This window comes from Lepus europaeus, chromosome 14, assembly GCF_033115175.1.
Source record: "Lepus europaeus isolate LE1 chromosome 14, mLepTim1.pri, whole genome shotgun sequence".
In the NCBI taxonomy this organism is placed as follows: domain Eukaryota; kingdom Metazoa; phylum Chordata; class Mammalia; order Lagomorpha; family Leporidae; genus Lepus; species Lepus europaeus.
This window is the reverse complement of record NC_084840.1, coordinates 16,979,680-17,048,696: the sequence shown is the minus strand read 5'-3', so window position 1 is coordinate 17,048,696 and position 69,017 is coordinate 16,979,680. Positions and strand designations below refer to the sequence as shown.

The 69,017-nt window shown below is 60.2% G+C and overlaps 1 protein-coding gene across 1 annotated transcript; it reads right to left on the bottom strand.

Annotated features, from left to right (window-relative positions):
• Nucleotides 1-18,608: 18,608 nt before the first annotated feature.
• On the bottom strand, nt 18,609-50,682 carry IGFN1 (immunoglobulin like and fibronectin type III domain containing 1). The gene is made up of 24 exons (XM_062210742.1): nt 50,676-50,682; nt 50,071-50,190; nt 48,318-48,454; nt 47,226-47,325; nt 45,921-45,965; nt 45,663-45,705; nt 45,235-45,412; nt 44,040-44,153; nt 42,235-42,403; nt 40,605-40,877; nt 39,009-39,467; nt 33,652-35,064; nt 33,096-33,220; nt 32,395-32,536; nt 31,736-32,035; nt 30,986-31,285; nt 30,563-30,736; nt 29,676-29,804; nt 27,656-27,958; nt 26,903-26,991; nt 24,903-25,098; nt 24,083-24,379; nt 23,513-23,839; nt 18,609-18,820 (listed from the first exon to the last, which is right to left on the bottom strand). Exons 1-24 carry the CDS (start codon nt 50,680-50,682, stop codon nt 18,609-18,611), a joined length of 5,652 nt encoding a protein of 1,883 aa, XP_062066726.1.
• Nucleotides 50,683-69,017: the final 18,335 nt, after the last annotated feature.

Sequence of the window (69,017 nt, the reverse complement as noted above, 5' to 3'; positions counted from 1 at the left end):
TTCAGGGTAGAACCGAACTCCGATGGCCGCTGTCCCTTCCGAGAGACGAGCAGGGGGAGATCTGAGATACAGAGAAGGCCACGGTGAGACAGAGGCAGAAGCTGGCACGATGCTGCCACCCGCCAAGGAACATCGGAGCTGCCAGAGTTGGAGGAGGCAAGGTAGGGAGCTGACCCAGCCGGCACCTCCACCTCGGGCTGCCGACGTGCAGAGCGGGGAGAGAATACAGTTCTGTCGTTGTAAGACGCCGAGTTTATGGCCTTTTTTTTTTTTTTGCAGTGGCCCTAAGAAGCCAGCAGAGACATCAGCTCCGAAACTCAGCCTGTCTTAGCTCCCACACTCGGCATGTGGCTCCCGGGGGTGTGAGACCTGTGACCGGCCAGGGAGGGGGCGGCGGCCCGGGGGTGACACCCCTGCCCTGCGCTCTGCCGCCCACCTCTCTGCTTGGTTTCACTCCACGCTGAGAAGACAGTGGCTCGGGGAAGGGGGAAGCAGCCAGGGGGGACGTCACTCTGTGCCAGGAGGAATTTATGAAGCCAGTTACGCCTCTGCCAGGAAGTCGGAGGGGCCCGGGTGCCCCTCATTTTCATACTTCCCCGCTTAATGGGATGTCTGCAGGCGGTCAGAGGCGGCACAGTCACAATTAAACACCACAGGGAAGCATAATAGGACTGTGTCTTATCCCGGGGCCGCTCCTGCCAAGAGCTTGGGCAGTTTCATGAGCCTTGGAGGCCCCGGCTACTCCCTTAGAAATGGGTAAACTGAGATACTACAGTACAGGAAGACGGCCGGGACAGGGCTCCGGGAAGCGGGGCTTTCAGGGTTTGCTGTGTCTTCTCAGGGACCGGCAGCTCCCAGTTTGCTGGGGAGCCCTGCACTGGCCTGGCGAGGCTGCCAGCCGCCGTGCGACTCTGACAGCTCTCCGGCTGTCGTCTCCCTTGCCTGTGCAGCGAGGGGTTGGAGTAGATGCTCCAAGTCAGGCTGGCTCAAGTCTTACTGTGCAGATTCTCATTCTGCAGGCTGGGGTGGGTCCCAGGCTCTGCACCTCTGCCACACAGGCAGCCCTCGGGGCTGCTACCCATGGGGGTGTGCAGAATGCTGTCACCTTGATCTCCCCTGGAGCTGCTGACAGATCAAACGGGCTCCCGTGGAGGAGCACGCTGTAGATGTGAGGGGCCCTACAAACACCTGTGTTCTTAAAAACACCCCCAGTAATATGATACGGTAGTAGATACGGTAGTTGGAGCCAGTGGACTTCATTCAAGACCAAGTGTTAGGGGCCGGTGCTGTGGCACAGGGTGTTAAGGCTGCTGCCTGCAGTGCTGGCATCCCATACGGGCATCAGTTCTAGTCCCGGCTGCTCCACTTCCCATCCAGCTCTCTGCTATGGCCTGGGAAAGCAATCAAAGATGGCTCAAGTGCTTGGGCCACTGCACCCACCTGGGAGACCTGGAAGAAGCTCCTGGCTCCTGGCTTCGGATGGAAGCCCTCTCTTCCAATCTGAAGATTGGATTGAAGATTGGATGGAAGACCTCTCTCTCTGTCTCTACCTCTCTGTAACTCTTTCAAATAAATAAAATTTAAAAAAAAAAAGACCAAATGTTAGCACTGCTCAGCAGCTGGGTACCCACTGAGCACAGCACTTCGTCTCCCAGAGCCCGAGAAAGGGGACAGGGAAACCAGCTCCCGGGCTTGTTAGGGGCATCAAGTAAGACCACTGGGAGTGGTCATTGCTTTCCTCCCTAAGCCATGTCCGGTTTGCAGGGTGGGACCTGGCCAGCTTCTGCCTAGCTTGTTTGCTAGGCCGTGGGGTATGGCAGCACCTGCTCTCCTCCCACTGTCCTTGAGGGGGACCTCCAGCCCCCCGCCCAGGTCCCCTGATGGCGCTTGTGCCTCTGCTTGGAGCAGCTGGGGAATCTGGATGCTGGGCCCCAGGTGCCGGCTGGAGGCGGCTGCATGGCTCAGCTCCCGGGAGCTGCATCTGGGTCCCCTGGGAAGGGCCTGGCACCCATGGGTGCTCGGGCTTTGGCACAGTGGCGGTCAGTCTCTGCGGGAGCAGGAAGAGCTTCCATCCCCAGGCTGGGCCCAGCAGGGGGCTTCCTCTGAGCCCTGGCTGTTCCTCCCCCCTTTCCTACCTATCCCCCCACCTCCTACCCTAGCAGGAGCCTCAGAGGTGTGTCTGTAGGGGGTGGGTGGGAGTGGGGGGACAGCAGAGAAGGCTCCAGGTTCAGTCTCCCAGCCCATGGCGGTGAAGCCCGGTTATGTCCAAACAGAACAATTACCCTAATTGCTGTTTGTGTGAATTATCCTGTCATCGCAGATCCGACAATGGGACAAGCGTTGCTCATCCCGCCCGGCAGCCGCAGAAGAGCAAGTGACCTGCTGCAGGCAGAGCCCGAGCCACGGGGCAGGGAGGGCCGGCGCCCGGCCAAGTCCGTCCAGAGCCCGGATCTACAGCGGCTCAGTCTCCAGGCCTTGGGGGGTCTCCGACCACGAGGAGGAGGCCTGTTAGGTGGTCTGTATGACGGTGGAGGTGAGCAGAGGTGCCAAGTTGACATCATACCTGGCAGAAGACATCCCCAATTTGCCCGTGGGGGTCATGGATCACTGGGGAGCTTATTTAGAAGGTCTCCGGGCTCCGTTCATCCCACGGAGCGATCGAGCCAAAGCTGCAGTTTCGTATTGTGTCCATGGGAATGGGGCTCTGGCCTGTGGGTGCGTCGGGTCTACCTGCTGGCTTCTGCTCTCTGGCCAGGACAGAGGCGAGGCTCTGGGTGGCTCCCAGAGACTGTGGCCACCTCCCCTGCCTGACTGGACCCATCCCCAACTCACGCCTGCTGGCCCTGAGGATGTCCTGAATCCTGGCTGTGACAGAACTCCACCCCATTCTGGGTGTGCCATGCTGCAGGCTGCTGACGGCTTTGCTGGCCCCAATCTTGACTCCCTGGTGAATCTGCCAGTCAGCACTCTCGGGCTCTTTGGCAGAACTTTCTAGACGCCCTGCATGTCTTGCGAAGGTCTCAGGATCCTGCCGGGGGCAAGAGCTCAGGACCTTCCCTCTAGATCCTTTTGTCAGCCATTTAAAATGTTTAATTAATTTATTTTAAAGGGAGAGAGAGAGAGAGAGAGAGGTCTTCCATCCCCTGCTTCACTCCCCAAACTCATGGTTCATGCCCACAACAGCAGGGGATGGGGGCCAGGCCAAAACCAGGAGCCAGGAACTCCATCTGAGTCTCCCATGTGGATGACAGAGACCTTACTGCTTGAGCATCACCCGCTGCCTCCCAGGTGTGTCAGCAGGAAGTTGGGATCAGAGCTGCAGGGCTGGTGCTGTGGCCCAGTGGGTTAAGCCACAGCCTGCAGCACTGGCATCCCAGATGAGCACAGTTAGAGTTCTGCCTGCCCCATTTCTGATCCAGCACCCTGATAAAACAGCAGAAGATGACCCAAGTGCCTGGGCCCCTGCCACCCAGGTGGGAAAACCAGGATGGAGTTCCAGGCTTCTGGCTTTGGCCTGGCCCAGCCCCGGCCACTATGGCCATTTGGAGAGTGGATTGGCAGGTGGAAGATGGCGTGCTCTCTGTCTCTCTCTCTCTGTGACTCTGATTTTTCAAATAAACAGAGAAATCTTAAACAAACGACAAAAACAAAGAACTGGAAGCAGAGCTGGGACTGGAACCCAGGCACTCCAACATGAGATGCGAGAATGCACGCAGAGTCTCCCTGCTGGGCCAGCACTCATCCCTCTTACTGATAACCTCATGCCCTGGTTCCTTTTGCCTCCAGGCCCGTGGGGACCACTAGACTCTCCCGAGAGGCTTCGTTTTCCTGGCCTAGCTCCTGACAAGCCAGGGGCAATACTCTTGTGCAGGGCTCTCCCCCAACCCCAGCCCCTGCGAGTGTCCCCACCCCTAGATGGTACTTTCTCCTCCCCTTGCCTTGAACGTAGCAGCGGGAGAGGAGTGCAGAGTACCCACCGTCTGACCCCTTGGTCCTTCTCCTCTGGCTGGTCCTGTCCCCTCTGTCCCTCTTTCTGACTTCACCCCCCTTCTACATCCTCCTCAGGGCTCTAAGCCTCCTGGCTTCGCCTGATCCCACCAGAGCTGCAGGGAAAGGGAGCAAACGCTGAACCACACGCAGGAGAGCTGAGAATCCCAACCACAGCAGACAGCTCATCACCACCCGGGGTAGAGGGACAAGAGGGACCCGGAGCCAGGAGGACTGGTTTATGTCCCAACGCCGCTGTAGGCAGCAGGAGCGTGTGCAAAGGGGACACATGGGATGTCTGGGGACACTTGGGCGCCAGGAGGGCCTGGCAGAGCTTGGAGAGCTCTCATGAGCCGGGCAAAGCAATGTGTGATCGGGAACCCAGGAGCCACCCCAGAGTCTCGGGGCCTTGGCGCTCCTGCCCACCTGGCTGTGTTTTGAGAGTGCCTCCCCCCTGCCCCTGAGCTCAGTGGTTCCAGCCGCAGTGGGGCCTCTGGGAGCCTTGCTCGTGGAGTGTGCCTCTGCTCCCGTCTCACCTCCACATGTAACCCTGGTTACGGACTTGGGGGTGCCCGAGAACAAGCGGTGGGAGACCATCTGCCCGCCATGTGACCAAGCACTCAGAGAACTGGGCATACTGGCCGGCGCCGCGGCTCAGTAGGCTAATGCTCCGCCTTGCGGTGCCGGCACACCGGGTTCTAGTCCCGGTCGGGGCACCGATCCTGTCCCGGTTGCCCCTCTTCCAGGCCAGCTCTCTGCGTGGCCAGGGAGTGCAGTGGAGGATGGCCCAAGTGCTTGGGCCCTGCACCCCATGGGAGACCAGGAGAAGCACCTGGCTCCTGCCTTTGGATCAGCGCGGTGCGCCAGCCGCAGCAGCCATTGAAGGGTGAATCAACGGTAAAGGAAGACGAGCCCCCTGCTCTGTCCCAACAGGTGGCCTCTCAGCCTTCCGATGCTTGGGTCCCGACTGCCAATGAACATTGTTTCAAGGGGGCATTTGCCTGTGGGGAATAAAACAGTGATATCGGCGCCCCCAGGGGACTGCACCCTCCTGGCCACTGGCCAGCTGCCTCCCTTCCTGTGCTCCCCGTGGATGAGACTGCTATGAAGGAGGAGCCGTGCCAGGGCCCGGACGTGGGAGAGCCAGGGCACGGGGGAGTCTGACAGCGAGGGGAGGAGGAGCCAGACGGCAGACGCTGGGGGAGCGGCTCCATGTGGTGCTGACTTGGGTCAAGGCAGAGCCGGTCCTCTCCCAGCGTCTCCGGTTCCCAGGGCAGGCAGGCTGCCCAGGGGAGGGTCCAGGGCCAGCAGACAGGGGTGGGGCAGGGACCCCAATGGCTGCTGGGCCCAGTCCTTAGCCCGTGGGGGGACTCTGGACTTTTCCAAGTACTCCTCCATTCCGGCGTGGTTCTCGCCCCAGTGAGCATAAGGCCATCTGGCAGGCTTTTCTTAATTTATTTATTTTTATTTTGACTTATTTGAAAGGCAGAGAGACAAGCCGGAGAGATGACAGAAGGATCTTCTATCCTCTGGTTCACTCCGCAGATGCCTGCAACAACCGGGGCCAGGCCAGGCCAAAGCCGGGAGCCAGGAGCTCCATCCGGGTCTCCCACAAGGGTGCCAGGGGCCCAAGCACTTGGGCCGTCCTCTGCTGCTTTCTCAGGGCACTAGCAGGGAGCTGGATCAGAAGTGGAGCAGCCGGGACTCAAACCAACCCCCAGGATGAGATGCCGGCATCGCAGGCCACAGCTCTCCGTGCTGTGCCACAATACTAGCCCCAGGAATATGAATGTTTAAGGAGCACTTGAGCACAGCTAATTTTTTGGTACATTTGAAAGAACCGTCATAAAGTATTTGTAACAAGAAATTCACCGTTCTAACCATTTTTAACGTTGAGCAAGTTGCATTCCTGCCGTCCAGGTCCAGACTCCGTCATCCCCCCAAACAGAAACTCTGTAGCTACAAGAAAACGACCTCGGTCTCCCCTCCCCCAGGCTCCACCGCCCCCCCCCCCCCCGTGACCTTGACCCCTGGGAGCATGACATTAGTGGAACCACACAGCCTTTGTCCTGTTGCGTCTGGCTTATTTTACTCAGCACATCACCAGGGTTCATGCATCTTGGAGCGTGGGTCAGAATCTCCCTCCTTTTGAAGGTTTGGTGACACAGGTACGCCACTGTCTGGATAGACCGAGGTTTGTTCACCCATTCGATCATCAGTGGGCATTTGGGTTACTTCCGTCTTTGGGTTATTGTGAATAAGGCGCTATGAACACGGGTCCTACTTTTACTGCTTTGAGGTAAACACCCCAGACCCTTATTTATTTATTTATTTATTTTTGACAGGCAGAGTGGACAATGAGAGAGAGAGAGAGACAGAGAGAAATGTCTCCCTTTACCGTTGGTTTACCCTCCAATGGCTGCTGCAGCCGGCACACCGCACTGATCCAAAGGCAGGAGCCAGGTGCTTCTCCTGGTCTCCCATGCGGGTGCAGGGCCCAAGCACTTGGGCCATCCTCCACTGCACTCCTGGGCCACAGCAGAGAGCTGGCCTGGAAGAGAAGCAACTGGGACAGAATCCAGCACCCCGACTGGGACTAGAACCCGGGGTGCCAGCGCCGCAGGCGGAGGATTAGCCTAGTGAGCCGCGGCGCCGGCTCCTTCTCTCACTTCTGCCTCTGTCATTTCATCCTTTGGACTCACATGACCTAAACCCCGCTTGATTGCTATATTCCAAGTCCCATCCTATTGCCTACTGCCCCCGACGCTTCCTAAACTGCCCACACATCCTCATCGCCAGCCTGGGAGGCAACATGGGCCAAGGACACTGGTTTGGGGCTGCCCCGGGTGGGCTCATTGGGTTCCTGCCTCAGAGTTCCGCGGCCTGTGTTCTGGGACATCACCACCTGCTCTGAACTCAGTTTCCTGTCTGTAACAGGAGCTTAACGATAATTGGACAGGAGTAGTGGGCGCTAAGCTCAGAGGAGCTGGCTCAGGGCAGGTATGCAACAGTGCTGCTGGTGGTTGGAATCACTCGAGAAAGCTTGTCCTGACAGGGCAGAGGTGAGCTGCAGCACTCTGCCAGTGAACTTGGGTGAGCAAAATCCCCTCTCCTCGTGGAACTCACCCCGGGCTTTGCTACTGCAAGGGCCGTGTCAGCGCCAGCAGGCAAACCCTCAGAACCAAGCACGTTTTCTGAGTGATGGCAATTTCTCCTGCAGTCCATCCAACACATGTCACCTTTTGTATTCCTAGGAAGCTCCTGGGGCTACTGCCCAGAATCCTCAGTTACCAGAAAAAACCACATCTTTCAGAACCTGGAGCTTAAGATAGCCCCAACTTCCACCCACGACAGCAAAAATGCAGACACCCCGGGGACAGCATTGGGCTGGGGTGGGATGAAGCCCAGCCCTGTGTCTGGGGAGGCGCAGGCTTTACATGCATGAGGCAATCCAGGGAACAATACAAGACAGAAGTGAGTCATCCGCTTTATATCAAAGCAAACGGAGGGTGTGGACAGAGCTGCTCATGTTAGCATAAGCAATATGAAAAGAAATAGCACAGCGACTATGAAAATAGACCAAGGGGGCAGAGGGCAGGCAGGAAGGGATCCAGCACAAAAGTGAGGGGGGAAGAACCCGGTCTGTGCTGAAAACAGAAGCCCCCACCCCTCCCCGCACCCCTGCGCCTCTCACTTTGCAGCAACACAGTCTTGCCACACAAATACAAAGAGCAGATCATTAGACAACTGGGCATGATGAGAAAAAGATTGCAGGGTTAGGAGAACACATGGAGGGCTGAATCCAGGTGCACGTCTGGTGAGCCAGCAGCACCCAAGGCCAGAAATAGAATGGCACCGAGGAAAGACTTGAGACCGTCACCACCCACGGGGGAAGAGACGTGTACGCTCAAATGGAGGGAGAAAAGGTGGCCGACGTGGAGGACCGAAGAAGCAAAGCCCAGCCAACGTGAGAGCCATGGACGTCCCCCACGTAGAGGACCACACGGAAGACAAGCCGAGACACGGCGCCGACAAAGTGTTTCTTCCGTCAAGGACTGAATTTGCAGATAAGAAAGGCACCTGGCACGCCAGGGGCGAAAAAATACCCAACAGCAGAAATAGAGAAAGAGCCGCAGCGGGACGCGTCCTGGGGAAGCTACTGAACCTCAAGGGTTGAAGCTTTGTCAAGCGCCCAGGCAGAGAAAAACAAGTCAATGCAAGAGGAAGAGTCAGGTCTACCGCAGGCCTTTCCACAGTCAGTGCCAGCAGCCAACAGAGCCACGTCCACAAAACGCAGAGGGGGAGAGAGCGAGACCCACACGGGCTGTGTCGAGGCTGGAAAACACTCGCTGGGAACCGTGGCTGACTCCGGCCAACGTGCGGGAGCAGAGGGCCAGGGAAGACGGCGGGGGGTGCCCGCTGGGTCCACTTCAGGACAGAATGGCCCAGCAGAATAGAAACACTGAAACTCCCCCAAAACAAAGACGATGGAAGTAACCGAACAACCCAGGGCGGGCTGGTCAGGCAGCCACACCTGAGCTCCGGAATCCACAACACGTAACAGCAGCTGCTCTCATGCCTACAGGCATCTTATGGGCACAGAAATCTCGCAAGGCTAACACTTAACTGCCTCAGCTTTGTTCTACTGTTTTATGTATGTACAAATGAACTTCATAATGTCCTATTTAAAAAATTATGTAAATGTGATCCCATTCTTTTTAAAAAGATTTATTTATGTCTTTGAGAGGCAGAGTGACATCATTGGGCTGTCCGCTGATTGACTCTCCAAATGGCCTCAACTGGCTGGACCAGCCAGAAGCCAGGAGCCAGAAACTCCATCCGGGTCTCCCACACAGGTGCAGGGGCCCAAGCCCTTGGGCCATCCTCCTCAGCTTTCCCAGGTGCATTAGCAGGGGCTTGGATTGGACGTGGAGTAGCTGGACTCAAACCAGCACCCAGGTACTGGATGCCGGTGTCGTAAGTGGTGGCTTAACCCGCTGTGCCACAGCACCTGCCCCAATCCCATTCTTACCAAATCAGTTGTCAGGGCTGATATCCAGCAAGTATTTCTGTTGGTTTTTGCTGGGTGGTAGGGTTTGGAGTGATTTTCTGCTTTCTCCTTTGCAGATTTCCGTGTTGCTTGGATTTTGATTAATACCCACGTAGCATTTTGACAACAATCATCCAGTGATGGTTCAGGGACATTATACGAAAAGTTTGCATCCAGGTACGGTGAAACACACATCTGACCTCCTTCTGGGGTCTACAGAGATGGTGGAGATCCTGGAGCAGATCTGGGGTGCGAGCTGGGCCTTGGAGAACACACAGGGCTCACGGAGCATTTGCTTTGCCAGGCGTTTCAGGGGCGACCGAAGTTAACCTTCCGTGGAGTAGTGAGTGGGGGTACCCACTCCATCTGATGGATGAGGAAACCAAACCTGCTGGACAGAAGCACGAGGCACGGGGAGGCAAAGTGGCAGAGCCCAGCTGGGGCCCTCGGGGAAGGGGTTGTGCAGAACTCTGGGTGGGGAGTATGGCAGCCAGAGCTGGGAGGGCCCCCCACAGAGGCTGTGTGATAAAACCTTGAACTGTGGGTGTGTGTGGAAGCAACGTGGAGCCCCATCCCCGTGACGAGCCCACACAGGGGCCGGGGTCGTGCCTGGCGCTGAGCCGGCAGAAGTGGTGCTACTGCCCCAGGCCACCGCGCCCTGGGCACTGGGGCAGCTCCCCCCTCCTCCCCTGCCAGCCTAAGGCTGCAGCTCCTGCAGCAAGATCGTCCCAGAGAGGAAGGGGCAGGCAAAGGTCAGGGTGGTGGCCACACCCACGGGAGCTGCAGGGCACGGGGCCTCAGCTCTCCACAGGGGTCAGGCTGCTCACTCTGCCTCCTGGAAGATCATTAAGTCGCTAATTACACAGCAGGTGGCAATAAAATGGCCTGGGTCTTCCTCACCTTCCCCCTGCCCCCGGGGCTGCTGCTTCTGCCCCCGCTGCCTTGCTGACCCCTGGGACCCTGGCCCACCGGACACCACTGTCTGGGCAGCAGCACTGTTGGGGGATCTCGGCCTGGCCTGGGTCCTTCTGGGGTCCTGGGTAGGATTCCAAACCCACTCGCCCTTCCTGGCCCAAAACCAGCTTGTGGTCAGGCCTGGCCTTGAGGTCCAATGACTTTGCTTGGACCTGGGGCTCTGACACGAGTTGTGTGACCCGGGCCGAGGTTGTTAACATTCCAGGGCCTCAGTTTCCCTTCCCACTCCTGCTCAGCTCCACACAGACCCGCTTCCCTCGGGGCTCTGTGTCTGGTACAGCGTTCCGGGCTCTGGCCACCACAGGCCTGGGGCTTTGGCGCCACAGCTCTGCTGGCCAGCTGGGTGGGGCTGAGCTGTGTACTGGACAGAGCGGAAGAGATGGGTGCAGACCACCGTGGTCCAGCAGAAGCAGAGTGCAGGGCACGTGCACGGTTTTACATTTTCTAGGAGCTGCATTTTAAGTATGAAAAAGAAACAGGGGCTGGCGCCGTGGTGCAGTAGGTTAATCCCCTGTCTACAGTGCCGGCATCCCATATGGGTGCCAGTTTGAGTCCCTGCTGCTCCTCTTCCAATCCAGCTCTCTGCTGTGGCCTGGGAAAGCAGTAGAAGATGGCCCAAGCCTTTGGGTCCCTGCACCCATGTGGGAGACCCAGAAGAAGCTCCTGGCTCCTGGCTTCAGATTGGCCCAGCTCCAGCCGTTGCAGCTATTTGGGGAGTGAACCAGTGGATGGAAGATCTTTCTCTTTGCCTCTCCCTCTCACTGTCTGTAACTCTACCTCTCAAATAAATAAATCTTTAAAAACAAAAAAAGATACAAGAGAAATTCCCTTCAGTAGTGCATTTTATTTGACTAGATAGATGCCAAGTGTTACCATGTCAGCATTTGATTGACAGACACATTAGTGAGGTATTTTATGTTCTTTTCTCCCAATAAATTGTTGGAAACCATGCAGCATTGGGCGGCCCAGATGTTCAAGACAGCAAATCCGAGACTGGGGTGGACTTACGAAGCCGTGTGTTCATTCACTTGGCCATTCATTCATTCACCAGACGTGAGCTCCTTCCTGCTGCCCCCAGGTTCTCCTGCGGAGGCCTCTGCCCTATGTGAACCCCCCGGGAACCCCATGGGCCTCTGCCCCACATTCCTCCTCCCACTCCCAGCGCCTTAACAGGTGCATTGCCCAGGGGAAGGGAAGGGAAGGAGAGACAGGCAGAAGGAAGGCCTTGGGGGTTTAGGGACTGGGCTCCCGCACCCCCCTCCCCGCAGCAGCCCTGGGGGGAGCAGCACGCAGGCCCTCACAGCCTCCACCGAGGAGTCCACAGGAGTTCTTGCTGCTCCCGGGGCTTCCGGGGAGTCTGAGAGCAGCTGGGACTTGGAGAGCCCCCGGGGACCTGAAGAGCCCCCTCACTTCCCCCGACATTCTTGCCTAACAGCAAACAGGCTCAGGAACCCAGCCATGGTGAGCCCAGTCCACCTGGTCCCAGGATGGCGCTGCTGTCCCGGTGATGGGCAGACACAGCGGCTGGGGAGCCGACCACGCCTTCCAGTGTGACACGCGCCCTGCTTCATGCCTGGCATGCTTGTCCAGTGACTGTCGGTGACAGAAGTCTCGCCACGCAGCAGGGACGCCCACCAGGCCCGGGATGCTCCCTGCCGTGGGACTCCGGGCTGCGACCTGGGGGAGCGGGGTTTCGACACAGCCAGTTCCGTCATCCTGCACAGCTTCCTGTCTGTGCTCTGAGCACACTCTCTGGGCCGTAAAACGGGGATAGTAACACCAGTCGTGGGATGGCTGTGAGAATCCAGTGAGCTCATGAATCTCAAGACAGCGTGCTACAGCCTGGTCAGCAGCTGCCACTGCCCCAGTGCCCCTACAGAAACTGCCCTGAAGGAGACCCCGCTCACTCTCACATCCCGCAGCCGGGGGTGCCAGCGGAGCCTGGACCCATGCACCCCTCTCTGGGGTGAGGTTCCCCGCCAGGAGCCGTGTCACAGGGCCCGGAGTCTCACCCGGAGCTACGGGGCACACGGGAGACAGCTACCCCTCTGGGTGAGATTCGGGGCTCTTTGTGCCCAATTCTGTCTCAGTGGCTCCGCTGTTCCCTGCTTTATGGATCAGGGTTCCAAAAATCATCGTTCGGAAAGAAATGCTGGATCCTCATGTATAGACTGGGGAGCAAATGGAGGGAACGGGAGTGGAAACCGACAAGGGGGCCATGGCTCCCATGGCTACAGATGGGCGGATTCCAGCCCAGGAGCCATGCGGATGGACCCTCGGGGGTCAGTCCTGCCGCTTCCCCGGGTGGTGTGCAAACTCGGGCCTCCGCTTACCATTCCCTGGGCACAGGGTGGGCACCACAGCCAGGCTGAGGGAACTCAGAGGCAGGGACGTAGGCATCACCCAGCGTCAGTCCAGCCCGGAACCTGTGAGCTCAGTGGGGTTCTTCGAAGCCCACAGAAGGCTCTGGACACAAACGTGGGCACCAGGAGACCCCTCCTCTAAGGAGGAAGGGTGAGGCGTGTTTGTGCACCAGGAAAGCCAATTAATCAACAAAGGACCTTCCCTGCACAAACTGGCCCCTGGCCCCGTGTGTTGGAAGGGGGTGGGAGGGCGACCATGGCCCAGGGAGGGGCTTCTGGGGGTGATGGGGTGTGCTGGGTCTTAGCCTTCATACATTTAGCAAAACGCATCAGAACGTACATGTGTGGTCTGTGTTTTACCAAACAAAACAAACAAACCTGAGCGGCCGAAGGCGATCTGAGAGAGACAGACTCTGAAGAAGGGAAGTGACACATGGGGCCATCAGACAGGTGCCGCCTCCCCCACAGAGGTCTGGGAAGGGAGGTGGGTGTGGCCCCTTGTCCCAGCTGTCCAGAAGCAAGGCCGGCCACACCCACCTCTGTGTGCACGTTTGTATGCGCCTCTTGCCTCTGCCCAGACCTCGCTCCTGCGTGGAGGCTGCACCAGGCTGGCACCCGCCGCATCCCGGCTCCTCCTGGTCCCTGTCCAGCATCGGCCCTGCCCTTGGGGCTCGTGGGGGGGCGGGGGGAGCATCGGCCCCAGAGTCTGCCTACAGTCCACCACTGGGGCCCCTCCCCCAGAGGCAGTGGGATGTTGGAGGGGGGGGAGAGTGAGGGCCACTCGAAAGGAAGGCTCAGGACCACCCTGGCCGCCGCTGCCCCAGATGACAGGGCGTGAGCCACCAGCGGCTTGGGGAGCAGGCTGGGAGCCGTGTCTCATCGCTTGGGAAGCTGGGGGCAAGCGTGGACAGCTCCCCTGACGCAGGCGGGGGGCGGGCAGGTGCCGCTGCCAGAGGACAGCCCCTCCTGCCTGGCAGCCACGCCAGCCCCCGCCCACCGAGGCCCAGGGGTGGGGAAGTCCCGCTGTGAGCCATCCACGGACGGACCCAGTGCACTTTCTCGGGGCGGGGAGAAGGGGGGTCCGGGCCCTGCGGGACCCTTGTGGGCCTGGCCTCCTAGTGGGGAGGCGGTTCTGGGGTAGGAGGGCTCCCTGGTGACAGCTCCCTCGGGTGGGGTGGGTGTACCGTCTGCCACCCCAGGAAACAAGCAAGCTGCACTTCTGTCTCCTGGAACCGGTGAGCACTCCCCCCCTGTCCTCCCTCCTGGGCCAGACCAGGACAGAGCCGCGCTGGCCGCAGGAACCTGCTGACCTCCATGGGGAAGCCCATAGAGAGGGGACAGAGTGGCCCCGGGGCGTCCCCGGCTCCAGGGCTGCTCCAGGACCTGGCAGGGCCTGACGTGGTACCAGGAGGAGCCCACGGCGAGCAGCTGCCTGGTGATGGGAAACCAGAATACAGGGCTCTCGGGAGCTAGCTGAGCATGGCTGCTCAGCGGAACCACGCCCTCCTCTCCCAGCGCCAGGGAGTGGCAAACCGCCACTCAGCCTCTGGGGGCCTCTCAGCCATGCAGCCCTCCCCCTCCCCGCCCCATGGCCCTGCCTCCGTCCTTCTCTGCACCCCCTCCCCTATGCCCACAGTGCCCAGCTCAGCACACGCCCCTAGTCCCGCCGTGGGTGTCCCTAGGGTGGGTTGGGAGGAGGAGGGGCCAGGGCTGTGTTTCCTGGGTGTGGGGATGTCCACATGGTGGGGAGGTGCACAGAGCTCGGCCTGGGGGTTGGGGTATGCATGGAGGGGTCTTGGTTTTGCCGTGCAGAGAAAGGCTATTTTCCTCTAAGGGGAGTGGGTAGTGGGGGGCAGCAGGTGGGGTGGGAGAAGCCACCCGACTATGTGCTGGCAGCTGGCCGTGGCTGCCCCTGCACACCAGTGGCCGCCCCTTACCCCTGGGCACTCCACCCTCGCCACTCCTGTGCCCCAAAAATGCCAGGTGCCTCACCCAGGACGTGGCGACCAAGGACTGTGACCGAGCTGTCAGCAGCCCAGGCCGCACCCCTGAGGGGCCGCTCCCGCCCGGCCAGCCCTGCCTGCTCCCCCAGCTGAGATGCACGTGGCAGGAGGCACGTCTTCCCAGGGGGCCCAATGCCAGCTCCTGGCCCGAGCCGCTGGTCAGGCCTGGCCCCTGGTCCCTCTGTCTCCAGCCCTGTCCATGGCCATCCCCAGACCTTGCATGGGACACTCTGCAGTCCTGTCAGGCCGTCCTGCACTCCAGCAGTGGCCTGGCTTTGGTTCTCTGGGAGAAGAGGGCCTGGCCTCTGCTCTCCCTGCTCTGCCCCAGTGCCCATCAGTGGCAGAGGAGGAGGAGGAGGGGAGGAAGGCTGGATCCTGAGGGAGGCAGCAGGAGAGGAGCTGCAGAAGAGGGCCAACAGGTGCGAGAGTGCCGGGGAGGGAGGAGGGTACCAGGCTGGGTCCTACCCAGGGCCCCTGTGCACCTGCCTCACACACCTGCCACCCTGGATACCCAGACCTCCCGGGCCCTGCCCCGTGGACTCCCCCTGGAAGCCCCTCTCAGCAACACTCAGACCTGGACTCCCAGCCCCCAAGGTCTTCCCAGGCTGATGACCATGGAAGGCAGAATAGTGAGGGTGCTGGGGAGTGAGACACCCCTTGCCCAGGACCAGGTACAGGGCTCCTGGGACCAGCATCAGTTCTCCCTGGAGACCCAGGGGAGAGTAGAGGGGAAAAGAGAACCTGATGGTGCCCACTGTCCCCACCTTAGCACTGGGGCTGCTCCACGGAGCCTGTCCCCAGCTTCTCCTAGGGCCCGGCCAGGATAGCTCTGGCTTCTCCAACCCGGCCTGTGGCTCCACCTGGTGGTCACATGTGGAATGGCAGGAAGTTGGCACCTGGGACTTAAGAGAGGGGTCCTGGCTTCTGGGGCCCCTCCTAGCTGCTGTGCTCTCCCCACTTCCCAGGGCTCCTCGTTGGCGATTCTGCTCCAGCTGCAGCCACAGTGCCCGCAGCTGATCTCCCGGGGTGGTGGAGAGCCGGGCCATCCTGGCCTCCACCTGGCGCGGGAGATTTAGGGTCCAGCTCTCTCTGTAGCTCTTTCAAATAAATAAATCTTTAAAAACAAAAATCCTTCCCTATCTCAAAGTAAGACATTTTACTATAATATCTTCCAAGAGTTCTAGTTTTACTACTTGTGTGTAAACTTTTAATAAGCAGGAATGCATTTTTTAAAAAGATTTATTTTATTTATTTGAAAGGCAGGGTTAGAGAGAGAGAAGAGGAGAGATCTTCCATCCACTGGTTCACTCCCCAACTGGCTGCAACAGCCAGAGCTGGGCCTATCCGAAGCCAGGAGCTAGGAGCTTTCTCTGGGTTTCCCATGCAGGTGCAGGGGCCCAAGGACTCAGGCCATCTTCTAGTGCTTTCCCAGGCACATTCGCAGGGAACTGGATCAGAAGTGGTGCAGCTGGGACTCCAGCCGGATCCCATATAGGATGCCAGTGTTGCGGGCGGTGGCTTCACCCTCTATGCCACAGCGCCGGCCCCAGGAATGCATTTGTGTGTAAGGTGTAAGGAAGGGATTTGGCCTCACTTGGATTCAAGTTCCCAGAACGACATTAAATAGCTTAACCCATTGATCTGTAAGGCCGGTGTAATAAATTAGGTTCCCAAACAGGCACGGATTTCTTCTTTCCTGGTAGGCTAAGCCTGCACCTGCCGATAAACCAATGACACACACTTTGGTTGTCCTAGCGACGGCAGCTTAGATGGCCAACAGGGAAGCCCTCCCTCCTGTCTTCTCTCTGGGAATGTTCTGGCTGTTTTTGGCTCTTTGTGCGTCCACACGCATCTCAGAAGGACTTTTTCATTTGCCTGAGAAGCCCCGTCAGGATTTTTACTGAAGATGCATCGAGTGTGCAGTCAAATTTGGGGAAAATTGGTGTCTGAAATATGTCTTCCTATGCAAGAATGTAGTATGTTTGTTTACTCATGCTTTATAACATTTCTTTCAATGAAGTTCTATAAATTGATTTTTAAAAGATTTATTTATTTATTTGAAAAGCAGAATTACAGAGAGGCAGAGACAGAGAGGGGTCTTCCCTCCACTGGTTTACTCCTCAACTGGCTGCAATGGCCAAAGCTGGGCCGATCTGAAGCCAGGAGCCAGGAGCTTCCTCTAGGTCTCCCACGTGGGTGCAGGGGCCCAAGCACCTGGGCCATCTTCTACTGCCTTCCCAGGCCATAGCAGAGAGCTGGATCAGAAGTAGAGCAGCCGAGACGCCAACTGGCGCCCATGTGGGATGCTGGCGCTTCAGGCAGTGGCTTTACCTGTTACATCACAGCACTAGCCCCAAGTTCTATAATTTCTTTTTTTTATATACCCAACTTCCCTGAGCCCAGGCTTTCCTTTTTTTTTTTTTGACAGGCAGAGTTAGACAGTGAGAGAGAGAGAAAGGTCTTCCTTTTTCTGTTGGTTCACCCCCCAAGTGGCCGCTATGGCCGAAGTGTTGCAGCTGGCGTGCTGCGCCGATCCAAAGCCAGGAGCCAAGTGCTTCCTCCTGGTCTCCCATGCAGGTGCAGGGCCCAAGGACCTGGGCCATCCCCCACTGCCTTCCCGGGCCACAGCAGAGCTAGACTAGAAGAGGAGCAACCAGGACAGAATCCGGTGCCCCAACCGGGACTAGAACCAGCTGTGCTGGCACCACAGGTGGAGGATTAGCCAAGTGAGCCGTGGTGCTGGCCCCAAGTTCTATAATTTCTACACATGGCTTTTTTATTTCTTTTATTACATCTATTCTTAGGCATTTCATAAAATTTTTAGTATCCAAAACAATCTTTTTAAAGCTGTATTTTCAAATTCAAATGCTTTTTTTTAAAAAAAAATTTGGAAGGCAGAGAAAGATGGGGAGAGAGATAGAAAGAGAGTGAGCGAGTGAACGAGAGACTTATTCACTGGTTAATTTCCCAAATGCCAGGGCAAGCCAGGAACCAGAAGTGCAATCCCTATGTTGCACGTGGGTGGCGGGGACCCAGGTACTCGAGCCCTCACTGGTGGCTCCCGGCACCTGCCTTGCTGAGAGCTGGCATCAGAAGCCAGGGAGGGGAGCAGAGCTCAGGTATCCTGGCGTGGGATGGGACACAGCATCTGAACTGCTTGGCTAAACCCCGGCTCCCCTCAGTTGAGCGTTGTATGTGGATTACCGTATTCGGAACTCTGTTACCCCCGTGTGTTTGTTAGCATACTGTCCAGGCTGCTTTGCGTTGTCTACGCAGGCAAACATGTCGTCTGCAATCATGCCACTTTTTACACCTTTGTTCATGTTTTCTGTGCTGGCGGGAGCCCGGGGACAGAGGAGAGGAGGAGCGGTGGCGCTCGGCGTTTTTTTTGTTTTTTGTTTTTTTAAATTTTTGACAGGCAGAGTGGACAGTGCGAGAGAGACAGAGAGAAAGGTCTTCCTTTTGCTGTTGGTTCACCCTCCAATGGCCGCCGCGGTAGGCGCGCTGCGGCTGGCACACCGCGCTGATCCGATGGCAGGAGCCAGGTGCTTCTCCTGGTCTCCCATGGGGTGCAGGGCCCAAGCACTTGGGCCATCCTCCACTGCACTCCCTGGCCACAGCAGAGAGCTGGCCTGGAAGAGGGGCAACCGGGACAGGATCGGTGCCCCGACCGGGACCAGAACCCGGTGTGCCGGCGCCGCAAGGTGGAGGATTAGCCTAGTGAGCCGCGGCGCCGGCCTTAGGCGTTTTGTCTCGCTTCTGGGAGGGACAGACTGCTTCCAGCAAGTCCACGTCCATCACGTTGGCCGCAGGTTGTTGGCCTTTCCCAGGTGATGGCCACTTTTCTCGACTGTTATAATAAAATAGAATAGAAAAGTAATGAAAATATACCACAGCGTACCAAGAGCAAGTACTGGTTACCATGTTCAAGGACTTCACAGGCCTACACCGTGTTCATCCTCACAGTGGGCTGGGAAGCAGCTTCCATGTCAGCTTCCTCTCGTAGATGAGGCGGGAACCGGCGCTCTCGCCCGTCCCAGGTGGCGAGCGCTCGAAGCCAGGCGGCCCCTGCATGTTGGATTTTCCTGAACCCTTTCTCCACACGGGTCAGCGAGTTACGCACGTGCAGAACCAGGCGGATGGGTTTTCTAAGGCTGACCTAATACTGCAGCTCTGGGACACATCTGTCTTGGTCCGAGGCAGAAGCATTTCCCCTGTCGCCTGTAACAGTCAGCGGCGGTACAGCGACAGGACACGGACTGGCAGCCGTCGGCGTCTCACGGTTCTGGGGCTGGTCGGCCGGACCACGGTGCCGGCTGGTTCGCTTCCTGGCTGCCTTCTTACTCGGGGGCTGCTCCGGCCTTCCCGGATGTGCATGGTGACAGGCAGCCGGCTCTCTGGTGTCCCTGGCCCCATTCCCCCGCCCCCGAAGGCCCCATCTCCTGCCACCAGTACGGGGGATTTGGCTTCAGCACAGCTGTTCTGGGGACACAGCAAGTGCCCTGCTCTCTGCAGACTTTTTTTTTTTAAAGATTTATTTGAAAGGCAGAGTTACAGAGAAAGGAAGAGAGAGAGAGAGAGAGAAAGGTCTCTGGTTCACTCCTCACATGGCTCTAGGGCCATCTGCTGCTCTCCCAGAAGCATTAGCAGGGAGCTGGACTCCATCCGGGGCTCAGAGATGTCACTGTCGCAGGCGTCAGCCTTAACCCCAGAGACGCGGGCTTCCGTGAGAGACGCGGCAGGTGCCGGCTCAGAGCTTCAGGGAGGAGCGGCCCCTGGTGGGTGTGGGGCCCCCTCGTCATGCTGTCCCCATCTGCGAGACCCCTGCGACTTCCCTGTGTGCTTGATCCGCTGACGCCGAGAGAAGACGTCAGGCAGCGAACGTGTGGATTTCTCTGGCAATTCTCCCAACATGCCTTAGACATTTGGGGTCTGTATGCTAATGACGGGGGAGGTGCTCCTCTGCCGGCTGCTCGCCAGCTCAGAATTCTGGTATTTTTTTCTGGCAAAATAAACATCGCAACCTCTTGTCTACAATTCCGGTTGTCTCTAGCAACAATGTTTGAGTTATAGATTTGTAAGCTGTTACCAACACTGTTATACCAGGGTTGTTGTTGTTGTTGTTTCGTTTGGGGCCAGCAGGTCCTTGAAATGTATTTCCCAAGCTCCAGGGCTGCCCGGGTCCTTGCATTTAAGCGTGCCTTCATAAGCAGAACATAACTGGCTTTGAAAACATTCACGGGAGAATTTTCTTCTAGCCGGGAATACGACTTACATCTGCTTTGGGGCTGATTTGTTCCTGACAGTTGGCCTCCTCTTCCTCCTCTTCCTCTCCGCTCGCTCTCAGAGCAGTTGCAGGCTTCCACAGCTTCTCTCTCTGTTGGGACAAAGAACGTGGCCCACTCCTCTGGGGAGGGAACGGGATGTGCAGTGCCAGACTGAACGAGAGAGGAGCGCGCGAGGACGCCAGCCAGCTCCTGTGCGTTGGTAGCCTAACTTACTGGTGTTTTTAAGATTTATTTCAAAGACAGAGTTACAGAGAGAGCGAGCGAGCGTGCAAGAGAGAGATCTTCCATCCACTGGTTCACCCCCCCAAATGGCTGCAACGGCTGGAGCTGGGCCCATCTGAAGCCAGGAGCTTCTTCTGAGTCTCCCACGTGGGTACAAGAGCCCAAGCACTTGGGCCATCTTCTACTGCTTTCCTAGGCCATTAGCAGGGAGCTGGATTGCAAGTGGACCAGCCGGGACTCAAACTGGTGCCCATATGAGCCGCAGGAGGAGGCTCAACCTACTACGCCACAGCGCACTGGCCCCTTAATATGCTATTACATAACTGTCAGTTATCCCCAAAGGAACTTAGCAACGGCGTGGGGTGGGGGCGATCGGGCCAGCAGGAGCGGATGTCACACCTCAGGCGTGGGGTCTTGGAAAGGCGGGGTTTGCCCCCCACCCTGCTACTGCAGTAGACAGGAGGCCCTCCCACCTCACCCACGCCCTCCTGCCCGGGTCCCGCTTCTCCGTGGAGCTCAGCCTACAGTGTCCCTCCTCCCCTGGGACTGCTCAGGCTCCCGCACTGCCCTGGAGTGGGGCTGGCTCTGGGGTGGAAGCGAGTTCGAGCCTCGTGTCTCCCTGCATGGTGAAGCCATCACACGGGTTAACCCTTTGTCCTTGTCCTCCCTGGGAAGGGCAGGTGCCCCTCACCTCTCCTCCTTGCTGTGTGAGCCTCTGCCAGGACCAGGCACGCCCCGGGCTCGGGCTCACCCCCACTTCTGAGGCTGCAGACCCTCGACCTGCAGCCCTGCCCCCCCGCCCCGGGCCTGGCAGCATAGATGGCACCCGGAGGGGCTGAGGCACCCCCCGGGACGGTGCCTTCCCGTGTGTCCCCAGTTGTGGCTGCAGCCATTGGTGAGGTGGCAGTGGCAAGAGCCATCCCAAGGAAACTGGTTCTGATGAGAATGAGCCACAGGCCGGGGAGACAGAGGTCATCTGGTCCATCCTCCTGCCTCTGGGGGACACTGGTCTATTTGGGGCGGGCAGTTCTCTCTCCAGGTCAGAGCGCTCCCTCGGTCACACAGTCCTGCTTCTGGGAGAAGTGTTTGGATCTGACCTCCCCCGCTGCTGTGAGTGTTCTTTCCTTCCTGGGTAGGAAGCAGGTGCGGGGACCCTCAGGGTCTTAGAGCTGGCGGGGCTCAGCCTTCCCCGGGGGTCCCAGGAACTTGACAGGTGCAGGGGCCACAGCTGGAGGCCAAGGAGGGTGTGAAACCAGGGGGTGGTGGCAGGGCACACAGAGGGGCTTCTGGGAGAGGGAGACCCCGTCTCACCTGTGCCCCAGGGCAGGGGTCTGTGGAGGAGCGGAATGGCCCCCAAGTCCCCAAGCACTTGGTGGTGACAGGGGCCTGCAGAGCCCGCTCTGGGCTGGGGCTGTCTCCACCCAGGCAGGGACAGGCCGATGGCAATCCTGGGCGCTCCCAGGCCTGGGGTCCCCACACATCACACCCAGGGAGGCCCTGTCCAGATAGAGGGGAGGAGCCGGGGTCAGGCCTGTCGGCCATGGTGGCCCTGCAGCGTCTCTGGGCTCTTCTGCCCTTGTTGTCAGCTCTGCAGGGAGGAGATCCCCGCCGACCCCATTCTGCCCTCCAGCCGCACCCTGCCCTTCCCCCACCTCCCCAGGTGAACACGCAGGGAGGAGACCTCACCTCCCCGCCGACCCCACCTCCCCAGGTGAACACACAGGAGATGGACCTGGATTCGCTCACCCATTTAATGAGGGACATGGGGCACCCCCCACACAGTGCCCTGGAAGCCCGTGTCCTCACCCAGGTCCCTCGCCTCCCCCCCATTCTTTTCCCTCCCTGCACACAGCAGGTGCCCAGCCCAGGCGAGCAGGTGCCGCTTCCGCCCTGAACTTCTGCAGGGGCAGGAGGAAGCCTCCGGGCCGGGTCCTGAGGGGCCTGGCTGTCCTCCTGCTCAGTGACTTCATTCTTTCCCTTCCCCAGGGACTCCATGTCCCCTGCGGACTCTCTGCCCTTCCAGGCTGGCTGAAGTGGGCGTCGGGGGTGGAGCTTCCGGGGCTCTGTCTTCCATCATGGCTGTGGGTTTGGGCGGGACCATCTCAAGTGAGGAGGGCTAGAAGCTGGGTTCTGTAAGAGACAGGGAGTGCAGGGGGTCAGGCAGGCAGCTGCCCCTCCCTCACCTGTGCAGTGGGGAAGATGCGGGCTCAGAGGCGGGACCACCCCATGGCCCAGACAAAGGCCAACCCCCAGCCCCCCACATAGCCTCTTCTGAGGACTGGGGTGCACGTGGGGGGACCTGGAAAGGGCTCCCCAAGTGCTTGGCGTGGAGGCTAGGGAGCGCAGAGGTGCCCTTGGCCAGCGCCGAAGGCCATGTTTGCACAAAAGCTCGATTCTGCGTAGCTGCAAATGTGTAGGGGTTCCGCTACAGACTGATTCTGGATATAAGATATTGGGACGACTACAGGAGAAAAATGAAAAACGATTTCTTATTAACATGTAGTATTTGTTACTAATGTAAGTAGGAGGGTTTTCAAAAAGTTTGTGGCAAATAGAATGAAAAGATTTTTTTTTTTTTTTGTAAAATATTCTTTGACATTCATGCATCTAAAGGGGTCTTCAAAAAAGTTCACAGGGGCCGGTGTTGTGGTGCCGTGGGTTGAGCCACTGCCTGCAGCCTGGGCATCCCATGGCGGAGCACTGGTTTGAGTCCTGGCTGCTGTTCTGACCCAGCTCCCTAAGGCTTCTGGGAAAGCAGTGGGTGCTGGTCTGCTCGGGAGACCTGGGTGGAGCTCCCGGCTTCTGGCTTTGACCTGGCTGCTGCAGCCTCGTGGAGAATGAACCAACAGATGGAAGATCGATCGATCTCTCTCATAAATAAATAACTAAATGAATATATCTAAAAAATCATGAAGATGTATATTATGAACAAATTATGCATTGGTTTCAAAATTGTTTACATCAAAATAAACAGTTTCACGTGCTATGAATTCTTTGACGTTCCCTTATTATTGGTTTTTTTTTTTATATAAAGATTTATTTATTTGTTTGAAAGGCAGAGTTACAGAGAAGCAGAGGCAGAGAGAGATAGAGAGAGATCGTCCATCCACTGGTTCACTCCCCAGATGGCTGCAATGGCCAGCGCTGGACTGATTCGAAGCAAGGAGCTGGGTCTCCCACGCAGGTGCAGGGGCCCAAGGACTTGGGCATCTTCTACTGCTTGCCCAGGCCACAGCAGGGAGCTGGATGGGAAGTGGAGCAGCCAGGACTAGAACCAGCGCCCATATGGGATGCCAGCACCGCAGACAGCGGCTTTACCCCTATGCCACAGCGCTGCCCCCGCCTTGTGTATTATTGTCAATTATTTAGTGCCAAGGAGACCAGCAGGGAGACTGCTCGGCGTCTCTGTGATGAGTGTCCAGGTCTGCAGGTCTGTGAGGGAGCAGCACAGGAGGGCACAGCTCGTCCCCCACCCTGAACGTGCGCAAGATGACCTGGGCAGCGTAGGTGGCCAGCGCGCAGCCCCTTCCACCACGCGCTGCCCATCCCGTCTGGTCTCCCGGCCCTACAGTGGGGGACAGGCCCTGGGTGCGCCCTGCAGGTGGCGCTCCTTGCCGCCCTTACCTGTGACGATGAGGGTGGCCATGCTGACCGCTTGGCCCAGTGGGTTCTCGGCCACAGCCTTGTACTGGCCGCTGTCCTCCGGGGTCACGCTGGTGATGACGAGGGAGCAGACGCCCTGCACGTCGGTGCTGTACACCCCGGGGTTCCTCTCCAGGCTTTGGCCGTTCTTGTACCAGGTGACGCGGGGTCGGGGCGAGCCCTGCACGGCGCAGGTCATGCGACACTCACAGCCCTGCGGCAGCAGGTGCACGCGCAGACCCACGAGGAAGCGCGGCTTCTGGCGCAGGTCGGGCTCCCGGTAGCTCGGGGCCTTCACCGTGAACTTATCTGCAGGGAAACCAGGGGGAGGGGAAGCAGTCAGCAGAGGAAGGGGCCCTGGGCGGAAAGTCCGTGGTGCCGCTGGGCCTGCAGCTGCACGCTCCCTGCAAATGGGGGCCTCCAGGCTTTTTATTTTCAATCCTTCTGTTAATGTTTTTTTCTTTCACTGCAAGCGAATGCATATTCCCTGGGGACAAACAGCACCGAGAGTCCAAAGAGGAAGGAAGACGATGCGGCCATCCACCCTCTCACCTCGCTTCCGGGGGATGCACCAGGCCTGGCTCTGGGAGGGCTCACTGGCCCCCAGCTCGTTCTTGGCCAGCACGCGGAAGTAGTACTCGTGGCCCGGGAGCACGCCCAGGAGGGTGAAGTGGTTGGTGTGGATGCGATCGGCCACCTCCTGCCATGGGCCGTGGTCCGAGGAACGCATGAGCACTGTGTAGGTCAGGGGGAGCCCCTGGGCCTCGTCCGGAGAGGGCTCCCACTCGGCCGTCACCGTCCCTGGCACGTTTTCCTGCAGGCGGATGGCGCCGGGGGCCTGTGGGCGAGCTGCGGGACAGGGGCCGGGGGAGCCCAGGTTGGAGGGGGCTGGGCAGGAGGTCCTCACCCCAGGCTCCAGGACTCCTGGGCAGTGAGCCTTGTGGGCAGGGGCAGGGGCCGGGGCCAGAGAGTGGGCCCAGCTCCACAGTCACCCCTGGAGACTGGGCAACAACCCGAATTCTCTTCGATTTCCCAGAGCTGGGATGCAGAGACCGCTCTCAAGCGGGGGGCGGGGCCGGAGCCAGGAGGCGGGGGTGGGGGGGTGGGGGGACACAGCCTGGAGCTTGCACAAGGGCCACACTTGCCATTCCCCTCGTCCCCCTCCCCGGGGCCTCCGTGGTCCCCGCCTTGACTCAAAATAAAATGCAACCCAAGGCTGGGGTGCAGCTGGGAGGACCTGTCCCCGCGTCTCTGACTCAGAGGCGCTCGCAGGCCCCTCCTCCTTTCTGTCTTTAAGCACTCAGATTGGGGTAGGGGATGTGGGGTAGGGGCGTGCCTGGCGCACACAGGCCTGGTGGGTCGCCTGCCGCACCTGCCACCCTGATGAGGAAGCTGTAGGTGGCCTCCTTCCCCTCCCGGGTCCTCAGCACCACGGTGTAGCAGCCGCTGTCCGAGAGGGTGGCCGTGGGGATGAGAAGCCGCGTGAGGCCGTCCTTGGTGGTTGTCACGCTTCTTCTGGGCAAGGGGGAGCCGTCCTTCAGCCAGACCACCTCGGGCTCTGGGGCAGCCTGGGAAATAGGCGGAGCAAACGTTGCAGTGGGCAGGGTCACGGCCGGGGCAGAAGCAGGGAGAAGGACTTTCTGGAAGGAGAGAGGGCTGGGCCCAAAGGCAGAGGCGGGGCGGTGCCGGCTCAGGAGCAGGTGAGAGCTGGCAGGAAGGGCAGGGCTGGTGGCCGGGTGTGCACGGGCAGATGGAGCAGCTGGACCTCACGAGCAGCACCACGCTTCCTCCTGTGAGCCCTGAGCTGCAGAGCCGAGACCCCAGCCGGGAAGCATTACTGGCTTTGGATTCACAGGGGCAGGGGGCCGGGTGGGAGAGCGAAGGACTCCTGGGGAGGGGACTGTCGCCCACCCGTGCCCAGGACCGAGTAGGGCATCACTTGGGAGCCCAGCAGTAGTCCCGGAGGACATCATGGTGGCCTGGCCTGGAACCACGGCGACCCTGACCGGGGTGGGGTGGCCAAGCCAGCTGCTCAATACCCAGTGCCGCCACTGCCCGAGGGCCCCTCAGAGTGGGCACGCTGGGCAGCAGAGTCAGACGGGGCCGCCGACCTCACGCCCCTTGTGGAGGGCTCTGAGGGCTCGAGGGGCTGACACGTGGAGAGTGCTGTGCCATGTGCTGAGTGCTCTCATCACTATCGCTGTCACCATGGTCAATAGCTAAGAACATGTAATTATTTTAAAAATATTTGTTTATGGGCCAGCGCTATGGCACAGCAGGTTAAACCACTGTCTGCAGTGCTTGCATCCCCTATGGGCGCCGGTTCAAGTCTCGGCTGCTCCACTTCCGATCCAGCTCCCTGCTAATGGCTTGGGAAAGCAGTGGAGGATGGCCCAAGTATTTGGGCTCCTGCCACCCACGTGGGAGACCCAGAAGAAGCTGCAGGGTCCTCCAGCTCTGGAGAGTGAACCAGTAGATGGAAGACCAATCTCTGTAACCCTGCCTCGCAAATAAATAAATCTTTAAAAAAAAGAAAATATATATTTATGTATTAGAGAGAGAGAGCGCGCGCGCTCCTATCTGCTGGTTCACTCCCCAAATGCCAATCAGGCCAGGGCTGGGCCAGGCTGAGGCTGAGAGCATGGAACTTAGCCCATCTCCCATGTGGACGGACCCAGCTCCCTGAGCCATCACTTCTGCCTCCCGCACACACTAGTTGGGAGCGGGAACCGGGAGTAGAGATGGGATTTCCCCAGGCACTCTGATGTGGGACATGGGCATCGTGGCCAGCGTCTTAGACTCTTAGCCAAATGCCCACCACGAGAACATGTGATTCAGAGTCAGACGGGTCTGGGTCTGCATCTAGCTCTGCCATCCTGATGTTAGCAATATCAAACATGGGTGCTTGCCGAATGCCAGGCACTGTGTATGGGCTTCCCATGAGTCCTTAGAACAAGCCTTTGGGGCAGGTCACCATTGTCCCCATCCGAGAGACAGATTAAGGCACAGCCAGTGAGTGGTGGCGTCCCAGCCGGAGCCTGGGCAGTTTGTGCTCCTAACCACACTACTGCCAGATGGCACACGGCGCGGGTGTTGCTGGTGCTGGCTGCGTCACCCTGGGTCACCCTGGGTCAAACGCAGGTCACGGGTTTATCCACCCTGCAGCTGCCTCCAGCAATTCTGACTCGCAGATGGAGAAAAAGAAGTCCCGCCTGCAGAGGCAGTACCAGAAACTGCCACTAGAGAGCGCAGCAGACCTGGCGCAGCATGGCCACCCAGGGGCCAGCCAAGGGTTGTGCCTTCAGGTCACTGACCAGGGCCCAGAAAAGAACAAGGAAGAAAGAGAACCATGGGCCTGAGGGGGACGCTTACCTCAAAGGTGACAGGCACACGGATGGTGTCCCCAGCCTTGAATGTCAGCGTCTCCGTTGTGCTGGTGCCCTTGAGGAACCTGGGACCGACTGGAACACACCAGACCGCTGGGCCCCGCCCCCATCGCCAACCAGCCAGGGCGGAGCACAAGGCTGGGCCTGGCTCCCTGGTGCCAACCCCACAGGGCTGGGAGCTCTGGAGGGATGGGGCGGAGTGGGTGGGAGAAGCCCCAGGTGCTGGTGGGAGATGCTGGGGGGGGGGGGGGTTGGGAGCAGAGGAAGGGAGAGCACCGGAGAGCACAGGGCTGGGCAGGAACAAAGGCGCCTTGGCCTTGTCGCTGAGGTCACCATGGATCTCACCGAGGCAGGGAACGCCTTGCCGAGGCCATGCCAAAGTAGGGGAGAAGCCGGGGTCAGGGGCCCCAGGGAGGCCGAATCCCCTCTCCCATAATGGGAGCTGGAGCTGCGCAGGCTCCACTCGGAACAAGAACCACCTATACCCTGGTTTATGTCCTGGCTCTGCCACAGACCAGGGGCGAGACCCCAGCGAAGCACTTTGGTTTCCATCTCTGTAAATTGGGGCTAGAAACGCTAACCTCACTAGAACTCTGAAAGGGCCTGTCCAGCCCGGTGCAGTGCCCAGCCCATCCAGGTGCATAACGAGTGGTTCTCTGCTAACCGGGGAGGACGTCCTGGCTCAGCAGGTGCACACGGCTGCTCAGAGGCACCGCTCAGGGAGGGAGGCAGCACTCACCAGCAGGGGGCTTGGCGTGCACCAGTGTGGCCAGGGCCATGGGCTGGCTGCGGCCCCCGGCGTTGACGGCTGTCACTCGCACGAAGTAGCCCTCTTGGGGCCGCAGCCCCTTGGCGGTGAAGGTAGTGGTTGGCACGGTCCCTGTGTGGCACGGGCTCCACTGGACACTGTCTGAGTCACACAGCTCCACCACGTAGCCCTGGGCCTCATCCCCATCCTGGGTGTCGGGCCCGGTCCAGCTCAGGGTGATGCTAGTGTTCGATGTGTCCGTGACACGGAGATCCCGCACGGGCCCTGGCGGTCCTGGCGGGCACAGCGGGGTGGGGGTGGGGGGCGGGGAGCGTCAGGAATGGCACCATCACTTGGGAGGGCTCTCGGCGTGGGGAACGGAACTTTCTCTCACGTCTGCCTCTGGGTGTCTCTCAAGCCACGGGCACCAAATTCGTCCTCACTGGGTCACACGCAGAGCCCAGGCCGCCTCCCCCGGGAGGCCTTCCTCCTCACTCCTCTCTCTCTCTCTCTCTCTCTCTCTCTCTCTCTCTCTCTCTCTCTCTCTCTCTCGCCAGCCTTCCGGCTCCTCCCCCCGACTGTCAGCCCCGTGACTGATGCCCTGCCGGGCTCCGTCCTTGAGTCCTGAACCCTGAGCTCCTAGAGCACGCTCTGCTTTTGGGCACTCAGCGCAGGCTTCTCGTCCCTCACCTGGTGAGTGGGATGAGGCCAACAGCCCCCTGCCCACGGAGGGCTGGGGTTGGGAGGAGCAGAGGACCTGAGCAAGAAAGGCTGCAGGCCCCACTGCCCACTGGGATTACCTGGGGGGCTTAAAATCTGGGCTGAGACCTAATTTTGTCACTTGGATGCAGCCTAGGGATCCCTATTTATTATTATTATTATTATTTTTATTAGAAAGACAGAGAGAGAGATTTTCCATCCATTGGCTCACTCACCAAATGCCTGCAATAGCTAGGGCTGGGTCAGGCCCCAGCAAATAGGCAGGAACTCCATCCGGGTCTCCCATGTGGGTGGCGGAGACCCAAACACTTGAGCCATCACTTGTCCCCCCCCCCCCCCCCCCGAGTCGGCATTAACAGGAAGCTGGAACTGGGAGCAGAGCTGAGACTCCAACCAGGCACTTTGATATGGGCATGGGTGTCCCAAGTGGTGACAACCTCTGTCCTAAAGCCCGCCCCAGCATCAGGAGTTTTAAGAGCTCCCAGGTGTTTCTAAATATGCAGGAAGTTTGAAGTCCAGGGGTCAGGGCTGGCGCTGTGGCACAGCAGGTCAATCCTCTGCCTACAAGGCCAGCGTCCCACATGAGCACCGGCTCGAGTCCTGGCTGCTCCACTTTGGATCCAGCTCTTGCTAATGTGCCTGCGAAGGCAATGGAAAATGGTCCAAGTGCTTGGATCCATGCCACCCACATGGGAGAGCCGGGAGAAGCTCCTGGCTTCGGCCTGGCCCAGCCCTGGCAGTTGGCAGGCATCCGGGGAGTGACCCAGTGGGTGGAAGGTGGAAGTCCCTCCTTCCTCCCCCCTCCCCACCTCACCAAGTTTCCAATTTGGATTGGCATCAAACTCAGACAGCTCATGGGCTCGGGTCGTGTGCATCTTGGGTCGCAGAACTTTTTTGCCATTCCTACCGCTGCCTTGCTGATGTCTGGAGACCACGGGCGGGGCAGTGCCGTTGCAGGCTGGGAGGTTCTTGACGCCTGCCTGGGCTCACCCAGTTTCCAGGCACACCCAGCAGGTAAGCAGGGGCTCCTGGGCAGAGAGGTACCCAGGAGGTTCCCCTGCCAGCCTCCGCCGAGGGAGGATGACTCCCCACGGGGGAGACAGGATGGGAAGACAGCGCCAGGTGGGCCAGCCAGGGGCCTGAGCTGCCCAGAGCCACTGGGCACCGGGACTGCTGTTGTCTTGGGGTCTCCCAACCCCACAGCTGGCCTCTGGGCTTCTGACCTGTGCCGCCCTGCCTCTCCGACTGTTTCTCTGGCCCATCACCTCCAGCCCCGTCCCACTCCACTTACTCATGGGGTCCCGAGCGAAGACGGCCTCCGAGGGGGGCCCAGGCTCCCCAGGGCCTGCGGGAGCCACCGCCGTGACGCGGAACTCGTACTGACAGCCCTGCCGCAGGTCCTCCACTGTCCACTTCCTCTCTGCGAACAGCCCGGCCCACGTCAGTCCCAGCAGGCCGTGGGGGACAGCTCGGCACCTCCGCACTCCTGAGAAGGCCGAGCTGGGGTCGCAGCCCCCCCCATCCCCCCCCCAGCCAGGTGTCCCTCAGTCCTCCCCAAGGTGAGGGAGCCGAGCTCGGGGCATCAGGCCCCCGATCTCTGGCCCCTGCCACGACCTTCCTGGTGCCTCTCTGGTTCTCTGCCTTGCAGAGCCGGCGCTGTATGTGAGTGAGGCAGAATCACCAAACAGCGACCACGGACGGCGCCCGTCCGTAGCTCACCTCCCTCTGCAGAGGCGAGGCGCTGACAACCTGTTCCCGACCTGCAGCTCCTCCCCCACAGACAGAGCTCAGAGACCCAGAGGGCCCCCGGCCGGGGGGCCACCCCGCCTCAGGTTTGTCCAAGTTCTCTCTGACCTCAGGGAACAGTGCGGCAGGGAACACTTGCCTCCACTTTACGAACACACTGAGCTCCAGAGAGGACAAGGCCGAGCTGCCCAAGGTCAAGGCCAGCATTCTGAACGTCAGCATTCTGACTTTTTTTCTTGCTGGATCATTCTTTGGGGTCATGTGTGGGAGTAGGGGGGCCTGTCTGTGCCATAGCCTTGGCCTTGCCAGACTAGGTGCCAGTGGCTACCCCGCAGCCCAATAACGACAGTTGAAACTGTCTCCTGCGGCATTGCCTACGGGGGCCGACACGGGTGGGGGAGGGAAGGGGAGGGGAGGAGAGGGGCTACTCACCGGACACGGGCTTCTCATTCACAGGCGTCCAGGTGTTGCTCCCCTTCTTGCGCTTCTCGATCAGGTAGCCCAGGATGTGGGCACTGCCAGGGCCTCGGGGTGCCGTCCAGGTCAGGGTGATGCCCCGGCTGGAGGCCGCCTGGATGGTTGGGCTAGAAGGGGGCCCGGGGAGGGCTGGGGCGGGGAGGGTGTGCATCAGTCAGGGGACAGAGCCAGCCCTGCACCCTCTGAGGCGGCCTGTGCTGGTCTCCACCTGGGTCCAACCCTCACTGCAGAGACCCTGTAACTCTCATCTCCCTGTCCCGCTGCCGGCTGCCATCTGCACAGGACTCACACATGAGCCGGTGTCCCTCTGCCCCGGGGGCAGCCCTGCGGGAGCCCAGGAGTGTGTCCCCTACCCCAGCTGCAGGCTTTCCCCCTTACCCTCAGGTGCCACCAGCAGCTCCTCGGATTCCAGGGCCTCGCTGGCCCCCTCGGAGGTCACGGCACGCACGCGGAAGGCATACTTCCGGCCCTGCTCCACGCCGCTGTCCGTGAAGGTGGTGCTATCTGCGGGGGGCTCCCCCACCTTCAGCCAGGTGCTCCTGCCGGCCTGGCGCCTCTCCACCACGTAGTGCTCCACAGCCCGGCCCCCGTCATCCCGCGGGGGCCGCCAGCGCAGGCAGACCCCTGCCCCGCGAAGATCTTGTACCTCCAGGGGCCCCAGCGGGGGCTGAGGCTTGTCTGGGACCCACCGAGAGGGGCAAGGAGAGAAGGGGTCAGGGCAGCCACAGGGCATGGGGCTGCTCTCCCTACCTCACCAGCAGGTGCACCTGCAATGGGCCAGGCTGTACAGAGGGCCCGAGCCCTGCCCGGGGGGCCACGGCTCCCGAGACAGCCCTGCCCCCCAGGGACATGCTGTGGACCCACCAGCCGGAGCCCACAGCTGCTTAACGCCTGGGACACAGGCAGTCAAACCTTGCTGCATCCCTCAGTGCTCCGAGCAGCGGGGCCAGCCCCCAACCCCCACACTCCAGACTCGTCCCATCTATGCAGGGGACACGGGGCAGGTAGGGGCAGGTGGGCTTCTGAACAGCGTGCAGGTGAGGGTCCGAGCCGGCAGAGGCCACCCCGGGACCTGCCCCCGGCCCCGGGCCCACCAAGCCTCGTCTCGGGGATGGGCTGGGGCTGCACCTAGGACTTGCAGGCTGAGCTGGGCCTGTGCGCAGCCTCCGTGGCTCCGCAGCATCACGCTGTACTGGCCGGCGTCCTTCCTGCTCGCGCTCGGGATGCACAGGCGCGTGTAGTCGTCCCCCAGGGCCACCTGGGCGCCCTTGCGGCCGCTGCCCCCCACCTCGGCCCCGTCCTTCCTCCATTCGGCCTGCACGGGGAGGCGGCTCTGGAAAGGGACCTTCATGGTCACCGGCTTCCCGGCCTTGACCACCAGGGGCTCCCTCAGCTTCTCCATCACATCTGGAGCGATGGTGGGGGGATCTGGAGAGGAAACGGGGGTGGGGGGACAAGGAGGTCAGTGGCGATCAGGGCCCAAGGCTCCAGGGGAGCAGAGAGAGGGTCCAGGGAGGGTACAGAGCCCCCTACCCCAGCTCCCGAGCACTAACGAGGGTACAGGACCTCGTCTGCAGCAGGAGGCACCAGGGTTAGACCTCACCAAGGACTTCCCAACAAGGGCAGAGAGAAGATGCTCGAATAGGGAGGTGTGGGTTGGCTGTTTCAGGATCTTCCCCAATGCAGGGTGGGTGAGCCACTGGCTGCAGCCCAGACTCAGTGTGGGGAAGAGGAGATGACTGCTTGGTGCAGATTGTGGGTCAGGGAAGGGCAGTGCTGGGCCTCACCCCGGACGGTCAGGGTGGCTTCACTCTGCTGGTCACCGGCTACAAACGTGTACTTCCCAGCGTGGGTCCCCTGCACGTGGTCAATGAGGAGTCTGTGCATGAGGCCGTCTTGCTCCAAGATGACTCCATCCTGGCCAGTGAGCTGGAGACGGGGGCCACAGCAGGAGCCGGTCACTCCCACCCCTGCCCTGCAGGTGACCTGGGCTCTTTACTGCAGCCGCAGGGCCCGGACACTCCCCAGGCGCCAGGCACAGGCACAAGATCCCGTGCTTGGTGGCTCCTTTAACTGTCACAGCAACCTTGTAAAATAGGCTCTATTATTAGTCTCATTTTATAGGTGAGCTCGCGTAACCGTAGCAGCAGCACTGGGATCTGAAGACAGATCTGGCTGATGCCAACATCAGAGCTCTGGGGACCGTGCTAGAACCGCTCCTGACCCAACAGCTGCCACGGAGCACGGCATGGCTGCCCAGCGACCAGAGATCCCATCTGCTTGGCATCCCAAGGCCTCGGAGGATGGGTGGAGTTCGGTGGGTGAGCGTGTAGGGGAGGCATTTGGGATGGGAAGGAGACCGATTCTGTCTTAAACACACTGCACATTCTTGGCTGTTTAACTTCCTATCAGCGGGATCCAGCTGCACTGCTTCTCTGGTCGGGCCCTGTCCCCTCCCTCGTAAAGAGAAGGTGGAGGGCGATGGTACCTTGACGCCATCCTTAAGCCAGGTGCCAGGCCCCAGGTCACTGGTGAGGGTACAGGAAAGTGTGGCAGCTTCCCCGTGCTGCACCTCCACGTCAGCCAAGCCTCGGGAGAAGTGGCCCATGCGGCCTAGAGAGACAGACAGAGAGAGTCCCCAGGGCCCAGCTGCCCAGGCCAGGACCTGCACTGGGCCCTGGGAGGCCACCCTGGGGCTGTCAACCAGGCTCAGCTAAGGCCAGGATGGCCATGTCTCCCATTTCCTCCTGGGCTGGTGCAGGAGATCTGGGGTGTGAGGTCAGTGAAGGGTCACACAGGTGGGAGGTCCTGGTAACCCCGAGAATTAGGCCAACAACTCTGGGACTTTGCATGTAGGGTTACAAGGCCAGACATCTGGGAGCCACCTGCAGCCTGGAGGAAATCCCCAGAAATGGGGGGGGGGGGGGGGGGAGGAGGCACTAGCAGGGACAAGCGCCTAGGACTGCAGGCGGCCTGGGGCCTGAGCCCAGCATCCCAGTACACAAGGAAACCTGTCCCCCGGCAACAGCCCCGCTGACACCTACCTTGGGCCTCCGCGGAGAAGTGGCCAGCACCAGCCTTGTCTCTGGACCTGGGACTGCGGCTGGCATCCCTGGGCGCACCGTGGACATCTGAGCTGTCGCCTTTGCCGCCTCTCCTGCTGCCAAGGTGCCTCGGGGACTCCTGGCTCTGATCTTCACTCAGAGACTCCCCCAGGTACCCTCTGGGCTCCCCACTAGGTGACTGGCCCTTGCCTCTGGCCTCCTCTGCACCCCTTCTCTTTGGTACCCCAACTTCAGCCCCCGCCTGAGCTTTAGACCAGTTTATCCACGCTCCAGGCCTGCTGTCTAACCTGCCAGACTCTTCAGCTCCCTGCCCCTCATCCAGACCTTGGGCCCTGCCATCCACAGCCTCCAGAGACCCCTGCCTCCCAGGGGACCCCCTGCCTCTCTGTCCCTTGCCTGGCTGAGAGCCCAGACCCCGAGTCCCGCCTGATCTGTCTGCAGAGCCTTGTGAACCATCTAAGCCACTCCAGGCTCCCCCAGCCCCTGCCTCCCCTGGTCTCGGGGACAGGCCATCCCCCTCATCCAGGATACCTGAGCCACCTGCGTGACCAGACTTGCCCTTCCCAGGGCCTGATCCCCTGCTATCCAGCAGCCGTGAGCCTCGACGTCTGCCGGCCACCCCTGGGCCTGCTGTACCCTCCATGCCCTGAGAATCCCCTTCGTGGGGCCCATTGGAAGTGGTTTCTTTCTCCTGGAGTGAATGGGAAGCCCTGGAGCCTGAGAGTCGGTCCCCAGCACCCACGTCGCCATGGCCAAAGCCCTGGTCTTCCCAGCCTGGGGCCCCTCGCCCACCTATAGGCCCTGATGTTGGCTTGCCCCTTCCCCCCGCCGCCGAGCTGCCATCTGCACTCTGGCCTGGCCCTGCTGAGCCCCAGGAGCCTGCTCCCATCCTGCCATCTCCCAGCCGAGAGTCCCCAGCCACTGCCCCCTGGCCAGCAGCTCTGCCCCCATCGGTCATCCCTGGGCCTGTCTTCCCGAATGCCCCCTCGTGTCCAAATGCCTGAGCAGCTGGCCCTGCCCAGCTCCCATCTTCCACTGCCCCCCGACCACCAAGAAACCCAGAAGCCCCCATGCCCCCAGCGTGGCCTGCTGACCTGCCCTCCTCCCCGGGAACCCCTGGCATCCCAGAACCATCAGGTCCTGCTTGGACACCTGCTTGTCCCTTGAAGCCAGCAGCACCCAAGGCCTCAGGGCTCCCAGAGGCTCCATAGCCCCCAGGACCATTCTTGGAGCCCCACCCATCTGCAAGAGTCTGGGAGCCTCCCAGAGCCCCCAGCTCCCCTGGGCCCCCAGAGCCGTGCCTATGTGCTGTGCCATCTGCAGCGCCAAATATTCCAGCTAGCCCAGAACCCATCCCAGGTCCTGCCCCATTTACCAGCCCCGTTCCTCCAGCTACACCTGGGCCTCCTCTGTAGCCTCCCTCACCCCCTGCTCCAACTCCCCCAGCTACACCTGGGCCTCCCTTGTAGCCTCCCTCACCCCCTGCTCCAACTCCCCCTATACCTGGGCCTCCTCTGTAGCCTCCCTCACCCCCTGCTCCAACTCCCCCTATACCTGGGCCTCCCTTGTAGCCGCCCTCACCCCCTGCTCCCACTCCCCCAGCTACACCTGGGCCTCCTCTGTAGCCTCCCTCACCCCCTGCTCCAACTCCCCCTACACCTGGGCCTCCCTTGTAGCCGCCCTCACCCCCAGCTCCAACTCCCCCAGCTACACCTATGCCTCCCCTGTAGTCACCCTCACCCCCGGCTCCAACTCCCCCAGCTACACCTGGGCCTCCCCTGTAGCCGCCCTCACCCCCTGCTCCAACTCCCCCAGCTACACCTGGGCCTCCCTTATAGCCGCCCTCACCCCCTGCTCCCACTCCCCCTATACCTGGGCCTCCCTTGTAGCCGCCCTCACCCCCTGCTCCCACTCCCCCTACACCTGGGCCTCCTCTGTAGCCTCCCTCACCCCCTGCTCCAACTCCCCCTACACCTGGGCCTCCTCTGTGGCCGCCCTCACCCCCTGCTCCAACTCCCCCAGCTACACCTGGGCCTCCCCTGTAGCTGCCCTCACCCCCAGCTCCAACTCCCCCTACACCTGGGCCTCCCTTGTAGCCGCCCTCACACCCAGCTCCAACTCCCCCAGCTACACCTGGGCCTCCTCTGTAGCCTCCCTCACCCCCTGCTCCAACTCCCCCTACACCTGGGCCTCCTCTGTAGCCTCCCTCACCCCCTGCTCCAACTCCCCCAGCTACACCTGGGCCTCCCTTGTAGCCGCCCTCACCCCCTGCTCCAACTCCCCCTACACCTGGGCCTCCCCTGTAGCCGCCCTCACCCCCTGCTCCCACTCCCCCTACACCTGGGCCTCCCTTGTAGCCTCCCTCACCCCCAGCTCCAACTCCCCCAGCTACACCTGGGCCTCCTCTGTAGCCTCCCTCACCCCCTGCTCCCACTCCAGCAGCTACACCTGGGCCTCCCCTGTAGCCTCCCTCACCCCCTACTCCCACTCCCCCTACACCTGGGCCTCCCCTGTAGCCGCCCTCACCCCCTGCTCCAACTCCCCCTACACCTGGGCCTCCCCTGTAGCCTCCCTCACCCCCTGCTCCAACTCCCCCTACACCTGGGCCTCCTCTGTAGCCTCCCTCACCCCCTGCTCCAACTCCCCCAGCTACACCTGGGCCTCCCTTGTAGCCGCCCTCACCCCCTGCTCCAACTCCCCCAGCTACACCTGGGCCTCCCCTGTAGCCGCCCTCACCCCCTGCTCCAACTCCCCCAGCTACACCTGGGCCTCCCTTGTAGCCGCCCTCACCCCCTGCTCCAACTCCCCCAGCTACACCTGGGCCTCCCCTGTAGCCGCCCTCACCGCCTGCTCCAACTCCCCCTACACCTGGGCCTCCCTTGTAGCCGCCCTCACCCCCAGCTCCAACTCCCCCAGCTACACCTGGGCCTCCCCTGTAGCCTCCCTCACCCCCTGCTCCAACTCCCCCTACACCTGGGCCTGCTCTGTGGCCGCCCTCACCCCCGGCTCCAACTCCCCCAGCTACACCTGGGCCTCCCCTGTAGCCGCCCTCACCCCCTGCTCCCACTCCCCCTACACCTGGGCCTCCCTTGTAGCCGCCCTCACCCCCTGCTCCAACTCCCCCTATACCTGGGCCTGCTCTGTAGCCGCCCTCACCCCCGGCTCCAACTCTCCCAGCTACACCTGGGCCTCCCTTGTAGCCGCCCTCACCCCCTGCTCCAACTCCCCCAGCTACACCTGGGCCTCCCCCGTAGCCACCCTCACCCCCTGCTCCCACTCCCCCTACACCAGTGCCTCCCCCGTAGCCGCCCTCACCCCCTGCTCCAACTCCCCCAGCTACACCTGGGCCTCCCTTGTAGCCTCCCTCACCCCAGGCTCCAACTTCCCCAGCTACACCTGGGCCTCCTCTGTAGCCGCCCTCACCCCCAGCTCCAACTCCCCCTACACCTGGGCCTCCCCTGTAGCCGCCTTCACCCCCTGCTCCAACTCCCCCAGCACCACCTGGGCCTCCTCTGTAGCCTCCCTCACCCCCTGCTCCAACTCCCCCAGCTACACCTGGGCCTCCCTTGTAGCCGCCCTCACCCCAGGCTCCAACTCCCCCAGCACCACCTGGGCCTCCTCTGTAGCCTCCCTCACCCCCTGCTCCCACTCCCCCTACACCTGGGCCTCCCCTGTAGCCACCCTCACCCCTTGCTCCAACTCCCCCAGCTACACCTGGGCCTCCCCTGTAGTCACCCTCACCCCCTGCTCCAACTCCCCCAGCTACACCTGGGCCTCCCTTGTAGCCGCCCTCACCTCCTGCTCCCACTCCCCCAGCTACACCTGGGCCTCCCTTGTAGCCGCCCTCACCCCCTGCTCCCACTCCCCCAGCTACACCTGGGCCTCCCCTGTAGCTGTCCTCACCCCCTGCTCCAACTCCCCCTACACCTGGGCCTCCCCTGTAGCCGCCCTCACCCCTTGCTCCAACTCCCCCAGCTACACCTGGGCCTCCCTTGTAGCCGCCCTCACCCCAGGCTCCAACTTCCCCAGCTACACCTGGACCTCCTCTGTAGCCACCCTCACCCCCTGCTCCCACTCCCCCTACACCTGGGCCTCCCCTGTAGCCGCCCTCACCCCCGGCTCCAACTCCCCCAGCTACACCTGGGCCTCCTCTGTAGCCTCCCTTACCCCCTGCTCCAACTCCCCCTACACCTGGGCCTCCCCTATAGCTTCCCTCACCCCCTGCTCCAACTCCCCCAACACCACCTGAGCCTCCCCTATAGCCACCCTCACCCCCGGCTCCCATTCCCCCTATACCTGGGGCTCCCCCGTAGCTGCCCTCACCCCCGGCTCCCATTCCCCCTATACCTGAGCCTCCCCTATAGCCACCCTCACCCCCGGCTCCCACTCCCCCTACACCTGGGCCTCCCCCGTAGCTGCCCTCACCCCCTGCTCCCACTCCCCCTACACCTGGGCCTCCCCCGTAGCCGCCCTCACCCCCGGCTCCCACTCCCCCTACACCTGGGCCTCCCCTGTAGCCGCCCTCACCCCCTGCTCCCACTCCCCCTACACCTGGGCCTCCCATGTAGCCGCCCTCACCCCCTGCTCCCACTCCCCCTACACCTGGGCCTCCCCTGTAGCCGCCCTCACCCCCTGCTCCCACTCCCCCTACACCTGGGCCTCCCCTGTAGCCGCCCTCACCCCCCGGCTCCCACTCCCCCTACACCTGGGCCTCCCCCGTAGCCGCCCTCACCCCCGGCTCCCACTCCCCCTACACCTGGGCCTCCCCTATAGCCGCCCTCACCCCCGGCTCCCACTCCCTCAACTCCTCCCCAGCCATTCCTGTCCCCTGCCTCTTCTGCTGCTCCCATTCCTCTGGGGCCCCCTGAGCCCCGGCCCAAGATGGCATCACCCCCTGGCCCTGCCTTCCCAGGCCCCAGACCCCTGGGCCCTTGTCCAGAAGCTGTGCTGTCCACAGCTCCTGGAGACCCTGGCGTCTTAGATGCCACCCCATCATCCCACACACTGCCAGAGCCGGAAGCCCACTGGCTCTTGGAACCAGCCCCAGCCTGAATAGGTACCTCGGGGGATCTGGTGTTACCTCGGGGGCCAGCTCCAGCTGCGGAGGCCTGCGCACCAAGGAGCCTGGCCCCAGCCCCATCGCCCATTCTGCCCCCTGCCCTCAGAGCCCCAGGGCCACCTGAGCCTGGGCCCTGACTAGAAGCAGCCCCCCTCACCCTCAGACCCTGGGCCCGCGGGGCCTCCTACTCCTCTCTCACCCGCTGCCCAGCCCTGGGAAGACAGGGGGGTTTTGGAGGCCTTTCCCCCAGCAACAGAGTCCCCCAACCCTCGCCCACCTGCCCCCTGCAGGAGACCGTCGGCGTTGGCCGCAGGACCCCTGGCCCCCAGGAGAAATTTTCTGCCACTGGACATTGCTGGTTCTTGGGTGTCCTCACCTCCCCATGGCTGTCCTGGATAGCCCTCTGACCCCCAGAAGCCACTGGCTCCACCATGGTCAGCACCTCCACCTCCCAGAGCGCCCCAGGACTCTGGGCCAGTGCCTGTCATGGAGCCAGAACCTTCTCTTCCAGTGGACCCCAGGGTGCCGGGCCCTCCTCCTCCAACGCCCTCTCCAGCTTGACCCAGGCCAGTCCTGCCGCCCCACCCTGCTCCTGCTGCTCCTCTCCCTCTCTCTCTGCCCAGACCACCCCCGCCCTCCACCTCGTTCAGGCCATTGCCCTGAGAAACCTCCATCCCCTCCTCTCCGGGCCAAGATCCTGCAGGACCAGACTGGGCTCCCTGCAGTGCCCTCTTTCCTGTGCCCCAGGGTCCCAGGTGAGCATCCCCGAGCTGTCCCTGGCCTAGCCCATCCAGCTGACCCCCACGGTCTGCTCTGTGCCCCCCGCCTTCCTTGCTGCTGCTCCAGCCTCCAGCCTCCCAGGCCCCTGCTGGCCCCCAGTGTCCATTCCTGTCACCATCGCTGCCACCGTCTTGCTGTCCTCTCTCTGCAGCCCCCAGGCCTGATGCTGGGCCCCCTGCCCCCCACTGTGGACCAGACCTCCCTGCAAGCCTGGCAGCCCCGCCCCCCTCTCTGAGGAGCGGATCTTCCCCAGGAGCAGGCACTCTGTCACCCACCCCTGCTAGAAAGCCCCCTGTCTCCTGCCCAGAGCCCCAGGCCGACTTAGCTGTCCCCTCGTTGCCCACTAAGGAGGAGCCCTGCTGGCCAAGGCCACCTGTGTCTGAGCCGGCCATGGGGCCCTGCGCTCTGCCTTTCCCTGCCTGGGCACCGAGGCTCTCGGAGTCTGCGGCTTCCGCGGCGTGCGCTCCCGGCCTGGACGGCTGCTGGTCAGTGTCAAGGCCTTTATCCTTCCCAGCTTCTGCGAGGTCAGTGCCACACGGAGGGCCAAGGGGAAAGATGGAAACGCCCATGAAATCAGGCCAAAGCCCCTGCCCGACCCTCACTGCAGCCCTCTGGGCAGGTCTGTGGGTCAATCCTGGCACTGCCCTGGCCAGTCCTGCAGCCACAGCCATGCCAGCTCGAGGTGGCTTGTGAGGATTCTGACACATGAATGCCTAGGCTGAAAGTCGTTTGCTTAGCACACTGCCATGAGAGAGACGTGCTCTTTAAGGGATTTGCCCTGCCACCTGCCCTACATGTGACCAATTTATAGTCCCTTGGGATGTCCTTGAACCTACTCCCAGGCATCATGAGGGTGCAACAATCTCTTCTGGCCTGGCCCAGGGGCTTCCCATTCCCACTGGACTCAGGCCACTGGCCCAGGCCATCTCGGATCTGTGCCCCCGCTGGGCTGAGTGAAGATGTCGCCTCGAACCGTACCAGGAGCAGCCCTAAGAATCTTCCCTGTTCTCTCCCAGATAGGGAGAGCGTCTGCCTCGCCTCCCTCCCACCCTGGGGGCTTGTCTTGGTGGGGGAGGGTCAGGGAGCCACTCACCTTCAACCACCAGCCTGGCGCTGGAGGCGTGGAGCCCGATGCCAAGCGAATAGAGGCCCCTGTCTGAGAGCCGAACCCCTCTCACCAGCAGCCGATGGGTCAGCCCGTCGGGTGACACAAACACCTCGTGTCTGTCACCGGGCCGCAGAGGCCGGTGCTGGAAATGCCAGGTGATATCCCGGCAGGGGCTGGAGAACGTGCACTCGAAGACAGCGTCTCCCTGCTCCTTAACGTGGGCGTCGGCCAGCGGGACCACCACCCGCGGCGGGATGGCTGCCGGGAAGAAGGGGCAGGACCGTCAGCCTCCGGGTGTGACACAGCAGGACTTGGTGCAGGGGGGCGGGGCTCAGGCCGGCTCAGCCACAAACACCCTGTGACACCTCGGACCAGTCACTGCCTTAACCAGGTGGTTATAATCAGGCTGTGACGAGGAGGGCAATTTTGGTACACCCGGCCGGGCTCAGCCAATGAGGACCTGGGGGAGGGGCCTGCTAGGTTATAAACTGCTCCTTGGAACTGCTGCTCAGACACCCGATCTTTGAGAACCTTAGTAAAGTCTGGCTTCCCCTGCACTTCCTGCATCTGAGTCTGGGTGGACAGGTGAGGTGCTCTCCCACAGGTGGGGGGTGGCTGTGGAGGAAGCCGGCACCCAGTGCTCTGCTCTATCCCCGCCCCCCGCTCCGAGGGAGGTGTGACTCATTCCCTTCCCAGGCCGACTTGGGGAAATGAGGGGCGCATGTACAGCCCCGTGTTAAGATGCCCACATCCCATAGCCACGTGCCGGGATCCTATCCCCTGTCGGGCTCCTGACTCCGGCTAATGTTCACCCTGGGAGGCCACGGTGACGACTCACGTACTTGGGTCCCTGCCACCTACTTGGGGACCTGGATTGAGTACCTGGCCCCTGGCTCCTGGGTTCAGCTTTGGCCCAACTTGGTTCTTGTGGGCATTTGGGGAATGAACCAGTGGATGGAAGAGCTTCTCTCTCTCCCTCTCTCTCTCTCTCACTCTCTCTCCCCCTCCCCTCTCTGCCTCTCAAATAAATGAAATGATAATTTTTTGGAAAGTAAAGTGACTTGCTGCAGCCTTGGCAGCTAAGGGGTGGCCCAGCCAGGACTCACACCCAGGCCCCCCACCGCCCGATTCCAAGGCACAGGTTCCTCTACCCTGCCCCCAGGTTTTCAGGCTTCTCCAAGCCCTGTCTGGGTGCCCCAGGCCTGACTGCTCTCTTCCTGGTGGGGTTACCCAAAGCTTCCTCCCCAGGGGCGTCGGAGTGGTGTGGACACAGACACTGCTGGGTGTGGCACAGAGTTGGATGGGGAGGGGGCTCAGGAGGCAGGGAAGGAAGAGGCCTGTACCAAGGTGGGGGTCTCGCTAGGGGCAGCACAAGATGAGGAGGTACACCTGGAAGTCATGAGCTGCAGGCTCTGGGTGAGCGTGCACCTGCTCTCAACTGACCAGTGGCTGCAGAAGGCCCACAGGCGGGGGCGTGGCCTGTGGGGAGGCTGCACTGAGAACACAACGACCTTGGGCCATCCTCTCCCTAGCTGTCCTCGAAATGGCGACCACGTCCCACTCGCCCCCACCCCGCCCTGACGTGGACCCCACTCCCAGCTCCTCGTCCACTCACCGCTGGCCTGCAGCTCTGTGGAGAAGACCACGGCGTCCTCCACCCGGACCTGATAGATGCCGGCGTCCTCGGGCCGCAGGTCCTGGATCTGGAAGTGGTAGCGCCTCCCCAGCCGCCGCAGACAGTGCCTGGTCTGGTTGTCGAAGCCGTACGGCACCATCTCGCCATCCTGAGGCCAGGAGAGGAGGAGGGGGTGGCTTGGGATGCCGTGCGTTCCCAGAGCCTCCTGCCCCAGCCGCACTCTGGCTAGGCCCACCGGCTCTCACCCACTGCCCAGGCAGCAGACACAGTGCTGCAAACCCTTATGTGGACAGGGGTCTGGGAGGAGCTGGCCTGGTGCGCGTGGGAGCAGTGATTGTGAGGTGGGTGGGAACGGGCTGGGAACAGCGGGTAGTTGTGTGAAAATCTGCAGGTGTTCTGCAGACACCTGAGCCAGCTGGGGGATGAGGTACTGCCCCAGTGAGGGTGGCAGGGGCCCGGGACCAGTGGCCCAGGGCACCAGCTCATTCATTTACCAAGGGGAGCTTTCCGGGGACACTGTGAGATCTCCTTAAGGCTCTGCAGAACCCAGCAATCCTTACACACACACACTTCAGTCAAACCCTAGAAAGACTTGCAACTTGCTATACAGTAACCAGGGCTGACACCTAGCAGGTGCACACCGGGTGCCAAGCTCTGTTTTAGGGCCTTGGAACACATCCACGTATACAGCAGATGAGGATTCCTGCCCTCGATGGAGGAGACAGAACATTCATGAACATCATAAGTGATTTATGTTAGAAAGACATAGAGCTGGGATGGTGGGGGAGAGGGGCCGGGAGAGACAGAATCCCACACGGGCTGGGTCTGCGGGGACGGGATTCCCTACGTGACTGCCAGAGCACGCCACGCAGGGGACGGAGCAGTGACACGCTAGGCTGTAGATGTGGTTGTCTCCTCTGAGATGCGGGTTCAAATTTAATTCCCATCAGGAGCTATCGAGAGGTGGGCCCAGGTGGACCTCTAAGAGGGGATTATGGCTCTGTCCCAAGCGTGGGTCAGCCCACCCTTGTGATGCGTGGATTCACAGCAAAGGGGTTACCCCGAGAGTGGGGCTGCTATGAAAGTCAGTTTGCCCAGGTCTCTTGCCCGCACCCTGTCTCCGGCCCGGTGCCCTGTTTGGACTTTGCCAGCAGGAGGGCCACACCAGCATGGGTCCTCAACCTTGGGCCCGAATATGAGCCAAGATGCGCCTTTCTTGTTTATAACTCGCCCTGTCCGTGTGCGGTTTCCTGGCAACAGAATGGATGGAGACGCGAGGGGCAGAGGAGCAGGGGTCAGAGGTGACGGCGGCTGCCCACGTGCACTCAGCGTCTCAGCACCCACAGTGAGGTGGGTCTGCCTTCGTCCCCATTTCACAAGGGAGAAGACTGAGGCACAGGGTCTTGTCTGGACTCACTCAGCTCATTGTAAGTGAGGAAGCCGGGTCGAGCCTGGCCTCCCACCACACCCTGCCTGTTGACAGTCAATTTCCCCTTGGAGTCCAGGTGGCACAGGTGCACAGCCTCAGGACTCTCTTTTTATACCCCTGCCCTGACATTGGCCACCGTTTCGGAGTCCCAGGCCCAGCTGGAGAGCCAGTTACTCAATGAGAAGAGAGGTCCCCGTGGACGGTCAATGCCAGGGTCTGACGCAGTCAAGCGGGGAGCTCCATGGGATGAGGGGCTCACTGGTTGTTTCCACAGAGGGATTCACAAGATCCAGAGTCTCCCTTCCCAGGACCTGCAGCCTCCAGCCACGCCCCCTCCCCAGAACCTACACCTCACCTTATATAGGTAAATCTTGCTCTCAATATCCTTCAGCTCCATCTCCAGATCAAACATGGCGACCCCATCCTTGGTGACTCTGATGTGTCTCAAGTTGGAGATGACGTTGACGTACTAAGGCAGACAGGAGCAGGTTTAGCCTGGTGGTTTAGATGCCCGTGCCCCACGTTGGAGAGCCTGCGTCCCACTCCTGGCTTCAGCATCCTGCTAATGTAGCAGACTCTGGGAGGCAGCGGGTGCTGGCTCAAGTCATTAGGTCCCTGCCACCCACATGGGAGACCATGGATTGAGTCCCTGGTGCCTAACTTTGGCCTGGCCTAGCCCCAGCCATTAAGGGTATTTCAGGAATGAAACAGTGGATGGAGTCTCTCTATAGCAATTCAAATTAAAAAAAAAAAAAAAAAAAGTGGCGCTCTCTGCAGAGGCCTGGCCTGCAGCCTCCCTCGTCCCTGTGCAGCATGGGTTTGCCCTTTGCACAGGGGAGACCGAGGCCCCCCTAGAGACGGGAATGCCCCAGGCTGAGTCGTCAGCTCAGGAAGGCACCCACGAAGGGGGCCGGGCGCTCTGAGAACACAGATGGCTCCCTTCTAATAAACATTAACTGAGCACCTCCTGGATGCTAACCTCTGTGCCGGGATCTCGGTGGGAGGTTGGAGGAACCACCCAGGTCACCCAACATGACTTTCAGCACAGTGAAAACTGTATGCCATTTCCAGAAGAAAACCTGACTCGTCCTCTAGTTGGGTTAGACACAGGAAGGAACCTCCTAGAAGGCTTATAAAGCACGGGCATCAGAGTGCTAAGGTGGCCATGGAATTCCCTCCCCTGGACGCCTTGGCAGGGACAGGTGCTCCCTGTCTTGCATCGGCGCTGGTCAGCCAGGCACTAGGCCAAGCGCATCAAGTGCGTGCTTTCGCTCATCTTCTGCATGGCCCCACCAGGTGGGTAGGTGGGTACGTCTACAGTCCCCATTGGATGGCAGAGGGAAACCAAGGCACAGGGGCCCTAACTTTTCCGAAACCCGGAGTTTAGCAAGCAGCAGAACCAAGTTGCAAAGCCAGGTGGCAGCTTGGCAGCCTGGGTGCTTAGCCCCACGTGGGGGCAGGCCAGTGCCTGGCCCGTGCGGAGGCCTGCCTGCAAGCCTAAGCCCACGTCCAAGGCCCGGCTGCGGGGTGCGGGCGGGCGGGCGGGCTACCTGCGCCACCTTGTCTTCGTGCTCCTTCTTCATCACCTGCAGCTTGCGCAGCATGCCGCGGAAGTCGACGATGCCGTACCGCATGCAGATCTGCTCGTAGTCCTTCCTGTCCGCCGTCATCAGCAGCTGCCACACCTGCTCCAGGTCGACCTTCTTCTTGGGGGCTGGAGTCGGGGTCCTGGGGAGCAGAGGAGCCCCAGGGCTTGGTCACTGAGGGGGCTGCCGGGAGCAACTGCTCCGAGTGCCTTGGACTTGGGATGTCTCAGTGCTCCCAGGGGGCAGAGTGGGATCCACAGCTCCCAGCCCAGGCCTCCCACCCTCCCCTCTGCTGCCCACAGCCTTGCTCCCCGCCTGTGCCAGGGAAGTGGCCAGAGGCAGGTGCCATGGGACCACCCCCCGTAACCTCCCGTGGATAGGGCCACACCCACCTCTTCAGCATCTTCCGGAAGTCCATCAGTTCTTTCTTGAGATCTAGAAAAGGAGCAGGAATGAGGCGCCCAGACTGGGTGGGATGCCCACGGCTGACCCGACCCAGGGCTTCCTGCTGGGCCCGGGACTGGTGACCAAGCTTCTGAAGGGGCTCTCCCGCGGGCCGGCGACGACCCACCAGGTGAGCGAGGGGAAGGTCAGACGAGGAGCAGCCCAGCCCCCCAAGGCTCCAGGAGGTCTCAGACAAGTTCACCTACCCTCGTGGGGTTCCGTCTGCCTCTTCCGGTTCTTCCGAAAGCCAACTGGACCATCCAGGGAGGAGGGGAAAAAGCCGACATGGACAGGCAAGGAGAGAGCAGACACACTGATGGTCTTCTTGAGAAACCCACTGGGTCCCCGAGCACCCACCGCCCCACTGTCCTCTAAGGCAACAAGGATGGGGGTGGGAGTCTGCCCATCAGAGGCTTTGATACCCCAGGGCCCTAGCACGACCTTGGGAGCCAAGCTGAGTCTCATGTCCTGCAGGGAAGGCCTCTCGCTTGTGCACATGTCCACAGGAACTGAAGTGGCTCTGGCGGCCACAACAAATGGGGCCTCGTCTAGAGGGACAGCTGCCCACTCCCGCTGCGAGCCTCTGTTTCAGCACAGGGCTCAGTATTGCCGAATCTGTTGGCCACTGCTGCTTGGCTGACCCTGCGCCATTCAGAGCCTTCTCCATCGCCTGCTTCTACTGGAGAGGACGGAAAAGCTAACGGCTTGCCTTCCCAGCTTCCCTTGCAACTAGCAATGACCATGCAACACCGCCTCGGCCCGTGAGACATCAACAAAAGCTCCAAGGAGTTTCTGAGGAAGAGGGGCAGACAGACCCGGGGCCACCTCTTTCCCCTTCTTCCTGCTTTGAGGTTGGGGTCTGCAGCCGCCATCCTGTGCCCAAGAGGTAATAAAGCAATGGCTAACAGTGACAGAGCAGAGAGACGAAAAGCCTCCCCTCTCTGATGAGAGCCTGGCTGTGCGTGGGCCCCGGATTCCAGCCTGAGACCTCTCGTGGTGTGACGTCATTAAAGAGCTTCACTTCTGAGGATGCTCTTGTAGGGTTTGTGCTACTTATAGGCAAACCGAGTGCAAGTACTGCAATGGAGAGACCCCAACGGCTTCCTCACGAGCTGCCCACTTCCGATGACTACAGGCTACAGATGAATTTGCAATTTCCAAACACCAAGCAAACCCGGCAGAACACGTCTGCAAGGGCACTCGGCCTTGGTGTTACCTGTTGGCCCCTCCCACACGGGCCTGCACTGACATCCTTTGTACACGGAGGCCCCGAGAGGAAACTGAGCCCCTTGCACGAGTCAGCAGCAGACCCTGGACTGGAAACCAGCGTGCAAACCCCAGAGAGAGGAGGCCTCGTTCAGAGCTTCCACCCTGGGGAGGCTGCCCAGGTGGGTCTTTGGGGGGGAGCCCAGCCTCTGTGGTCCAGGCTGCCCGGCCCCCCCAGCCCCAGAGCTCTCTGGAGAAAGCCGAGGCAGGTGCCCTGAGGAGGCGGGCTTGGGAGAGCGGCCCACCTTCAATGACGGTGAGTCTGGCTGAGCACGTGGCCTCTCCGTACACGTTCACCGCGATGCAGCGGTACAGGTCCGTGTCCTCGCCCGTCAGCTTGTTGATCTGCAGAGAAGCCAAGGGCAGGGGGTAGGGCTAGCAGCACTCCCCTGCCCTCCTTTTGCCAGCCAAGGCTTTGCGTTGGTCTAAACGTGAGTCAGAGCCGGTCCTGATCCTCGGGGAGCTCGCGAGCCCCCAACACACATGGGCTCAGGGCTGAGAGTGATGGACCTGCTCCTTGCCAGCAGAGGCAAAGCGGGGTGTCAGAGCTCGCTTTGTGGGGTCAGATGCATTGGGGCCTGGACACTGTCTCTGTCCTGGGAAAGCAGCCACGAGGCCCTAGGCATGTTACCCAAGCTCTCTGAACTTGTGTTTCCTCCCTTGTAAGACGGGATTCATCACGCCTCAAAAAGGCACAGCCCGGGAGTGCCCTGGAGGATGGCCCAAGTGTTTGGGCCCTGCACCCCATGGGAGACCAGGAGAAGCACCTGGCTCCTGCCTTTGCATTGGCGCGGTGCACCAGCCGCAGCGCACCGGCCGCAGTGGCCATTGGAGGGTGAACCAACGGCAAAGGAAGACCTTTCTCCCTGTCTCTCTCTCTCTCTCTCACTGTCCACTCTGCCTGTCAAAAAAAAAAAAAAAAAAGGGTACGGGTGATCAGGGTGAGATCTACGATGGCCGTAGAGGGTTAGCTCAGGACCCAGCACACAGCAGGTGCTCCCTGTCTGGCATCTGTAACATTACCAAGATCAACCAAGACTAGACACGCCCTGTAACCTTAGGATCCTCTCAGCAGTGACTCCAAGTAGGGGCTGCCTGTCGCCCCACCTTACAGATAGGGAGACCGAGGTGAGGGGCTTTCCAAAGCCACGGGGGGGCATGATATTGTACTGCAGATGTCTGGCTCGGAAGCTGCAGCTTTTTGGGCCCAAGGCTGAGCTGCTCCCCCCCACACACACACATTCTGGAAACCTGCAGGGTCTCTGAGAGCCCAGGGACGGCCCCGAGTGGGTTCGCTGTCCACCTGCTACGTTTCTTCCTCCTCTGGGGCTCCCTACCTGCAGCACGTGCTCCTTGCTGCCAGCGCCCGAGATCTGGTACTTGCTGGAGCTTCTGAGGTCTCCTCTGGAGCTCTGCCAGCGCACCTCGGGTCTGGGCTCCCCGCAGACCACCGCCCGGAAGACGGCATTTTTCCCTGCACCAGGAAGAGGTGGGCAGGGACCCGGAAGTTGGCAGAGGGCTGAAGCTGTGTTCTGCTGAGATGTGCATCTGATGTGTCTCACCCTCCGGGAAAGGTGCCGGCCACAGGACGGGCCTCCTCAGGTGGGAGGCGGCAGTGTCTGGGGCACAAAAAAGACAGCCGCAGAGGCCTGGGCTCCCCGCGTGACAGCTGCAGGGCCTGGAGGGCGGGGCTAGAGCTTGTGGGTTCTGCTTCTACTCTCTAGACGGGCAGGGGATGGCAGCCTTGGAGAGGAGTGACTGCTTGGTGCCCGAAGGGCTGGTCCTGACCCACAGGGCGCCCACGCCAGGAAAGACCCCAAGTTCCATGCTCACTCTAGGGAGCCCCTCCACCTCCCTACAGGAACAGGACAGCAGAGAGCAACAGAAGGTTCCAGAAGGCCCGCAGGCCCTCCCCAAGCTAATGACGTTTCAGATTTAGACACATGGAGCACAGTAGCCCCCTCCCCTCCGAGGATGCGTTCCCAGACCCCTGTGGACACCTGCCTAGTACCAAGCCCTGTACCACATTTCCTGTTTATAAGTTTAATTTATAAACGAGGCACAAGGACCGCGCCTAGAACAGAACAGAGCCACCTGAAGGTGTTCTCGGAGTTTCTCACACGCCTCCGCCTCGCCACTCGCAGGAGCACTGGCCGTGGGGGTTGCCAGCACCCTTGCTCTCCTGCCGCTGTTTCACCAAAACGAGGCCACTTGATCACAAAGCAGGGTTGGGTCTCATGGCCAGAAAGGCTCATACGTGACTAATGGGAGGGCAGCGTGTACAGTGTGGATACCCAGAACCAGGGCTGCCCCGTGTCCGAAGTGGGATGGAGCACGGGAGGTCAGGCTACTCGGAACAGCACCGAAACACCCGAATCGTGGGTATTGCCTACCTCTGGGATTCCCCACGGGACATGCTTGGCCGTGGGTAACTGGAATGGCAGGTAAGGGGTGACCGCTCTCATACCAGAGGTGGGGAACTAATATTTATGGCCGGGGCCTGTGTTGGGGAAAGAACACCAACTCCTCCCCCCCTTCCAAAAGCCCTTGTTCTCTCTGCTTTTAGGACACTTTCTCCTGGGCCCAGCCCGTGAGTGCCTGAGCGTGGCTGCCCAGGCCAGGGTTGGGAGGCGGTGCTAACAGGCAGCTTTGAGGCAGGGAGGGGAAGGAGGGAGTAGGCAGTACCCCAACCTCTCCCTGCTTCCCAACTTAGCACCTCCCCCTTCGTGGCCCCCAGGCATCTCTTAGGTCAGCACAGCAGGGGTCTCTTCACCCCTCCCCCAGTCTTCTCCCAGGCACCCTCAAGGAGGGGAAGGAGACAGGACTTTGAAATCCATGCACATACGGAGTCTCATGGAAAATGCATATTACGAGAACATTATGCCAGGATCCCAGTTTTGGGGGGACCAAAAGAGACTTATCTTTTACATCCATTTTTATACAAACTTTTTGCAGTCCCTCTCGTCCGGTGTGGTAATGGATTTCGAGACTCAGTACCCAGGAAGGTGGGTGCTGGAGCCCCTGCCCCAGTGCATGCTGGGACTCTTGCCTCCCCCGCCCTGCCCCGGGCAGCTGCCCTGGGAGTCTCACCCTCTTGCAGAGCCAAGGTCACGGGCTTCTGCTCAAAATCAGGCACACTGCCGCCTTCGGGGATCTCCTCCACCAACTGCCGGATGCTCACTCCAGGCCTGGACTTCTTCAGGGGCTTCCCTGCAGGAGACAGAGAGAGGACGATGGGCCTCCCCTTTCCGCCAAGGGCGGCCTTTGGCAGAATGGCACATCCACCCATGGCCCCAGGAACACGAGGCCTCCACTCTCCTACTTTCTGAGTTGTCTGTCTGACCTCCCACCTCTGAGGGGGCTTCCCAGGGCCCTAGTGGGAGTTGGGTAGTGGCCCTACAGTGCTGTGACTGGAGCCCCGGGGAGTGGGCAGGGTGACCTTGAGCCTGTCCCTGGGAAAAAGCTGGGGAAGGGCGAGCTGTAAGGGCTCTTCCCCAGGAAGCAGGAGCCTATATGGGCACTGTGCACCTGCTGCTCAGGGAAACAAATCAAAACCCAGAGCCCGAATTAAAAAGAGCAAAGGGAGGGTGAGTCCCCAAAGATTCCGGACCTCTACTCCGCCCTGCCCACCGCTCTGGGGAGGAGCCGCAGCGAGGGCCGGGGCTGGGCTGGCATGGGGCGCTCAGTCCTCGTACCTGCCATGGTTCTGGCTCCTCTTGGGCTCTTCTACTGGTGGAATCTGGAAACTGACCTCCTGGGGATGGAAGGCAGGTTGCTTCTGAGAGGTGCACACTCATGCATGTGTACGCCCATGCACGCGCACGCACACACACACACACACACACCAGCCGAAGTCTGGGGTGGGAACTAGGAAAGGCTCTGCCCCCAAGACCTTGTCCAATCCTGGCTTACAGCACTGAGTTGCTTCCTGCAACTCCTTGGCCCCAGTAAAACCAGTTTGGCAGTGACCAGAGAGGGGGCAGGATGCTACCCAGCCGGTACCTTTCTTGGTGGGACCCCAGGCCTGACGCCCACGCGGCCTTCCCAAACGCGTTCCCGGTCTTCCAGCTGTTGGACAGCCTGGCCCCTTGGACTCTGGAATGTGAGTTCTCTGGGTCTCCTGGCTCCTCCTGTCACTGAGGTTTTCCCACGGGGCCCAGCATCCCTCTCCCACCCTCGACCAATCTGGAATCTTTCAGATCTCAAGGTCTGCAGGGGACCGTCCCCGACTTGGCAGCCCTGAAGCGCCTCTTGGCCCAGGCCTATGGGTTCCCCATAAATCCATCTACTCCTCTCTGAAGCCAGTGAGTGATGTGTCAGGTGAACAGGAGTCACCCAGCCTCTCCCAGCATGCACCTGCTCTGGCCGGTGGGGAGCCACACAGGGGAGGGAGGGGTTGGCTCTGGGATGGATGAGAGCCATGAATGGGAAGGGGTCTTGAAAGAATTCTCCCACAACCCCCCTCCCCTACGGTTGGCCCGTGGCCAGGCGGCTCCATTTTGTGGACTCTATTTCCTGTGGACAGATCCGATTCCTCCTTGAGACTGGCACTTCCATTTCACAGCTGCCCACCCACTGGCACTTCTGGCCCCGGGGTGTCCCCACCGCAGCGCAGCCGCTGCCCCCCGGTGCGCTGGAATGCCACGATGCGCCAACCGCGTGCTGGAGCGGTCACAGGCACCTCAGTCGCTGCGCCGAAGGGTCACGAGGGAGGGGGTGGCAGGGCAGCCACCAATGGGGGCGGGCTGCGCTGGCCGTGGCGGCGGGGGGGTGCGCGGAGGCCCGTCATGCGGTAGACATAGGCGCACTGGCACCCGTCCGCGCCCCCCTGGCTGGAGTGGTGTGACTTCAGCAGAGCTGTCTTAGTCATCGTCCTCGTCGCCTTCCCCGCCATCACTCGCCCCAGCTGTCAGCCGATTACCCGCTCCGGATCACAGTCCCCTTCTCCCCACGGCCCCGGACCACAGATCCCCGCAGAGCGGGAAGAAGGAAGCAGAACCCTGGGTTGGGGGAGAATCTTAGGGGCTGACGTGAAGCCAGCTCACCCTCCGAACCCCAGTGCTGTCCGTGAATGAGCCAGATGTGGGCCAAGGTCAATGACCAATTTCTAAGACGTGTTCGGCTAGAAGCAAGAGGGCCGTGTCTCCGTGGGAGGGCCTGGGGAAGGAAGGTGCTCTCTCCCCCATGCCTCTTTCCCACACTAGAGAAGAACCCTAATTGTCCAGCACCACACAGTAGCTCCCCTCAGCCTATCCCAACCAGACTCTGAACCCAGGACCCCCAGCTGTGCCCCCCCCCCCCCCCCCCCGCCTCCCTCCAGCACACTCGGCTCCCCCACCCTGCCCGCTTCCCACTGCCCCGTCCTGAGGATCCAGGCCCCTGCTACCCCCAACTTCAACTGGGAGGGAGTGAGCAGAAAAAGTCAACTGCCCAGACCGTGTTACCAGCCCCGAGGGCTCTCTTCTGTTGACTGCTAGTGAGATTTTTCATCTGATCGTCATCTCACACTGTAAGCCAAGCAGTGCCCGGCGAATCGGAGTGAGGCCAGAACCGCCCACGCAAGCCTCGCCGAGACTCTCCGCGTGAACTGCAGTTGTCTAGAGGGGACCTGCACGCACCCCACCATCGACCAGCCAGCCGGGGATGGTCCCGGGGGTTAATCTCACACCCGCCGCCTGCCCCTGCCTGAGCAGGAACGTCACAGAGCTGGCCAGTGTCCCCGTCGCGGCCCTCCCTGGCCCAGCGGGCTTGGGGGATGGCCAGGTGCACAGTGCCCCCTTACCTGGGTGTGCAACCGGCCTCCTGCCTCCTGTCCTCTCCCTCCTGTCCGTTTCCAGCTGCTGCTCACTGCCAGAGACTCTGCATCAACTGGTGGTGGCCAGGCAGGGCTGCAGCAGATGTAGGTCACCGCAGCCTCCCCTGGCTCCGCCCCTCCCACTCGCCCCGCCTCCCTCCTGCTCCAGCCCAGGCTTGGCAGGGCAGGTCCCCCCAGGGCTAATGCCCCAGCCTCAGAGGAGGTCCCAGGGGCAAGGATCCTGGGACCCCTCGTTCAACAGAGCTTTAAGCTCCCGACATATTGGTTCCGTGGCAGTTTGCTTTTTTCATCACCCAGAGCTTTCTGTTTCAACAAAACTGATCTCTGGGGCCCCTTGGCCCCGTAAGTCACACGGGTACGGGAAGCCGGGCTCCTTTGGAGAATCCCACCCCAAAGGCCACAGACCGGCAGGAGGGCGTTATCCCTAGGGCTCTGCTTTGGGGCTGCTCTCCCCCGAGAGTGGCAGGGAAGGGGACACGCCGGGACTGGTGCAGCCAGGAGGCTCCCAGACAGCGTGAGCTTGCCCGGGACAGAGGGGTGACCCAGCCCTGTAGGCTGATGGCTGGGGTTTGAGGGGTGTGGACAGAAGGTGGAAACTGGAGACAGGGTGGCAGGGGACAGACCTTCGTAGGGCAGGGAGGACAGTCGAGGCACCGAAGATAAGGCCACCTGGGCTCCTTGGGAAGTGCCACTCTCTGTCTTCCAGGTTGGTGACCACCGATGAGCAAGGTCGGGGGGCCGAGTGTTTGCCTGGGTCGTCCGTGCCTTGCCGGTTCCTCAGCAGCTGCCTCTGTGTGTGCTGAGAGAGGAGGTGCTGGACCTCTTATGCCCGGGTGTGTGCACGTGTGTGTGCACGTGAGTGTGTGTGTGTGTTGTGCAAGCACGCACATGCGCTTCTGTGTCCTCCCTGTGTGTTTCTCGGTGTCAGAGGCTGATCTGTCATTTATTTGACAAACATGAGGTCTGTGCAAAAATGGAATGAAAAGATAGGCTTATTTGGTGCAAAACGTTTTGAAATGCATGCGTAGTCTTTTTCATCATACGCATTTTGCATACTTTTTGGCAAAATTATGTATGCAAGGATTTCTATTTTTTTCTTAAATCCAAATAAACTTACCTTTTCGTTCCATTTTCCACGAATCCCTCATACAGGCTGAGACCCTACCTTGTATTGGGCTCTTGGGATACAAAGGCAAGCAAGTGACAGGACCCTCCCCTCACGCGGTGTCCAGAGAGATGTCAGCCTTCCGGTTACAAATGGCCGAGCAGATTCTGAAGGAAGCGACACAGAGCCAGGGAGAGAGTGGCAGCAGGTGAGTTGGGACAGGTGGCTTTGGACGGCCCTGGAGAGGTTTGATCTCTGTCACCAGGGCTGCTGCTCCCGAGTGTGTGTAAGCTGGAGGGGCAACAGGATCCGGCTGGCATTTTGCAAAAGCTCATTCTGATTGCAGGAGGAGGCAGGGTAGGAGGAAGGCGGACGTGAGGGGCAGGAGGCTCGCTCCCAGGAGGGAGGTTAACACACCCAGCGCTCTTTCTTAAGGTGGGGCCCCGGCTCCAGGGGGCCTTCTGAGCCACACTGGGTTGGGGGGGGGTGGGAGGGCTACGGCCGTGGCTCAGTACAGAGCCCTATGGCATTCTGGTTGCCTCCACTGGCCACCACGAAGAGGCCTGCAGAGCCACAGGTCCAACCTTCATGCAGTAACATCGGCTCCCACCAGGGGCGCCTCTGCTGTCGTCCCCGAATCGTACTTGGATCCCTGTCCCTGCGAGGAGACGGACATTTCATGCCTCCCAGAAACTGAGATGGGTCAAATGTTTTTCAGCCACACTTTATCCTCGATCAAATGTCACGCCCAGTAATATTTAGCCATTCCCAGCTGCCCAGCCATCAGAGGGAAGGTGAGAGTCTTCAGCCGCGTGGAGGGCCTGTCCCATACACGGGTGCTGTTTCCCGTGACTGGCAGTTGGTAGGAAAGGGGGCCCAGTCCCTTCTGGGACTTTCCTGGTTACCCCTCAGGCCAAGAAATGGAGCGTTCTGACTTTTCCCATTGATCCGTCCCAGTGCACAGGTTTCAGCCAGTGGTGAAACTTCCCACTTCTCCCCACGGGAGAGCCTCTGTGTCGCGTCTCCCGATAGCAAGTCCCTGCTGTCACGGCTCAGGGAAACATTCAGCTCACAAGGGCTCTGGGCAGGGGATTCGTGTGTACCATTCAGTCTCCCCATGCCCTGCAGAGAGAGCTCAGGGACTTTGGGTAGGGAAATGGCCACACTGTATTAACAGCTTCCTGTCCCCGCAGAGGGGACTGTATGGAGTGGCAGGTGCCAAGGGGCCCAGGTCTCAGAAGGGCCTCCCTCCTAGGGGCTTCTTGCTCCCGGTGGTGTGAGTTGGAACAGACAATCTTTGAGATCCTGACCAACTGTAGCATCCTGCGGATCCTGCAGGCTTGACAAACAGGGCAATACCATGAGACTCACGGGAGAGTTTGAGTTCAGGCGTGGGCTACCGCTGCCCCCATGCCTTGGGGTAGAGGCAGTTCTGCCTCAGCTGGACAAGCCTCTGAAGATGTTCTCCAGGGGCCAGTGTCCTCCGTCTCCCTACTGGGGCCCAGGCAGGTGGGCAGGGACAGCACAGTTCTAAGCAAAGCCCTGTAGACACACACACACACACACACACAACACTGCCAGTGACAAAGCTGGACTCAAATCAATGGCAGAAGCCCCCCTGTGGAGATGGCTTCAGGGGTCAGGGCCCCTTCCTGGGCCTAGTGCTAGGGCACAGGCCTCTGTTCCAACCAGAGACTTTACCCAGGGTGCTGCAGCTGTGAGCGCTGGGGACAGAAAACACCCTCCCTAGGGTCTCCCCACCGAGGTCCTCCTGGGCCACCGCCAGGGCTATGTTCCCTTGGGCCTGCTCTCTTGAGCCATGCACCCAGCCTGGCCTGTCACCTCCTGTCTCCAGTCCAGTGTATGGTCATGTCTTTCTTTCCTCGCCTGCAGTGTAAGAGCCCCTGTAGCCTGGTGGGCGTGAAGAGACCTGGGAGACCCCGAGAGCAATGTCATGCTTGCAAAGCTGGCTTTCAGGAACAGAGGGACCGCAGTTGGGGGTCAGCCCCCCAGGTCAGCAGGGCACAGTGCAGCGGGCACAGCTGGCCTGAGGACCTGAAGGGGTCCACTGGACCCATGGGTAGGAGAGGCTGCCGAGGTATCTCCGCTCGTTTCCAAGAGAGATTAGGCCACCGCAGGTGTCAATTTGTTGGGACCGTATAGACCCTCCTGGAAAGATCCGAGCTGGACAGGATCTTTAAGGTCATCTAACAACAGCACCAATAAAATTAGAACCACATACTTGACCTTTAGAGAGCTCTTGCTATGTGCTAGCCACTGTTCAGAGTCTTTAGCTGTTTCAACTCATTGAACGCCTCCCAAGAAAAACTTAAGGTAGCATCCATCGCTGACCCTGTCTTGCAGAAGGGAAAATGGATTCACAGAGAGGATCCACCTTGTCCAAGGTCACACAGTGAAGAGGCGGCAGAGCCAGGACGGGGACCAAAACCGTCTTCCCGCCCAGCGTTTTCGGGGTCTCGCACGCCCTCCTTTCCCCAGTGGCCTGCAGAAAGCACACAGGGAAGTGATGCGTCTCCTGGGCTCACCCCCCTGGCAAAGGTGTGCACCAGATCCCACGTCATTCCGGGAAGCTGCGCCCATCTGCAGGAGTCTGTCTGCTGGTGAGGGGGCGAACAAGCCACTCCTGTGACCAAGGCGCAAGCCCTCTGTGCTGGCGAGAGCTGTGTGCCCCGAGGTTGATGTGTCAAGGAGCACGCCCATCCCACAGAGCACGTTCCAGGCCCCAGGCTGTTTCTTTCATCCACGTAACACGCTGGGGAGTAGAAATTCATTATCTTCCCCTGACAGAGAAGGAAATGAGGGAGCAGCTGGACAAGGTCCCCGCTGTCCCCAGCTGGCACAGGGGAGGGCAGGACAGCAACGGGCAGCCGGAGTCCTGCACTGCTGCCTCCTGGTCCAGAGACTCCGAGTTTTTCAGAGCAGACAGAGCCCAACACCAGGAAGCCTTTGCGTCCGTCTTCCTTTGGCCATGAACGTGAACCTTACCCCCAGCAGGAGAGGGCCTGGCAGAGGTTAGGAGTGCAGTTTTTCAGACTTCTTTTTTTGTTTTAATGCAGAAGTGATGAGACAGGGCTAAGAAGTAGGTGATGGATTTTCACTGGAGTTTCAACCACACAGCACGTTGAAACTTTGCAATGTCATTGTGCAGCCCGGGACTATTACAGGACTGGCCGATGAGCCCCTGGTGCCCGCCCAGGAGCGTGATACGGGGACGGGCGCTCTTGGTGGGTCAGGGCGGGAGACGAGGCTGCTCAGCTTTTGTGTCCAACAGGGGTTTTGCTCTGTGCGTGTGGATCACTCATTTGGAGATGATGTTGGGGCCCCTCAGCTCCCTCCCGACTCCAGGAGCGTCTCCCAGGGTCCAGAGGAGACTCTGCCTCACCCCTCTCCAGACCCCACAGTCTCAGCCCAGGCGTCCTAGCTCACCATGTCCTTGGAAGTCTGGCCAGTGACAGCGTGGAGGGTGGAGGGAGGAGGTGGCAAGTTGACCGGAAGGAAAGTGCTTCCTATACACCTCGCCCGAGAACGGTGATGGGGGTTGGCGTGGTCCCCCCACCACACCATCTCAAGCAGCCACACTGTGTGCCCTCAGCCACTGTGGTGCTGCCACTACCACTGGGGGCACGGGGCCTCCCCACATGCAGTCCTCACCCATCTGCGGCTCAGTCACGCCCTGATGACGCTGGGAACCCGAGGCTGACAGCTGTCTTCTCGGCGGGGCAAGCCGCTGTGAGGCAGTCTGGAGGCGCTGGGAGAACTTCGAGGGGACCCTGAAGCAACCTGGGGTGGGGGAGCCAGGAGCCCCGAGTCCTGGGCCTGGGCCTGGAAGCGCCAGCAGGCCGCCTGACTCCGACTCTCGTATTGGAAACTGACACCACCGGGGCTGGGCTCACTGTGGAATCAGCTTCTGCCCGTGCAAGGAGGCTGCTTGCAACAAATTCAAAGTCTTCGTGGCACTCAAGCCGTCCCCCAACCAACACCCCTCCCACCTGACCCCCCACGGGTCCCCTGCAGCCCAGGCAAGCTGGCCTCTGTCCCCACTTCTTTCCCCTCCTGCCTGCAGTGCCCACCCTCCGGCCCTCCAAGGATGCCCGCATTAGGTAGCATCTCCGTGGGACTGCGTTCTTTCCCCCTGGGCTTTTCCATTTCCTTCCGAGTCCTGGGGATTTCCTAAGGGGAGAACGTGCCCCTCCTCCTGCCACACCTTCCCCCAGGCCGAGGTGCCCCAGGGCGGGGCTCTGCCGCACCGGGCACAGCCTCATCACCGGGCAGCTTGGAAGCCGCTCAGAGGCTCTACCTATCCCTTCCCTGCCCCACCCTGCAAGGAAGAGGCAAGCAAGGGGATCCTGGCTCAACACCTGCTCAGCAGGGACACACGCAGGGGCCTCACGCAGGCCATGTTCCCCGCCGTGGCGGGAGAGGGCCCTCCACCAACAGCCTGCGGGCCTCCCAGGCATCTTGTGTGCCTTGGCCCAGAGTTTGGTGCTGAGTTCAGAGTGGACAAGGGGGCGTGGGAGGTGTGCAGGTCAAGAAACAGCGTGTTTTTGCTGTGGAAGGAATCCTGGGGTGTTGCACAGTGGATACACTGGCGTTGAAAGCAACATCTGAAGCTGAGGCTTGTCTCCCCCATTTGACTGGCAGGTCCAAGGGGAGAGGCTGTGTCTCCCACATCAGACTGGGGGGCTCTCAACCTGTGTGCCTGAGCCCAGACACACACTTGGGAAAAGCCAGGTGTTTGTGCTCTGATCCATCTGAGTGGAGACTGAAGCCCAGGTGGGGCCCTGAATCATCCCTGGGAGCCCCCTCTCCCGCAGCCAGCCGCGCCCAGGACCCTGGGGCGGTGACCCTGTGGTGCAACCCCCCCTGTCTCCAGCATAGCTCCTTCCCTGAGATCAGCTGTCCTCCCTCTGGCACCAACTTTGCAAATTCCCAGCAGCCTGGCCACATGCGGCTGGTGGTAAAGATCAGCCTGAAACCCCATCCCTGACCAGCGCCTGGCCCCGGGACGTGGTGCCAGTGCCGGGCACTGCACAGAGGGGCTGGGCACTGGCTGGGCAGGGAGTGGCCTGGGCCTGCCCCTCAGAAAGCCCAGCCATGGGAGGAAAGGTCCTTGCCTAAAACCGCAGGGGACAGGACCCTGCGGAGGGGGGAGAGGGGATGGTTCCTGCCCTCCGTGAAGGGGACACAGACTCCGCCTTCCATGTGCAAAGGCAGAGCAGGGAGCTCGTGTCTGATGGAGAGGCTGTAACCACACAACCTCCACTGTCAGGCCAGCAGAAATGGAAACTGGCGCTGCCATGGTCAGCTCGGGCAGCCATTCTGTCCAGGACAAGTGGAGGTGGAAACCAACATGTATCAAACATCGATAGCAGGCAGCTGTGCAAGGCACTGGGTGTCGCTAACAACCTCCTTTCAGCCTTCCGTGGATACAGGGGGAGGCTGGTGCACACCACGGCCCAGCTGACTCATGTTCAGGTTGGCTCGGGTTGGCCTTTGATGACCCAGTGTGAAGTAACCAGCCCTTAGCGCCATCGAAGTTATCCTAATCCATCCTCAGGACAAGGGTTTGTTTACTAACTCTCTCCCCCACTTTAATTTTTATTTATTTATTTGAAAGACAGAATGAGACGTAAAGAGAAGAGAGTGAGCTAGCTCCCATCCACTACTTTACTCCCCAGTGCCCAAAGCAGCTGGGGCAGGCTAAAGTCAGGAGCCCAGAACCCAGCCTGGGTCTCCCGCATGGGTAGCAGGGACCCAACTCCTTGAGTCATCACTTAGTGCCTCCCAGGGTCCCCACTGGCAGGAACCTGGACCAGTAGTGCTGGGACTTGAACTAGGTACTTTGGTATGGGATGCAGGTGTCCCAAGCGGCATCTTGACCTCTGCACCAAACACCTGGCCCTGACCTTTGCCCTTGACCGGTCCACTTTGCTTTGACAAGACCCCTTCCAGTTTTTCCTGGCCATGGCTTTGACTGTGCCGTCTTCAGGATCAGCCGGGTAAAGCCATGTTTCAACTCCGGTTAGAATTCTTAGAAGAAACGCTTCGAGATCTTAATGCCATTTGTTTAACATTCCCATTGCAAGCCTGCTCTTGTCTGCAGCTGATCTGAGTGCAAAGGTTTTGGCATCTGTGGCGTCAAAGTTGGCGCAACATTAACGGTGCAGGCAGGCTCATGTAAGCTGAACTGATTGAGATGTCCGTGTGCTGCTGCTTCTGCCATTAGCAGCCGTCCTCTCCAATGGGGGAACGAACAAGGTGAACCTTGCTCTGGCAATCTGATGAGACGGTGTGCGGCCGTGAGCTCCATCCTCGGCACCGTCTCAGTCTTTCCTAAAATGAGCTGCTGATTTGCAAACTGCTGATTTCTGTGGGGCACTGACCCATAAGCTTCCCGTAAACGGTCAATGGTTCTGCCATTCTCACACCCACACGTCACCATAGGTGTGGAATTGGTCCTTGCTTCAATGTGAGCAGAAATCCTGTTGCTCCTGTGGGGCTGTACTCAAACTGAGGTCTTTTCCTTCCTAGTGCCTCCTCCGGAAAATGGAGAATCATGTTTTCCAATGACTGTGGGGATATCGGAACCTTCTTCGTGCTGGTCACAGACTTGTCCTTCCTGGTATCATTAAAAACAGAACATTCCATGGCACCTTCACAGACCTGTTGCAAAACAGACCTCACTCATGCAGCCACATTCGGCACTGGGCTGGAGCAGGACAGACAGGAGGACGGGGTCCCCAGGGCCCCCAGGGCCGGCCCCCTCTCCCCTCCCCATTTCAAACACAAGCCTGTGGGAGAGAGATGTTCTGACTCCTCTCTGACATGAGATTAGTGCTGGCATTCATCAGTTGAATGAATAACGACTGGGAGAATCTATAAATAGTTTACCCGGCGCTCACTAGGTGGGGAAAGAACCATTTCTGCTACTTGACTTCAAGTCTGCAGGCGTGGAGCCTCAGCTCCAGCTGGGATGTCAGCAAGGGAAGACGGCGCCGTCACAGCTGTAGGGAATACCGCCGGGAGGTTTACAGATGGAGATGGAGAGTTTCCGGTTACGCGGGAACACAGAGATGCCAAGAGGGAATGGGATTTGGGGGGATTTCACTCCTGGAACGCCAAGTCCTAGTTGAGAGCCCAGTTGGTTGGTCATAGCCACCAGGCCCTAGGCTGGGGGTCAGAGGTCAGGCTGTGGGGTTAACGGAGCACCCCTTTCTCACTCATCCCTTTCTTTGCTTTACCAAAGAGTTGCACAGTCACCGATTGGTTGAGCAAAACCACGCACCTCCCAATTCCTGAGCGCAAGTGGAGAACCCAAAGGGAGCCATGACAGAGTGGAACCAACTTCTCTCCTTTTTGGTTTTGTTAGGTTTTTCTTTAAAAAAAAAAAAAAAGATTTATTTATTTGAAAGGCAGAGTGATAGAGAAAGAGGGAGAGACTGAAAGGGAAAGAGATCTTCCATCCACTGGTTCACTCCCCAAATGGCCACAGTGGCCAGGGCTGGGCAAAGACAAAGCCAGGAGCCTGGAACACCAACATGGGTGGTAGGGTCCAAGTACTTGGGCCATCGTCTGGTTGCCCACCAGGGGGCATTAGCAGGGAGCTGATCAGAAGCGGAGCAGCAGGGACCGGAACCAGCACTCCATGTGGGATGCTGGTGTTACGAGGGGCGGCTTAAGGCCCTGCACCACAGTGCTGGCCCTCTTTAGATCTGGGTTCAGAAACCCAGATGTGAGCCCCCAGCCAGAGCTCTACCAAATCTTTCAATATTCCCGGACACGGACACCAAGTGGCAGAGGAATTGGGGGTGGGGGGAATCAGTCGCAACGCAGCAGCGATGGGAATTCTGGGTGCGTTTGGTGCCACACACACATTGGGGTCCATGCAGGGAGGAGAGGCAAGCCCTGTGAGGTTTTATTGTCCTAAATCAGATCGTTTCATTGATTGCCCAAATATTCTCATTCATTTAATTTCACAACCATGGCTTCACGTTTGGAATTTCTTTTCCAGGAATTAAGCCCAATGTTCCAAGAGGTGTTTGCCACTGCCAGAGCCCAGCGAATGCCAGAGAGGTCAAGTGCACATGAAGACCTCTGTGGGGACAGCGGCTTCAGGGTCACACTGGACTCTACAGCTATGGGCATTTAAGCCCACACCCACCATGTGAGGTGGGAATCCTGTGCCCATTCTGTAGATAGGAAGCCTGAGGCATTTGAGACGATCCGAGTGGGGGTGACAGGGCAGGCCCTGATGGACGCAGAGGCAAAGCCAGGAGGAAGCCAGACAGACACGTCTCTGCCTCTCCAGACTCGGGCCTCTCCATGCACGAAAGAAACGAGATCCAGACCTGCTGGATGGCAACCCTGCTCAGGTTCCCCAAGAATCAGGAGAGACAGCAGAGAAGTGGGGGAAGGAAGGGAGGGAAGGAGGGAGGGAGGAAGAGAGGGAGGGGCCCTGAGAGACAGGAGGAGGAGGAGAATTCCACGGGAGGAAGACTGTTAGTGCCAGCCCGGGGTCCGTGTGTTTAGCTCTGCAAACCCTTTAGTGCAAACGCCTAGCCGTCATCAGAAAATGACCTCGGGCACCCAGAGGGCACTCCTTCCCCGCTGACATTGCCTCCCACTTCCTAAAACTCCTGAGCCTCCCGCTCTCCCTGCAGTTAGTTTTGGAAAACACTCCAGGCAGTCCCTGGCTCACTCAGCGCACATCCCAGGGGGCCACCTGTCAGCCTAGGTCATTAAATACTTGCTCCTGGGAGATTGACGGCAGCCGGCTGGATCACATTAAGGCTGCAGCGGGAAAGGGCTTTGCTGCCTGGTGACTGATTGGCGCCCTGGGGGGACACAATTGGAACCGCCTGACCACGTGCTAGGGCTGCAGCTTCGTGGACCTAAGCACCTGATGTCCATTCTCAGCCCAGTCTGTGTCTCTCCTGCAGTTAGAAACCCCAGGGGGATCTCCAGGCTGGATCTCCCAGAGTTCCCTGGGGCCCTTGTCCCATATGAGTGGAGGGACAAGGGAATGGTGCCCTGAGCCTCTTGGTCCTCGCAGTGCTGCCTTGTCCTCTCTGCACCCCTGTGGGACCCCCTCGTGGCACAATGAAGCCTTCCATTGGCTTCTCCTGAACTTGCAGGAGGCTGGGAGCAGATCCACCCCCTCCCCGGCTGCCACCCTCAGCTGCGTTTACAGAAATTGTGGGCAGGAAGAGGAATGTGCCTTCCTGGTGGACTTTGTGAGATCAGTTTCAAGCAAACTTAGGCCAAAGAAGAGCAAGACCACAAGCTAAGTGGAAATGAAGACTGAGGGCCTTGGGGCGGGGGGGGGGGGGGGGGGAGTGACTGGAGCTGTCCACCTGGACACGGTCTGGAGAGACAGCAGCCACAGCTCTTTCCAGAACAGCAGCCTTGTCCTCTGCCAGTGTCCCCCAAAGGCCTCCATCCATGCACAGCGCCCCCAGGGCGGGGGCAGGTGCCCCTGTCTCTGCACGTCCAGCCAGCGGTACTACAGGAAGTGCCCACCCAGGCCCACCCTGGACCACCCGCCCGCAGGAGCCCTCAGGCCAGGTGGGGTCCACTTGTTTTCCTAAGCGAAGTTGTCTTGGGAACAGCCTGCGGGTTCACAGACGTGGCAGCAGTGGCTGCTTGGGGGTCGCCCAGCGGATCTGAGTGTGGCTGGTGGAGAACGGTCAGTCTGACCGCAGGAGGAAACGTCTGCAGACCCTCGGGGTGGGATGAAGGTGCGCTTTCACTGCCTGTAGGGATATTCTACGAAAAAGCTGCCCCTGGAAACCCCAGCCCCCCCAAATTCCAGGGTCCTGGAAACTGTGAGCGCTCAGAGCCTTCCGTGGGGATGCTCAGGCACAGCTCTGAGAAACGCGGCTCGGGACACCTGCATCCCACATCGGAGCACCTGGGGTCAGGTCTGGACTCTGCTCCCGGCTCCAGCTGCCTGCTCATGCACACCCTGGGAGGCAGCAGTGATGGCCCAAGTCCTTGGGTCCCTGCCACCCGCGTGGGAGACCCAGATGGAGTTGCAGGCCCCAGCTGTTGTGGGCATTTGGGAAGTGAACCAGTCTACGAAAGCTCTTGGTCTGTGTGCGTGTCTCTTCAAATCAAATAAAAATACATAAGTGTTTTTTCCATGGAGGCTGCAGCTGGGCACGGAGGAGGGAAGCGGACTTCTCCACCTCCTTGGCCTCTGTGCCAGCTGGCACGGACCGCGGAGGGAAGACTCGGAGGGGCTGGTGAAAGGCTGTGAGAACGTGCAGGCTCCCAGGACAGGGCCAGGTGGGCAAAGAAGGGCTGGGGCGCTGCAGGAGGAGCAGGAAGAGGGTGCCCGGCTGGGCCCTTGTGACTGGTGAAATGGAGAGGCCCTGTCCCATGACCCTGTTTGCTGATGGCTGTCTCAGTAACATCCTTAATCCTGCGGGTTTGCATACCCCGCCTGCTCCCGCAGCGACAGCTGAGCTCAGTCAAGGAGGCCAGAGCCCCACAGAAGGAGAAGCAAGTTTAGTCTGACGGGGGAGGGGGGCTCTCCCCTCCCCCTCCCACCCGGGGGCCTCCTGCCCTCATCCTGAGCACCCCTTCTCAGGGAGGGCTGCACACCTCTGGCTGGGGGGGGGAGGAGGGGAAAGTTCTTCCCCGGGGGCCGGTCCTTTCTGGGTGGCACAGGGTATGGACTTCAGAGGCAGATGGCCCTGGGATGAAACAGCCCTGCTCCTTTTTTCAGTTGAGTGCTTGAACCCCTCTGCCTGCCTGTAAATGGGCACAGAAGGGGATCTGCCTCGCAGGAGGCTAACATTGGAGTAATGTGTAAGAGTAGCAGGCAGACGGCAAACTCCCCACACATGATTGCTGGTGACTCATTCAGATATTAAATCCTTGCCCCTAACTTGGACTTATTTGCTCTTTTTTTTTTTTTAAATGTCACCCTCTTTTTTAAAGAAAAAAAAAGATTTATTTATTATTTGAAAGGTAGAGCTACAGAATGGCAGAGAGAGAGAGGTCTTCCATCCGCTGGTTTACTTCCCAGATGGCCACAACGGCCGGAGTTGCACTGATCCGAAGCCAGGAGCCAGGAACTTTCTCCGGGTCTCCCACACAGGTGCAGGGGCCCAAGGGCTTGGGCCATCTTCCACTGCTTTCCCAGGCCATCGCAGAGAACTGGTTCAGAAGTGGAGCAGCCGGGACTTGAGCTGGTGCCTGTAGGGGATGCCGGCACTGCAGACGGGGGCTTTCATCCACAGTGCTGGCCCCGTGACTCACTTGCTCTTGCTCTAGGCTCACGGTCAACACTCACATAAGCAGACAACAGACACTTGTGTAGTTGGGACCTCAAGGGGCCAGACAGCATGTTGGGCCATGGTGGCTTGGTGTTTGGCTGTGAGGCTCTAACTGTAGCAGGTGGAACCTTCTAGACAGTGGGGCAGGCCTTCCCACCTCCTTAGCACATGGCTGGGACCTGCAAGTGTGGACGACCAGAGTCCTGGTCTTGATCCTATGAGATCCAAAAGGATCCAGGGTCTCCAGGTCGAGACATCGTGGACGAACAAGACTCAGAGCCCCGTGGAGCCCATCGGAGGCCACAGACAGAGCAGCAAGCTCTCAGAGGCGAAGCCGACATCTTGAGCCACAGACACGCTACCGTGCCCACTGGCCCCTGCAGGGAAAGGCTGGCCCCTAGGTGCCCAGTGCCAGCTTCCGCAGCCTTGGGGCTAGGCCACACAGGCACTAGAAACCACCAAAACCCTCCCCTCCCTCCAGCTGCTGTTTGGGTAAATATTCGCCAGACACTTAATGAATGTGGCCAGGCACTATAGTTGGCATTTTACTCACATTGGGACATCGGAGCGGGCTCAGTGGAGTGAGCGAGGCACCAATGACATGCGCCAGCGTCCCTGTGTTGGGAGCCGCCCCTCCTGGGACTGACAGTCAGGCGTCAGGGGTAATTGTAGGAGGCCCCTCCCTGGGACGGCAGGGCCATCCCTGTCCCAGAGCGAGCCAGCTGCAGTTGGCCGTGATTAATGGTCTCTATTAACAGCAAGCTGTAAACTGAGCAAGCCCCGGAGCCCATGAAGGTCTCACCTCTGTGAGCCCCATACCAGCGGATCCACTTTAACCCCTGAAGCCCCTGCCTCCCTGGTCTGGACTGGGGCATCCTCCCTGTTCACTCCCTACGGAAAGGCTCTGTGCCCAGGGTGTGCGATGGGGAGGGGCCGAGCCTGGGGGTCGGGGGGGGGGGGGTGCTGGTTTCAACAACCTCTTGGGCCTCAGTCCTCCTCTGTTGAGAGAGGCTCGGCTGGAAGGGCTCGCAGCCTCCTGCTCCACAACCGGCCCAGGTCACAGAGAAGTTCACCGAGTCACTGGGGGCCGGGGGCCGTGGGCCTCCTTTGCCTGCATCGCCCCCCCTCAACTGTACACAGAATCCCTGCAAATGAGCAGCCATTCCCCCCACCGCACCCCCACCCCTCCACCTCCTGCCCTGATCTGACCAAGCAGTTAGGTCAATGCCAGTACACGCTTTGTCCTCAGTGAAATCCACAGTCCTGGGGGAGCAAACACACTGCCCCAGGACCTCTGTGGGCCTTTGTGGACTCTTGGGAGTCTCTCTTTTTATCCCGAAAAGGCAGTGGGATGCACAGGGTCTCGCTGAACCCATTGAACAGGTGGGAAAACTGAGGGCCAGAAAGACGCCAGGAGAGACAGTGGGGAGGCGGGCACCCGCTGGCTGTGAGGGCAGTCCCAACGCTCCTGGGAACATAAGCCTGTGAAACCGACAGATTCCTGCAGCCAGCGCCACTTCAGGTCGGTAATCTCTCCGTGTGAAGTGATTAAGTGTAAAAACAGTGGATTAGTGTCTCCGGGCTGCTCTGTCTCCTGGGATCAGCGGGAGGCACGCGGCACCCTCAGGGTGCAGTGAGCCACTGGCCTCCGCCTGCGACCTCCGTTGGTGCTCTCTACCAGGCGGGGGGCGGGAGGGTGGGCGGCCCGCGCGAGGACGGATGCTTGGGGAGTTTTGTCACATATTTTCCCGGGGTTAATGACTTCGGGGAGGGAATCCGAGCTGCGCTTGTCTCGGGCACAACAAGCCTTGTCGCCTGGTGGGACAGGCTCAATCTTTCTTAGTGACAGCTGCTGGCCCCAGACAGAGGTGTCCTCACTCTGGGCTTCCACCTGCTCCACGTGGCCGTCCGGGCACGGGGCGGAGCTTCCGCGGGGGATGGACTGGCCGGCTGCCCTGTGGGCGCCGGGGCACTCGGGGCACTCGTGGGTGGGGCGAGGGTGGGCCCCAGCCCGCTGGGAGTCCCTCCGTGGCCAGCCCCACCCTGTTTGACCCCGACGCCGGGCGCTTGCCCTTTGCGTCCCGGTGGGGCAGATATTTAACCTTTCCGTTTTGGCCCGGGGCTTAGTGAGTCTCGGTGTCCGGCACAGGGCCTGGGCCGGAGTGGGCACCCGATACCTGTTTGTTGAGTCCGTCGTCCTGTCTGTCGCCTAGCAGGTCGGGTTCTCAGGCTCGTGTGCGTTCCGGCGCCCAGCCACATCGGGTCGTGCTGCTGCTGCTGCAAGCCGAGCACCCGCAAGGGTCCTTTACTTTTCAGGGCAAATCCGAATGCTTTGAGGGCTGCTTGTACCACAGTGCAGCTCCCGCTGGGAGTTGGGGGGCTATCCTGGGGGGTGGGGGGCAGCGATGGGGGGGCGGCCCAGTTTGGCCCTTTCTAGTCATAGGAGGGGACTTAAAAAAATCACAGAAGGAAAATGTATTACGTGCAAAATAGGTTCAAATCCACCCTAGCTTGTTCGTAAAATGCATTTTCCATGAACTTTCAGAAGTACACTCCCAACTCTTGGTTTAATCTCAGGACCTGACCTCTTTGCCAGCAGGTGGGTGTGAGACCACGCGTGGTCATGGGCCTGCCTGTCTCTCCTGGACCCTGAAGGCTGAGACACTCCTTAAAGATGAGAGGACATGCCAGCCATGCCACCCATGCCACCCGAGGGGGTGCTCCAGCATCTGCGTCCGTCTTCAGGCGCTTCTCAGGCTGTGTGAGGTCCCCACGACTTTCCAACGAACCCTCATTTTCCTTGGGTTACACAGTCAGCCTGTTGCTTATCACCAAAGCCCCCTGCCTGCGAGCGTCCCAGGGTTCGGCTGAGGCTGCTCGCGGAGTCACATTCAACGTCAAAGCATCCGTGGCGCACCTGCCCCTGTGGTGCATGAATGCGGCCCCAAGAAGTGAAGTGACTTTGCGAACTCGTACAGCCAGACTCCCAGGATCTCAGATAAATCTTTCATCTGGTGCTTCAGTTTCCTTGCTTCAGCAAGTGTCCAGCCAAGAGGTGCGTGGACACCTCTGATGACCACACCAAGTCTCCCTGGGCGGCTCCTTCCTTCTTTGGACAACCTGGTTGAACATTCTTCTCGACGCAAACCGGAGTCCTCTCTGTGCACGTCTGCCTCTTGGAAGCACGCCCTCCAGCTGCCGACCCTCTCTGGCCACCAGCGCTGACCGCGGTGACACTTCCAACGCTCCTTTGCCGAGACAGGCTCCCGTGTCCTCGTGGGGCAGGGGTTGGAGGCCCTCACCGTCCTGCCCGCTGTCCTCTGGGTGCATTCCTGGCTGTGCCCTCTGTGGTCTGTGTCCCCAGATGGAACGCAGCACCCAGCTGCGAGCTGCCCTGATTCTGGGTGGACTGAGTTCTGAGGTTCCGACATCTGCTAATTCAGTCTGCGGTCAAATTCTCGTGTTTGTTCAGGGCAGTCACATGACACTGAGCTATCCACTAACATGTCCTCTGTCACCTTTGCTTATCCCGTCCCTCCCCCCACCCCCGTTTCTTATTTGTGTGAGTGGGAAGCCTGCATTCAGCCTCATTACAACCTTGCGAGATCCCCCTGGATCCTGGCATTCCCTTGTCCTGCGTGCTCCTCCGCTCCCCGCCTCTTACACACACACAGCTTTGTGGGAGCTGCGATTTGCTAAACAGGCGCCCTGTCTCCATCTACGTTGGTCCCCCAGATGTGTGCCCCCTGCCTTCTACAGGAGGTTTGCCAGGACACTAAAAACCCCCTTTTTAGGCAGAAAATTCCTGTGGGAG

Bases quoted from the DNA above. Each gene is read 5' to 3' on its own strand.
- IGFN1 (XM_062210742.1), bottom strand. The intron at 45,413-45,662 runs GTGGGTGTGGCC...TCTGCTCCCCAG, and splicing joins TTCCGGAAGATGCTGAAGAG to GACCCCGACTCCAGCCCCCA. The intron at 40,878-42,234 runs GTGAGTGGACGA...TCTTCCCGGCAG, and splicing joins CACAGAGCTGCAGGCCAGCG to CCATCCCGCCGCGGGTGGTG.